The sequence below is a fragment of the Thermobia domestica genome, chromosome 3 (assembly GCF_964235325.1).
Source record: "Thermobia domestica chromosome 3, izTheDome1.hap1.1, whole genome shotgun sequence".
Classification (NCBI taxonomy): domain Eukaryota; kingdom Metazoa; phylum Arthropoda; class Insecta; order Zygentoma; family Lepismatidae; genus Thermobia; species Thermobia domestica.
The window spans coordinates 325,736,868-325,808,956 of record NC_137456.1 but is presented as its reverse complement, the minus strand read 5'-3'; the positions used below and the strand labels follow the sequence as shown (position 1 = coordinate 325,808,956).

The 72,089-nt window shown below is 35.4% G+C and overlaps 1 protein-coding gene across 1 annotated transcript; it reads left to right on the top strand.

Annotated features, from left to right (window-relative positions):
* Window positions 1-13,999: 13,999 nt before the first annotated feature.
* On the top strand, window positions 14,000-67,426 carry LOC145681912 (uncharacterized). Its single transcript, XM_081753516.1, has 9 exons — window positions 14,000-14,096; window positions 28,282-28,517; window positions 32,960-33,070; window positions 37,388-37,510; window positions 39,790-39,924; window positions 43,052-43,204; window positions 51,070-51,204; window positions 54,272-54,406; window positions 66,323-67,426. The coding sequence occupies exons 1-9, from the start codon at window positions 14,084-14,086 to the stop codon at window positions 66,524-66,526; spliced, it is 1,245 nt and encodes a 414-aa protein (XP_081609642.1). The 5' UTR covers window positions 14,000-14,083; the 3' UTR covers window positions 66,527-67,426.
* The last annotated feature ends 4,663 nt before the right edge of the window (window positions 67,427-72,089 follow it).

The following is a 72,089-nucleotide window of genomic DNA, read 5'->3' as shown; positions in this document are numbered from 1 at the left end:
GGACAGGTCTGTAGGGGTAGGAGCCAGACGAAGAGAGATAGTATGGTAGTGAGCACCAGCTCTACCATTAGCACTCTTAGGCTGAAGATGATTGAGATCGGCAAGGCTCAGAGGTGGACAAAACAGGCAGGGATAGAATGTTTCACTGCGAGATGGAAGGACCTGGGACTAGAGATGCAAGGGCTCGGAAAAAAACCGGCTTTTTTGGAAAAAAACTCGGTTTTTTCTGCTTTGCTTTTTTGCTTGGGAAATTTTGGGCTTTTTTCAAAATACTGCTTTAAATTGTTAAAACAGACTTTGTATCGCTTCTCTATAACACAAAATATAATTTAATTAGTGGTTGATGCTGATAATAATATAAAACATCGAAAATAAACTATGAATTTCGAAAAAATATTTCAAACAATTTTTCTTTAACATATTTACATTATGAATTCCAAAGGAATAACCAATGTATATAATAAGAATTTTTTAACTTCCTATATACAAAAGTAAGCAGAGTTGGCAAGAACCGTGGTTGTTTTAGAAAATGCCAAAAACCCGTTTTTGGGGGGATGTTTAAACCAGGCTTTTTTGGTTTAAACCTTGCTTTTTTGACTTAGATTTTTTCCTTTATGTATTTATATTACATATTCACAGAAATAAGTTTGTTTCGCCTTGATGTTATTATGCAACAGGTGGGTTATGCCGGAAGAACTCCCATAAGCTTAAAGAAGTGCGGTCAATAAATTTCTTAAGTTGAGAATCTCCCTTCGCCCTAGTCATTGGCAAAATCCCGTCATTACTTTAAATGTAAGACAATAACGGGAGAATCCTGTTATTGCTTTGCATGTAAAATTTAAAGGTCAAAGTACCATAATCAGTACGCTAAAACTGAGGTATTAAATTACAAATTTAGTACCGGTACGTAGATATCATTGAAAGTCCAATCCAAGCTAATGTTGGAAGCTACGTAGGCAATCGATAAATTTTGCCAATTTCTATCAATATATTTAAGCAATATTGGCTTCTTTATAAAACAACACGCATTTAGGCATGCAGAAATATACAATTTGGTTTGTTTCGTATATTTAGGCTTAACATCCTTACGAAATACCGAGGTTATCAAGGAGAAGACTTTCGCTTAAACTGACATCCGAACCGCTACTTGGGTTACACATTAAAGAAGGTTTGTGGTTCGACCGAGAATTGAACATGGGACACCTTGATTAAAAGGTGAAAGGGAAATTAAACTATTGCAGGTGGTTTGATATCTGGAAACGTCACCATGAAGTTCACACGATTCGCATTTTTCATTCTTTTTATTTTTGTGGTTTAAACCAGTTATTAAAAAAAAAGTTGTTGTAAACCAGCCAACCCTAAAAGTAAACACTTCTTATTAAAGAATACACAAATAACTAGCAAAATAGTATGTAGTATTTTTACTTCAAAATATTCCATACCCTCTTTTTGAAACAAAATAAAATTAAAATAAAACATAAGAGAAATACTTAGATTTATATGATACACTTAAAGGCTGCACATCTAGAGCTTTTGGTTCTGTATATTCTTGAAATTCTACAGTTAAGTATTATAGAACCACCATCACAGTTTACCCAATCCTCAAGTTTTCTGAATTTTTAACAAGAGGGATTGAACATATCATTACGGAACCCCCCCCCCTCAAAAAAAAGACTACGGAATATATTTAAGTTAAGCTAAATACAACTGCACAACAAACATAACTGAGTGATTAGCTATTGCGCTTCTATCGGGAAGTCCGGGATTCAACCAGCATTCGACCATTCTGACAAAGCTTTTCTTCATTCCATCTGTGAATGTAGAAATAGTGCGTGTACTGTGAGTTGGGTGACTTCCTTTTTTATTGTTTTTAAATCGTTATTATTACTAATTACCAGCAGTGACGGTTTTGCGAAGGTTAGGGGGGCGGTCTTTTGGACTCAAGCCCGTTCCCCAAAGTTACGGAATGTCTGCAACAAACGAAATATCTATTATTTATGCCTTTACTCATAAACTTTAAGCTCCCGTCAAATAAAAATTACGAATGTTTAAAAAGCTAAACATTAGTAAGAAACCCTTCCCAAAATACTTTTCTAAATCCGCCACTGATTCTTAGTATAAAATGATTTTTAAAGTTGTATCCGGAAGATTATTGCTAAACATATAAATGAAACGACATATTAGTTATGCCTGTACTTATAAACTTCAAGCACTTCCCAAATAAAATTAGGACTTTTTAGGAAACGAAACAATCAGAAAAACCCCTCCTAAAGTACTTTTCTAAATCCGCTAGTGATTATTTGTATAAATTGATATTCAAGGTTGTTTCTGGAAAATTATTGCTAAATCATTACACAACTACAGTATAACAGAAATGTGGAACTATGGTTTGACGGACATATTGAAAAACGTACACTTTGACGGATAAATAGAAAAACGGGCAAGTTTAACTTTTGCGCTAGAAGCTAGAGTACTAAAAGCTCATAGAAATGAAACACGGATGACAAACTAGAGAAGAAAAAAGATGTCGATAACTCAAAAGTTAAAATAAAGTTAAATAGCCTCTAAAATTACCCTCAAATACTACATTCTCCATGTTAGCTTTAATTCGTAAAACATGTGCTCCATCCATCTTGATGGTGAATTTCAGAGCGAAATATCACATTCAGGTCATGGAATTCTTATCTAACTATAGAATATACTATAAGAAAGCTATTTAGATAGAAAAATCATGAAGTTGAAAAAAGCCAAAATTTCCAAAATTCTCGTTTTTTTCCCAAAAAAGCCGGGTTTTTATGTGAAAAAACCATCGATTCAAAAAAGCCGGCTTTTTTGCATCTCTACCTGGGACACAACCACTTTACTCAGTCCCTAGAAAACAACATGGAAACAGAAATTAGAGAATGTAATATTAGGGAATACGACATTACTGTTTCACAGAGAGTCGTGTCCTGCAGTGGAGGGTAACACAGCAGGGCTTCCTCGGTCGTCATCAAACGAAATCCCTGCAGGATAGGAATCTGGAATGTGCGATCACTGTTACAGTGTGGAAAACTGGAAAACCTGAAGAAAGCAATGGAACGCATGAAGATAGATATCTTGGGAATCAGTTAAGTTAGGTGCCCTGATGGAGGAGACATGTGGAGCGGGGATTTCAGAATGATTTACTCAGGAGCTGTAAACGGTATAGCAGGAGTCGTTTCTATCTTGAATAAGAAGATACGACAGAAAGTTATAGGCAGCTGGAGATACAATGAAAGGATAGTAATGTTGAAGATAGCAACCGAACCGAGGAATATGACGATAATCTAAGTATATATGCCTACATCAAGCTACACAGATGAGGAAGTAGAAGAAACCTATCAGCAAATTGAAAAAGTATTAATGAAAGTTCAAGACCAGGATAACTTAATCATCATGGGTGACTTTAATGCAGTAGTCGGCCAAGGCAAAGAACAGAATGTAACTGGGAATTTCGCCTAGGAGAAAGCAATGAGAGAAGTGCACGATTAGTTGAATTTTGCAAAAGCCATAATCTAACTGTAACGAACATTCTCTTCGAACAACCACTAAGAAGAAGATACACATGGACAAGACCAGTAGACAAGGAAAGATACCAAATAGACTACATACTAGTCCGACAAGCATTTAAAAATCAAGCACCAAGAAGTGGTAGCACGAAAGACAAGATGGAACACAATCAAGCTAAGAAGAGATAGAGAAGGAAATTTGCTAATGCGACAGACAAAGAGATGTCTAAGGTAGCTTTAGCAGGTGATGACATCAACTCGAAATGGGAAGCTATGATTGCAGGGATCACAAAAGCTGCAGACGAGCACATAGGAAGAGAAACGAGAACCCAATATAAACCTTGGATAACAGGAGAAATATTGGAAACGATGGAGAAAAGAAGACAGTTCAAGATAACAAACAAAGAAGAGGAATACAGAAGGTGCAGAAATTACATCAATGGAGAAGTAAAGAAGACCAGAGAAAACTGGATAAACAATTTGGGCAAAGAAATTGAGGAACATATTGTCAAAGGCAATACAGAAATGGCATATAGAAAGGTGAGAAAAAGAAACGCACAAACATTATCATAGACAAGGATGGGACAACGCTAATAGAAGAGGAGCAAATAACAAGAAGATGGAAGGAATACATTGAAGAACTCTAAAAAGGGGACAGAGAGAACGAAGAAGAGATAGAGAAGGATGAAGACGTCGATGAAAATGAATTAGGACTACCAATTTTACAGTGCGAATCTGACAATGCTTTGGAGAAAATGCAACATGATAAAGCCCCAGGAATAGACCAAATACCAACGGAAGTAATTAAGAATCTTCGAATAGCAACAAAGAAGAAAATATTTAATCTTATTAATGAAATGTACATCTTGGTAAAAAATACCAAGAGACTTCGAGAAAAGCATATTGGTCCCTATCTCGAGAAGGAAAGGCACACGGAAATGCGAAGAACACAGAACGATAAGTTTGCTTTCCCACGCATCAAAAATATTCTGTAAAATTATCGCAAAGAGAATGGAAGGGAAAATCGAAGAACGACTATCGGAGGATCAGTTTCGATTCAGAGAGAAAAGAGGAACAAGGTAAGCAATACTGAGTCTAGGGTTGACCATGGAACAGCACATCAGAATAAACAAACCAATTGTGATAGCATTTGTAGATATAGAAAAAGCTTTTGGCAATGTAGATTTGAATATCATGTTCAGAGTGACAAAGAATTTGAAAGTGGATTACAGAGGCAGAAGAATAATACTGACCACTTTACAGGAACCACACAGATGTTATGGGAAGAGATCAGAAGGAAGCAAGAATAAGTAAAGGAGGAAGGCAATGATGTGGACTTTCACCTCTTCTGTTCAGCGTCTATATAGAAGAGGCTGTGAAAGAATTCTTTGATAAAAACGGGAAAAGCGTAAAAGTAAATGATCAGGTTTTCAGCACAATAAAGTTTGCTGAAGACATAGTATTGATAGCGGATAACGGATAGGATTTAAAGGAAACACTTTCAAACTTGAACGACCAACTGGAAAAAACATGCAAAATGAAGATAAAACGGAAGAAAACGAAAGTGGTAAAGTGCACAAGAGCAGGACAGGAAAAGGCAAACGTATGGCTAGATGGAGAGAAAATCAAAGACGTTAAGAGGTTCCCCTATTTAGGAAGTCTAATATCCTCGAACGGAAGAAGTGAAAAAGACGTAAGTTCCAGAATAGCGCAGGCCAAACAAGCATTCAATAGGAAAAGTGGACTGTTAACATCAAGAAAGGTGTCGTGGAATGTTTCGAGAACGATTTAAGACTCTGGTAAGGAGCGTGGCGCTTTATATATCAGAGACATGGACGTTGAGAAAAGCTGAAATATACAAGCTGGAAGCATTTGAAATGTGGTGTTGGTGCAGAATCATGGACCGAAAGGAAAAGGAATTAAGACATACTAAAACAAGCTAATGAAGGACGACAGATCATGAAGATAATAGGAAAAAGAAAAAACAGCAAGCTTGGCCATCTTATTTGGCACTTCGATTGGATCACCGTGCTGAAGAAGGAAAGGCAGAAGGAAAACCAGGGAGAGGGAGACCAAGGATAGAATATCTAGACGCAGTTACGAAGAAGAGGACTTACCAAATTATTAAACAGCTCTCCGAAGCAAGAGAAAAGTTTTAAAAGTTCCATGTTGCCCATCAACCTATGGTTGAGGTGAACAAGAAGAAGAGGAAGAAGAAGACCCTACATTGCAATAGAACATGTCTAGGGGGAAAACGTGGTCATCAGTCACAGGTGCTCGTCTTTTGGCGTTGTTACGGATTTTTAACTTTTCATAATTCATAGCATCGCAAATGTATTAGGGCCTCAAAAGTAGAAGGGCATCGCAAAGGAAACGCAGCTATGAAACTTTAACTAAATTTAGTGGAACTTCAAGAGTGAGAGGGAGTAAAAGACATTTAGATCATAGTGAAGGTAAAAATGTTGTATAATAGGATATTTAATAGTTCATTACTTTAGGAATATAAACATATTAAGGATATATTCTACAATTTAAAGAATGAGAAGGGAAAAATTAAAGTGGTAGATTGCTTATAAAGTACAAGCCATTTTTATTATTTATACAGGGTGCGGCACGTAAAACCGGCCCGTCGTAATATTCTGGTATATTGTGTTTTTGGCAACACTTAAGTAATCTACCTTCCTACCAAGAGATGGCGTGTCGAAATCGGGTCGACTTACGTGACCTGCAGCAGTCACGTGCAGCCGCAGCCAGTGAAACTTGTCGAAACCAGTTGAGAAAAAGGCCTCGTTGTGTTAAGCCGGATGAGTGTCAGTGTGTGATAATGCCGTATTCGATACCCGAGCGTGTTGCCATTGTTGAAGGGTTCATTCTCACTGGATCTTTTGTGAAAACAAAGAATTTGTTTCGGGAGAAATTTCCAGGACGTTCTGTGCCAGCAAAAAGCACCATTCAGGAATTGATTGAAAAATGGCGGCGTACAGGATCGGTTCAAAATGCTCCCAGGAACAGACGACCATCTGTCTGCACACCTGAATTAAAGATGCAGGTGGAGGAGATAATGACAAGAAGTCCTCGAAAGTCAACAAGGAGATTGAGTCAACAGGTTCATGCGAGTGAGAGAAGTTGCAGACGTGTTTTAAGGGGACTGAAGTTAAAACCGTACAGGATAAGTGTTGTGCAAGAACTGAAGGAGCCTGACCTGCAGAAGAGGGCGCATTTCTGTTCATGGCTGTTGAGCAATGTTGCCAGTGGTTTCTTCGATCCACTAATGCTCATCATGAGTGACGAGGCGTGGTTCCACCTGTCTGGGTACGTAAATTCCCAAAACAATCGGTATTGGTCGACAGAAATTCCACACGCAATCCACCAGGTACCCTTGCATGATGAGAAGATTGGTGTTTGGTGTGCCATTTCCGCCACACGCGTTATTGGGCCCATATTCTTTGAGACGACAGTGAACAGTGACGTGTACATGGGAACCCTGGAGGAGTTTTATACACACTTGACCGAAGAGGAGCGTCAGTTATGTTACTTTCAGCAGGACGGTGCAACATGCCACACATCAGCTGCATCATTGTCCCTTGTGCATGAGATGTTTACACCAGAGAGGACAATCAGCAAAGGCTTGTGGCCTCCTCGGTCACCAGACTTGTCCACGTGTGACTTTTACTTATGGGGACTGTTAAAGGGAAGAGTATACGAAACAAATCCACACACAATTGAAGAACTCAAGACCAGGATCCAGGATGTCACCAATAGCATTACAACACAAGAACTGACAAGGGTATATATGAATCTCCTCAATCGTGCTCACATGTGTGTTGAAGTGGACGGAGGACACTTTCAGCGCCTGCTGTGAAGGATGCTGTGAAGGTGAGTAGTCATATTCAATACATTACATTTCATTTTGTGTGTTCACTTTTGGGAAGGTTTTACGTGCCGCACCCTGTACTTACAAAAGCAGCAAACTGAAAAGTATCATGCATTTTTTTTTTGTGTAAATGGGAAATCATGTACTCAAAATATGCGTGCACGTGGCAGGACCCATTTTCGGAAGTCGCAAATATATCATGCAGATCTTTATTAAATTTTTGTTCACGATTGTTTACACAAAATTTTCGTTTGCTCAAGATCTGTAAACAATGTACCAAAAACAAAATGGACGGTGCCTAGTTCACGTAGCAGAAACCATTTTTACAAATCGAAAATAAATCACGTAGAACGTTTGTTCACGATTGTTGATATAAAATTTTCGTTTGTCTAAGATTTATACATGCCATGGCAGAAACAAAATGGGCAGTGGCAACTTTACGTAACAGAACCCGTAGTCGGAAATCGAAAATAACCTATGCAGATCGTCTGATCACAATTGTTCACATAAAACTTTCATTTGTTTACGATTTATGAACAATTTATACCAATAACCAAATAGACAGTACCAACTTCACGTTTCTGAAAAAAATATGAAAATCAAAAATAAACCATGCAGGTCAGTTTGCTTATAGTTTCATCACAATTCCTCACATTTTCTTCATGCTTATACCACAGAGAAAATGGACATTTCACACTTCAAGCAGCAGAACACATTTTGAGAAATAGGACAAGTAAGTTTCGTTTCACAGTGTGAAACTAAGGCAGAATTCAATACTCAGACTTGAAGTAGTACACCTATAACTACTGATTAGAATAGGAGAATAAAATCAAAGATAGGGGCTGTTCCATATGAAAAACACTTCCTCGCTGTCTTTTAGTGTTGCAGCTCTATTGAGCTTAATATTGAAAGTAAGTGCCAAGTGATGTCTATCACTTCTAGTTGCAATAAAGAATTAAAATCAGAGGTATCAAAGATAGGGGCTGTTCCATAAGAAAAACAATTCCTCGCTGTCTTTTAGTGTTGCAGCTCTATTGAGCTTAATATTGAAAGTAAGTGCCAAGTGATGTCTATCACTTCTAGTTGCAATAAAGAATTAAAATCAGAGGTATCAAAGATAGGGGCTGTTCCATAAGAAAAACAATTCCTCGCTGTATTTTAGTGTTGCAGCTCTATTGAGTTTAATATTGAAAGTAAGTGCCAAGTGATGTCTATCACTTCTAGTTGCAATAAAGAATTAAAATCAGAGGTATCAAAGATAGGGGTTGTTCCATAAGAAAAACAATTCCTCGCTGTCTTTTAGTGTTGCAGCTCTATTGAGCTTAATATTGAAAGTAAGTGCCAAGTGATGTCTATCACTTCTAGTTGCAATAAAGAATTAAAATCAGAGGTATCAAAGATAGGGGCTGTTCCATAAGAAAAACAATTCCTCGCTGTCTTTTAGTGTTGCAGCTCTATTGAGCTTAATATTGAAAGTAAGTGCCAAGTGATGTCTATCACTTCTAGTTGCAATAAAGAATTAAAATCAGAGGTATCAAAGATAGGGGTTGTTTCATATGGAAAACCACTCCTCGCTGTCTTTTAGTGTTGCAGCTCTATTGAGCTTAATATTGAAAGTAAGTGCCAAGTGATGTCTATCACTTCTAGTTGCAATAAAGAATTAAAATCAGAGGTATCAAAGATAGGGGCTGTTCCATAAGAAAAACAATTCCTCGCTGTCTTTTAGTGTTGCAGCTCTATTGAGCTTAATATTGAAAGTAAGTGCCAAGTGATGTCTATCACTTCTAGTTGCAATAAAGAATTAAAATCAGAGGTATCAAAGATAGGGGCTGTTCCATAAGAAAAACAATTCCTCGCTGTCTTTTAGTGTTGCAGCTCTATTGAGCTTAATATTGAAAGTAAGTGCCAAGTGATGTCTATCACTTCTAGTTGCAATAAAGAATTAAAATCAGAGGTATCAAAGATAGGGGCTGTTCCATATGGAAAACCACTCCTCGCTCTCTTTTAGTGTTGCAGGTCTATTGAGCTTAATATTGAAAGTAAATACCAAGTGATGTCTATCACATCTAGTTGCAATAAAGAATTAAAATCAGAGGTGAAACATATTTTTTACAGTACTGAAATCATATAAAAATAAACTATTTCCATTTCATTCATTAAGTGATCAGTGTTGTAACAAAAAAGTCGTACATTTTTACTAGTTCCAGTTTCAACAGAAAACTGGTTCTTGGGACGGTGAATCTGTCTCAAAATATCGATTTTTGAAATCTCATACTATGTTCGAACTAGGAAAATAAGTATTAAAACCGGAAGAATTAGTAAATTTCAACCATTTCTGTTCCTTTTTTCGCAGTGTTTCGAGTGACGATTTTGTGTTATTTTGAGACATTGAATCGATTGATAAAGAGCTATGGTCGCTATCTATTACCGTTCGTATTCTATGGTGATCAATGTTGAAACTGGAAGTTGTTGATTTCTACCAATTACAATTTGATAGGGGGATTAGGAGGTGAAACCTACCGTTGAGACGCTGAATTAATTGCAAAAAATCACTTAATATCTTTTTCTGTTTCGGTTCTATGGAAATCAACATAGAAACGAGAAATATCAATAAATTTCAATCACTTCTGGTCTTCATAGAGTGCTGAGGCTGGCGGTTGCGTGTGGTTTCTTGATACGCTGAATTGATTGCAGAAAACATTTTGTCGCAATCTACTAAAGCTTTTGTTCTATGGCAGTTACTACCGAAACCAGAAAGGCTTGATTTTTAAATTGTTCATAAATCGTAAACAAACAAAACTTTTATATGAACAATCCTGAACAAACGATTTACAAGTAATCTGCGTGGTTTATTTTCGATTTCTGAATATGGGTTTCCTATCTGAAGTTGGCACTAGTCATTTTGTATTTGGTATAAATTGTTTACAAGTCCTGAACAAACAAAACTTTTATGTGAACAATCGTGAACAAATGATGTGCATTGTTTATTTTTGATTTCTGATGGATTCTGCTACGTGAGATTGGCACTGCCCATTTTGCTTTTGTTATAAATTGTTTAAAAATCAACAATTTATAAATTGTTATAAATTGTTCGTCGTTACTTCACAAAACATCTGGATAGCTTATTTGGGATTTTCGAAAATGGGTTCTGGTATAAATTGTTCACAAATCGTGGAGAAACGAAATTTTATGTGACCAACCGTGAACAAAAGATCTGCATGACTTATTTTCGATTTCCGATTTTTCTCAGGAACGTGAAATTGGCATCGCCCATTTTGTGTTTTTTGTTAGTTGATATAAATCGTGAAAAAAACAACGAAAATCGTGAACAAATTAAAATTTTATGCGAACAATCGTGAACAAATGATCTACATGGTTTATTTTCGATATCCGAAAACGTGTTTTGTCAGGTGCGCGCACATCACTCAAAGCATGTATCCATTGGAGGAATAGGTCTTTCTCCTCCAACTTATCTTGTACTGAGACAAAGTAGATGAATCAAATATGTGTATCTGTGCTTGTTTTGAATTTTAGCAGTCTTCTACAGTAACTTGAGCAATATTTTATAGTGATTTTTCTGCATTAAAACATTCGTTTTTTTCCTAATTTAAGTTTTGATAAAATCCCTTAGGAATTCTTCTCTCTTTAGGTATCACCTTTGCGTCTTCCCTGCACCACGTGAATGAAATCTACAACTACATATAATATACATTCCCTTTACCTTACTTCGATCCAACATTTTCTTTTAGAGTTATGTTTTTTTTTCGCATTGTTCCGACAAATATTCGGCTGCTCATAGCGCCGAAAGGAAGGATTTCTACACCCAGATTGATCTACACGTAGTGTTTTACCTTGGTGTCAAGAATCACCTCCGAAACGTTGTCGTTTAAAACATCTTATGTATAAGGGAGGATCAGAAACTAATGTTAAAAGGCTGATATTTCTAGAGTTTCGTCTGTTATAGAGGAATTTAGAGTATGCGATAATTTTAATACATGGAGTTGGCAACTGTGAATAGTTTGAAATGGCGACGCGTTGGAAAAATTGGTGTCGCGAAGAAATCCCCTTCGTTATTCAATTTTTGTGAGCAAAACACGTAATAACAACTGAAATTCACCGGCAGCTAATATAGGCTTACGGAGAGACTGTAATGTCTCGTCAGTGTGTCGCAGAACGATGCCGAAAATTTGCGGCTGGTAGAGAAAACGTCACGGACGACAAGCACAGTGGCCGACCCAGCATATCATCAACAGATTTGAACACAGCTCGTATGGAGGACATCATCGATCACACTCCCTACAGACTGGACGTCGTTCTTAGCGACTTCCACCTGTTCCTGCACTTGAAGAAGAACCTCGGAGGCAGTCGCTTCACTTCAGACTAGGAGGTAAAACACTTCATGACAACGTGGCTGAACACACAAGAACAGGATTTTTACCAGGATTGACTCTTCAACCTTATCTCACTTTGCGATATGTGCCTCAACCAATATGGGGACTGTGTCGAAAAATAACTTAATGTATGTACTATCTGGTGGTTGTATTGGTTGTATGAAATCATATATATACGTTTCACTGCAGGCTTTGTAACCTCACTTTCTGATCACTCCTCTATATATGAGTAGTTCGGGGAAACATATTGATACCTCACATTTCCTAACTTTCGAGTAAACTAAGAAAGGAGATTCAACATTCAAATGCAATGTAATGCAATGACATACTCCAAAAAAGAATCCTCAGTCAGGGATGTATGAAGCGGGTGGGTCCGCATGAAATCCCAACTTTTCTATAAATTTAGTCTAATTTTAGGAGTTGATGTTACAAAATTTAATACAATTTATTCTTATGTTAAATTTGGATCCCCAAAATAAATTCCTGAGTACGTTAATGTCTCCTGCCAATTGCAGGTACAAATCTGAAATTAAGCCATTTAGATACTATGGTTCAGTCTCAATTTCTTCCACATATTAACTATATTTAATCGGAAACGGCGCTTACTATTATGTTCAGCCGGATCGACTATTCATATATATGAAAGTACTGCTTATGCAGGAGGTACAGGTGGAGCATACGTAGCGTTAAATTATACTTTGGAATTGTTTTGTTCATTATTAAGTTTTATTACAAAATTCTTTCTTCTATAAACAATGTGCTGCAAAAATCACTATATTGTACAATGTAATGCTTGGGTAAAATATGGTATCTTAAGGCCCGAGCTGCCTAGAGAAGGATCTCCACAGAGATCCGAGCAAGCTAGGTGGATAGAATTTAGGATCCCAATGTTCCACCAAGCAGAGATGAGTTTAAAGGCCACGAAGTTCCACGCAAAATAGGTGACTGAGATTAGGTGTCCCAAAAGAGTTCTACGCAAACCAAGTGGATACGAAAATACGCTTAGAGCTGCAAGCAAGCTAAAGGCTTTTGATTAGGTTTTTCTAAAAGCTTCAGGCAAGCTGAGAAAAGTGGAAGTTACCAGCCGTAGACTCATGATTTTTGGTGAAATCTTTTTTATATAGGTGCTCTAGTGTGGCGATGGCACTGGTGGTTCTTGTCACATGACCAGTGCTGTTGTTGGTTTTTTCTGTTGTCTACCACTGTAGTAAGTTACAATATAGATAGGAGTTTAATCAGAGTATTCTTCAGTTTCAGTTTTATGACGTGGTTTTGAATGCTTGTTTGTTGGGGAACTTTTCTTAGTCTGTTGGCTAGTGGGGAAATAAATTGAGTGGATAATTATTTTTGGTGGAAATCTAATGAATTTCAATATCGAACTGACTGTCTGGTAGATGTAACCTTGACCACAGATTAAAATTCTTCTCTTTTCGACGAACAAAACGGAACTTCTTAAACATTACCCAGACACATCACACTACTAATGTAGGCAAACCGAGTAGCTTCTCTTGAAAACGCTGTCAGATGTAAACAAATGATCTTAATAGCCTTGCTTTTATTCTGATACCGTGCAGCATGGAAGCAAATCCTGGTGATTTTTTTTCGCATGTTAAAAAAATAAAAAGAAATTCAATACACAATTGTAGGAATTTGTAGCTACATTTAGTGTAAGAAAAAAATTGTTTGAAGGAAAAACTGCTAGCGTTATGACGCCCTTGGAATGAGGCAACTATAAAAGAAACACCTAATAAATTGAATTTAAATTTAAACAAACTGGACGGTGTAGTACAGACAATGCGAGTGTAATGAAGGTAATCAGTCAAATCGTAGTGTGTATCAAATAGTAAAAGGAGACATTCCACTTTTGATTTTTGTATTTTTTTAAAAAGAAAAGTGTTTGCCTTCTATTAAACTTCCGGTACATGCTGCAACAAGTCTCTCACGACATGTGGATTTTCAGTCAATGAAATTAATACTTACTGTTAGTTTCCCCTGTTTGCATTACGCCAATAGATGTACCGTGATGTTTGTACTGTAATTGAAATCCCCACCAACCAAGGAAAATATTGCATTTTTTTTTTTAAACTAAATATCTAGTGGTATTATTAGTGACATTAAAGCTTTCTTGTGATATTCTGGTGCATAGAAGTCATAAACCTAGCAGGAAAATGCTCGGAAGTTGTTGGCAACACTGAAGTTGAACAGTGAGCGATACGCAGCGTCCATCACAAGCAAGAAGTCAGCTTCTAAAGAAGTAAAAGAAGTAAAAGTTTTCTTTTTGCAAGAAAATGGCTGATGATGGTGAGATGCTAAATATATTTGAAGATTTGGAGAATGTTTCTAACATATTAACATAAAATTAATTATATGATATGTGTAACTAATTGCAAATAACTTCTCCGCTACAAATTACAATGGCTTCCGGTGCAACACTAACACGTGCCAGAAGCGTTGAGAAATAACTTCTATATTATTTTGCAATGTTTTTGCATAAAAACAATGTAAAATAAAGTTTAATTTTAACTTGCATGAAATTTCATTTTGACTTTTCTAACCTTTTAACTTACAGTAGGGCATTAAATTTGCTTTTAACCTTGAGATATGTGGTGCTGTATGATAGGCGATTTTATTATTATTATAATTTCGGTAATACTACTCCATTTTCTATCTTTAACTTTCTTTTACAATTATCGCAATATGAAAATACATGAGTCCATAGATTTGTCGATAAATGCGCGAAGATTTTTTATTTTTAAAAATAACAATTTTTCGTGTCTTCCAATATGGCGGTAGATCTGTTGAGTTGTATGACTTTAGAAATTAAAAGTTTTATGCAACTGACTGGCCGTGTTGATCATGGTAATGAAATACATATAATTAATTATTGTTTCAGGGTAGCCCTATAATTTACTTGATTATTTAGTGTCTCGTTATGGTGTCTGAAATTACACGCTTATGTTTTTTTTCACTGGTACAATCTGTTACCAAGGACGTTATTATGGCGGATAAATAGGTGGGATAAAATAAGTATTTTTACGTTATAGTTTACTAATAGTATTTCTTTTCCACTGAACAACTTTTTAAATGTATGTGAAGATCTTTTAATAGTCATTGCATTTATAAAACTGAGTAAGAAATAATGTATGCTTTGGTTAACAACTGACACTTGCTATCTGTGAATATTGTACAAGTGAGAAAGGTCGGCCATATTTGCTGAAAGACTCCGTACGCGTCATTTTGAAGTCAACCATAATCCACGGTTTTTCGTATTCGCTTTTTCGTGTCGAAATCCGAAAGAATATTGAGACTTAGCTACATATTAACAAAGGGGCTGTGAATTAAAAAAAAAAAAAAAAAAAAAAAAGAAGAAGAAGAAGCTTGGTACGTGATACACTTCCCGTGACTCATGCACTGGCCGCAGCTGATTCTAGGCTCGTGTTGTCATTTTTGCATGGCAAAACATACCGTTATTCAGCTGTTGACAGCGAGTATTTCTAATATTTGTTAGCTACTAAGGATTTGAACGTAGGAAACCTCTCTGATCTATTAAATCAACTGTACATTTTCAGATTATTACTATTTTTATTATTACCTGATAGTACTACTACTGATTATTGTTGTCATAGTAGTAGTAGTAAAAATACCAGTAGAAAAAACGGGGGGCATGGTAGCTCATTGGTAGAGCGCTTACCCTTGGTGTGTTGGGTCCCTGATTCAATCTCCGGCCAAGTAAGTTTGTGGTGGACAACATCGTGTCCGTGGGTTTTCTCGGAGTACTCTCGTTTCTTGCCGACACTTTTTCGTTTCATTAATTCTTCCATCATCACTCACTTGCCTTAATCACTGTCTTCCTTAGCCTAAAGGGCATAAACGTGGGACGTTAAACTGAAAGATTTCATTTCATTTTATACCTGTAGAAAACGTTGAAAGTAGTGCTGCAAACGACATCGAAAGAAATGTTATTAAACATGACAACATAAATTAAAAATTAATTAATGAAATTAATTTTTCAATTTAAATCAGTTTGAAGACTGCGAAAACAGTAGACTATATGCATTTAAAGCATAATACTACTAATACATGTATGGTACTAAGAAAACAGTATATACATACATTTAAACATAGTATTACTAATAATTTTCAGCATCTACTAATTCCTGCCACTTCTTTAAATCTGGACGCTCGCCTTCGTAGCCGCTAAAATTCAGCTTAATTGAAAGATAACCATTTTGTGCACTATTTCCTCCAAAGCATACTTTGGTCATAATTGCATTATCTTCCAGTAAACTGGAAAGAGGACTGCTATCAGATCATCTTATACTAATTTCATGTAGGTCATCCCTGCTTGTATGGATAAAGTACGCACTTATGTCTATAAGGAGAGTAGGACTGCCTGCCATACAGTTTAACCATAGCAAATGTATAGACTCGTGTCTGCACCCATGTCATCATTCTGTACTTCATTCCAGCAAGAAACGATCTAGAGGCATTGAGGGGACATCGTACGTTGCTATGAGGAAGTTATTATTATAACTTACTCATGGGAACTACCGGCATCCTTTCTTCCTAAAAAAAAAAAAAAGAAAAAAAGAAATGCTGTATGTGTGTAAAAGAATGTTGACCCTGCTTTGTAATTCTGCACCGTCTTTTAAGTAGATTTAATCATGGCGAATATTCTCTTGTCTTTTTCATCGAGTATATGGGTAATATATAAATACTTGAAAAAAATCTGTCTGCCTTATAAATAGAATACTATGAAGCAGACATGTTTTCTTTATGTGATATACGTACAGAATTATGTGACGCGATTATAATTATAAAACGAAATAAATTAACTCCTTCTAAGCAAGAATTAATATGCATGGTATGTCATGGCATAACTTGTTAGTTAAAGTTAAATATAGGCTACTATATCTTAACAACCATTTATTTATATATTACATAAAAATTACTTCTTTCTGTATCCGTTGCTTTATGTACACTCTAAACTTTCTCAAGATTCCTTTATATGTCTGTATTTACGCAATTTATGTATACATCTATGCTTATCTTTATACGTTTTACTGTTTAGAACATTATATATACAGTATATTTACTTCAGGGTAAGGAACGTGTTATAGATTTCTTATGATTATCGTTACTATAACATTATTATTGAATTATACAGTAGATAGTGATAAATATAAAACCTGTGTCATACAAGTATTTTTTACGGTACAACATACTTAATCTAGCTATTCTGTTGTTACATTCGAGAAAATAATGCATGTATTTATATGCATGTTGCATGATACTGAATTTCTATTTATCTTCACCTGCATGTAAGGGCACCGATCCTGGGGGCCGTGGGGCCCAGGCTCCCGGAAAGATCATATAGGCCCTCGCATTGTATTTATGAACATACAATATTTGACATAATTTGAATGCAATTTGTCTTAAAATCCTCATATATGCCTTCTGCATGTGAATGGGTCCCCCAAATTTACAGAGAAATCGGCGCCCTTGCCTGCATGTGATGTATTTGCTTACGAATTTTGTCAGTATTTATTTGCTTGTATTCTGTGGTAAGGATTGTTTTATACTTATAGATATCTTTAATTGTATACAGCACTGTATTTCTGCTTCTCGGCTACTCATAGGGAATAAAACAAACTGTATTATTTTGGCTGTATCTCGGTTTAAAATGGTTTCAGCTAAATAATCTGACAAATATCTTTGGCAAGTACAGGTTATTGTACGAGTTTTTGGTCTCCAAAGAAGCTCCTGACCATATGACATGTGTCTATAGAATTAGCTACTCAATTTTGTAGAATGTATTGCGTTTATTTGCTCCAGTTTAATCACAGTACCTTTAGAGACAATAACTGTAGCTGAGATAATGATTGGTCTCACTGTAACTGTTTGGCATTTCCATGTCTTTCTGATTTCGTTCGTCACGTTTTATATTATCTAATTTTCGTACCAAATGTTGTACGTATGTCATGAGTCAATAGTACTGCTATATCTGTGAGAGTTACTTCTTGGTCCATTTTATTCATAAAGTCTTGTTGGGTCTGTTTGCAGTACCGTGACATCCGTTTGGATATCTCCATCCCAGTAGAGTTTGCGTTTATCGTTTTCAAGTACAGGATTTGGAATACAGTATTCTTATTATTAAAAATTACTATTATTGCTAGTAGTAGTATCAGTATTACTAGTAATAATGAAATTACTGGTTCCTGTTTTAAGATGCTAGCAATTCGGTTTTATTACTAAAGTTGCTGTCTTGTCTTGACTATTATGCCACAATTGCTAGGTTCTCAATTCTGTAAATATACTCTATTCTTAAGATAAACTAAAACAGTTTTTTTCATCCAATGTAAAGTTGTTTTTAATGAACTTCCAACGAGGTGCTGGTAAATAACCTGCTGCTGCATTGATGCTAAGTTATAGGATACAGAAATCAAAAGAACATGGTTAACACTGGAAAAGAAACAATTGTTCGTTTTCTTTTCTTCTTACTTTCAATTATTGTTATTATTGGAATTACAACCATATGCATCTGTTGCACTGGCGTGTAAAGTAACAACAATGTTATGATTTTATTTGACAAGAGTCCTTGCACTTTTACAATTAAGAATGACAATGAGACTTGTACTTTAACAATTGAGAAATGAAAATCAAAAAATGAGTAAAGTTAGCAACTATTCATTTTGTATTTGGCACAGATATATGTAGACAAATTCTCTATACGCAATTCAAACTGAAACGTCACAAACGCTTCTCTCACTTCTCTTGTTTTACGGGAATGAATTTTTAATCATAATTCGTCTCTCACTGTTAACATCAATCACAGTTAGTTAATTTTTTGGATTGAAGTTTAGCATCCCTCTTATCACCCAGACTATATGAAACGTGGACCTACTAATTAACATGAGACCCAATTCACATGAGCTCCCACTAGGAAACGAACCTGGGTCTTCCGCGCTTAAGGCGCGTACTTTAATCATAAAACCACGAGGCTTAAAGGGCATAATCTTGGGATCTTAACGAGAACATTTCTTCTTATTATTTTTAATACAATTTACATTGTGCGTCACTGCTAGGCAAGCTGTAACACGCGGGTTTTATAGCAGAGGTTGTGCTTATGAGACTTTTCGAGGGCAGATACATGAGTTGTTAATTGAAAATGGCACACTCAAACTTTAATCATACCGTAATGATGCTTTTAAGGATTGAAAAGATCCGAAATTGAATAAAATGTAGCGTACATGGAAGGACCTGTTTCTTGTTTTTCTTCCTTCCTTTTTTTTTTGTTTTAGTGTGGATTGGTAAATTTGTGGAGGATTGCGCTCAAGCATTTGCAGGGCACGGGAACTTCTGACGTCACTGTTGCGCTACTGTCAGGAGAAATCGAACAGAATAGATATAATTTGCTAATTAAGAGTGCATTTTTATATAATAAGTAAATAAATAAATAAATAAATAATATATTTGAACAGAATAAAACCACCAGCTTCTCAGTTTGGTAGTGAACGATATATATTTTGATGTGTCTTTGGCGTGGAGACCAGGGTTCGATTCCCGGCGGAAGTTCATGTGGTCCGGATCCCACATTAAGTTGTAGGTCCTCGTCTCATTTAGTCTCGCTCCTAAAAGGGATGCTAAAGTAATAAAGATCAAATTAAATCGAAAACTACTCAAGGAAAGTTCTCTTAGTAACTTTCTTTTTTGTTTAATTCGATGAGACCTTGGGCGGCGGTGGCTCAGTGGTAGAACTTTTCACCTCTGGTGGATAGGGTCCTTAGTTCGATTCCAACTCGCGCCAAGTTAGCTTTGTGGTGGACAAACACCATGTGTGTGGGTTTTCTCGAGGTCCTTCCGTTTCCTCTCACTTTATTCATTTCACTATTTCATTCATTTGTCATAATCACCGTCTTCTTTAGCCTAGCTGGCATAAGCGTGGGACATAAAACTTAAAGATTTCATTTCATTTTTTCGATGAGACCATCCACTGATATTTCGTAGACTATTATAATCCTAAAAAAAAGTTTGAAAGTTAAATTTGATAATAATAAAGATGTAACTGTTTCGCCAACTAACTGAACATATTGGATTCATCAGACTAACTGACCATATTGGATTCATCAGACTAACTGAAGATATTGGCTTCATCAGACTAACTGAACATATTGGATTCATCAGACTAACTGTACATATTGGCTTCATCAGACTAACTGAACATATTGGCTTCATCAGACTAACTGAACATATTGGATTCATAAGACTAACTGAACATATTGGATTCATCAGACTAACTGAACATATTGGATTCATCAGACTAACTGAACATATTGGATTCATCAGACTAACTGAACATATTGGCTTCATCAGACTAACTGAACATATTGGATTCATCAGACTAACTGAACATATTGGATTCATCAGACTAACTGAACATATTGGCTCAGTTACTTGGCGAAACTGTTACACATTTATTATTTTAAAATAAACGTTTCCTTGCTCAGTGATTTATATTTGTAGTTTAAGTTATTTAAGGTTACAAAGCTAGTATGAACATGTTAGTAATTTTGAATATTATCTTATTAAATATAGAGTAAGTGTACCAGAATATAGACACACTATGGATTGTTTTGTACTGTTTTCTACAGTAAATTTGTTAGTTTGTATCACAATACTATGAAAGTTAGAAGGTGATCATACGTCCCGTTTTAGCCGGGACAGTCCCTTTTTTCCACCGTTGTCCCGTTTTTATATGATTCTCAAACGGGACGCCCAAATGTCCCGTTTTTAAGCAAAAATGACTCAGGTGTCCCGTAATTATTATTCAAAATATAAATGGTCAATGCAAATTCTACACTCTTTCGTACCAGCACTCATTGGGAGGGTTCAGCTTTGTTTTGTGCTTCAAGTGGAAATTGAGTTTGAATTCTGAGTGTTCAAGTAGTTAAAAGTATTGTTGGGTTGTACTTAAGTTAGAAACGGCGTGTTATCATTCTTACTTGTATGTTTTGTAAATTGAAAACACTGCTGAGTCCCAAAATGCAATGTGGAAGTCAGATATATAAGCTATATAAACACCCCGCCCCCGGTCACCGATTCGTTGCGTCCCGTTTTTAGAAAGTAAAAGTTCTGGTCACCTTGAAGTTAGCTCATTTGATAACCAGTTACTTATAGGATTTCTGTTAGCTGCGAACTAAAGGGAACCATATATATATATATATATATATATATATATAGATCTGCAACTTAACCAGTAATGGACACACGAGAAATCGAAGCATGCCAGTAATGGCAAGTAAAGGACATTTATCTTTGACGTGGGAAAAGTCCAGTGATTGTAGAAAAGAAACTTACTGCAGTTTATTAATAAACAAATCATCGTGTCGGGCACTTAGGGATCTAAGTAATTCTAAAATTCAAATTTAAAGCTCAACAAAATTATGTTATGCTAACACATTGAGCAATAATATTTAAATAATGAAAGAAAAATTCTCGCATTAAAATAATAACCATAATAAAGAAATACATGAAAGTCAAATCAGTAACTGTCTTAGCACAGAAGCCTGACGTATGGTCATAGTTAGGGGTTCAAGTTACCCCGCAACAATGAGTTCAACTTCCTGTCTTAGTGTTCTAATTACCAGGTTGTTCCGACGTCTCTATTGATATTTGAAGGTGCACTTCCTTTCTCTGTCGTTCTCCTTATGGCATTGCTATTTTTATTTGGATGTAATGACCCTAGGTAATACTTCTTTGCCACCATGTTTTCCTTACTTTGCTTGGTTGTGACCACATGGAAGCTCATTTAAACGATTTTCTTTTCTTTTTTTTTTTTATCTGGTGTCAAGCAAAGAGGATTAATTTAATGGTTTTCGGTTGAGCAGCCTAATTGCACTGACATTTCTTCCACAGAAAAATCGGATGCCACACAACTTTCTTGCTTTTGTCGAGCTTCCTCTAGTTTCGAGTTCAGATTGTCGATGCACTTGAAGTCAGAAGTTGCAATGAGCGATTGGCTATATCCAAGAGCGCACCCAGAAATTTTTGCCAAAATGAAGGGCAGGCCCGTATCCAAGGGGGGTCAAGAGGGTGGCCCCCTAATTTTTTGGTGGCTCCCCCTAAAATTTTTAAGATAGGCTTGCAAATGAATTATAATATGGTGATGAACTATAATATGTTTGGATCTGGCCCCCTAACTTCTACCGCCCCTCCTACATTTTTGACTGTCTACCGACCTGGGGAAGTATTCAATACCACAAGCTACTACGTCTATGCAGTATTGAATGAATGTTATTCTGTACCCGATAAGTAATTCTAAAATACTTATACCTATATTTTGAGAAAAAAATGACAGAACTAGATTGTTTTTATAACAAAAACATATTAAGTGTAAAGCCAAATGTTCGTGCTACATCAACCATTTCCCTGTGAAATAAGTATACTAGTTTTATTAAGAAAATGTACAAATATATGTTGAATTAGGAAGTTTTTTTTGGGGGGATACTCCCTCCCGCGGATGCTCCCCTAGACAGATCCATCCATCCACATTATTAGACCCTTTAGTTTTAGGAGCAGTTAAACAGTTTTCATTCTTCCGTACTTCAAATAGCGACTGATCTCGTGGCTTACCATTTCAGGTTCCTGAACATCGGAAAGTCTTGCGCTCTTTTTCGCCGATGAAATACCCCGAAACGTGCAGCGAGTTACAAGTTGTTGACATAAAGTGGCCATCACAATTACACTGAGAAATAGGTCCTGACTTAATAGTCATACCTTGCCATTACTAGGGACATCGACAATATAATATAACAGTATTGGTCACTCCTTTAGAACGACGCCAAAATATTAAATGCAGACTCGTCATTTGAAGGTGTTACACCTTACTTATACTGTACATATGTTCTGAATATACTAATAAATGTGAAGTAATTTATCTAAATTGGGTCACCATTTTAGCAGCTGTTAAAAATATCCGTACAAATGCTAAAAACTAAATTTTTCTTAAGATTTAATATATATATATATATATATATATATATATATATATATATATATATATATATATATATATATATATATATATATATATATATATAATTCTTTAGCAACGCAATCTGACTTATCATAAACGTGCCAAAATTTTTAATTCTGAAGATATATTCCACGTTCGTCTTTAAACACTTGAAAGTCCTATTGTTATTACTAATAAAAAACGTAATTGCTCATAATTGAAATTACACTAATAAATTATTGCTAAGTCACTTTCATAATGCAAAGAAATTATTTAGCTAAATACGAAAATAAAATTATGTATTCATTAGGTTAATTTTCTATTCACAGCAAAATATATGTTGACATTAAAAAAAAAGAAAGGAAAAGTCTGTAATAAACATTTTATAACAGTTCATCCGGATTAATTCACAAATTTCTTAATAGTTGTCGCTGCAATCGATTTTCAATTGTTATATAATTATAAAATCTGCAATAAAATAAATTTCAGTTGTTCTTAGAAGATTCCGCTTAGGTGTTTAGAACAATAGTTTCTGAAATACTAAATCGCTATTTTCTATGCATACAATCTCAAGATATACATAAATAGAAATCACGTATCACTCGTATTCTATAATTTACATTTCATTACTTAAAATTAAACATACATACAATCAGAACAATTTAACCTGGGCCACTAAGTGTACATCTGTACCAGAATCAAAATAGGAAGGTAGTCAGATCTGAGTAATTGTAGAAATTAATTTTGTAAACACCAACAAAGAATCATTTTAAATAAAAGTATCAATTTAAACTGTATTGCACTTGTTCCATTGATATTAATTTGCTGTAATTATATATGCGTTAATAAGTAACATTCTAAACTGTTTGAAGATTTTTATCAATACTGTAATTTTGAAGTCATTGAATTGGAAAAACAAAATCACATTTTCATTTGCTAAGGCTCTTCCATTCTGATAAGATATTAATTGTAATGTAATTTCAAACTCATCCGAACAACTTTTGAAATTTAAAATAAAAAATATACAAACTGAGTTTCCATAAACAAATTCACTTTCAAGGAAGTGAAATAAAAAGATGAAAGTGAAAATTACAAAAATACAAAAACAAGAAATTCATACAGGTGGAAAGCCGAAAAATCAACAGTATATAAACTAAACAATAAGTAAACAAAGGGGCAGTCAGTCGGTCAGTCAGAACGGGCATAGTTGGTCGACCACTAGATTTGGAAAACCTTGTCAAGATGAATCTCAGCTCATACAAATTATCCTGTAAGTAACTTTCATTTAATTATGCTAAGAAGCGACACAAATGAAGTTCCATGCATGGAGGTCTTCCTCCAGGACAAGCTTAATTGTTTTAATTCATAATTTCTGTATTTATTATTTTGTAACTTAGTTCAATTCTATGTAACTTGTTATGATAATAATTAAGATGCATCTAAATTAGTTTTTTTTTTTTTTTTTACCGAAAACACTAAAACCATTTCAATTGTTCAGTCATTCTCATGAAGTATGCACATCTGAATATAACAAATAATAAACAATATCCTACAATCATTTTGTCAAATTAGTAAACATAATCTGTCTATTTTAAAGTTACGAAACATAATTATTTAAATACGCAATAACATATAGTGCAGTGCTCAGGAAGAGTCATTTTACTCTGTGAAAGGGGGAATTGAAACATAGCCACAAATCATGTTAGTTGCCTTTTCCAAGCTTTCAAAATTTGAATTTTAAAAATAATTTGAACTGTAACATTAAAAACTTCCAAAATGTTATATTCATTTTTACTTTAATTTTGAAGAATCCTCTAACCCAAAATAAGGATTCAGTCAAAATAATGATCAAGATTTAATAATAAGCAAGGTGATTAAATAAATTAAATCAGTGATAAAATAAATAAGTACTTTTTCACTTAAAATGTCTTTTCCAAATTAATTTATTTAATAGATTTTCTTTAGCAAATTTACTTCAATAATTCTTTTTGAACTTTACTTATTACACTTCAGTTGCCAAACATACCTTACTCCTGCTAAAACTAGCAAAACTGCTAAATATATTCCGGAACGGACATGAAACACAACTGACTTCCGTTTACAATCAGCATCAACTTCTTAATCTCAACCCCAAAAGTTCCTCAAATCAGGAATTCACACGCCAAACAATGTTTACATTAAAATATACGGAAATGTAAACATATACAAGACTATGAATATAATCCGCCTGCTTTAAATAATAATCATCGAAGTTTCTGAGTGAATAATTTAGAAAATATTTATCCTAATTAAAGAAATCGAATATTTAGAATACCATAATACTAAATAAAAGTAAATTTACATAATATAGAAGAATTTTTCTAAATATATGCATTTCAATGGGTAACAAAATTGATCATTAGTATCAATACACGCACGGATAAACTAGTCAAATCAGAACAAAATTAACTAATTGAACTTGGAATGATTGAATAAATATTATTAATATACGAAATTTGCAACAAGTTATGCTAATATTATTTAAAAAGTTAACACTGTAGGAAAAAATAAAAATAAAAATGGAACTCCTACAGAACATATTCACTCATCTGATTGAAAGAAGAACCGATACTTTAGACGCTGTGAGCGAAAATACAAACTCACCTGCCAGTTCAATCTTACAGTGGAAAATTTTGATTCTGACGTATGCGTGACTATGCGTTGTTGAAGCAGCAAATTGTAGAATACCCGACGTACAGCAAACGCTATGTTTACTAGACTAAGCATAGAGTGTGCAGGCGTTAGGCAAGTATTTGTCCGAGCACTCTGCATGATTTCATTTGCTTATTATTTCACAAGAAGTCCAAAGTACCCATTACTGGCACACTGTCCATTACTTACCTTACATACTTTTATTTTGTTATGATTACAATCTAAAGAATGATTAATGTATAATTCGTAGTTTTATTTAAATTGGTAGTGTGGTATAATTGAATATTTCTTTTAGGTTTACAAAATAATTAGATTTTCTCGTAAACTACGCACGAGGATTAATACTCGACCATACCATTTGGTTTTTCCTTAATGAGATCTGGCGATTGGTATATTCAGTGGCGGCGCTAGGCTCGTAATAATAGGGGGCCAAGAGAGGAGGCAAGGAAAAATTTTGGGGGAAGCGAGGCAACAACACTTGTTTGCTTTTATTATTATTATTATTATTATTATTATTATTATTATTATTATTATTATTATTATTATTATTATTATTATTATTATTATTATTATTTAATTCTGAGCTGTGACTGCACAGCTTTATGCTTGTGAGTAGCAAATGAACATCGGCACATTTTTGGACACACTTTAATATAAGCACAACACAAGAACATAAACTAACAACAAATATTGTGCAGAAGCATATGATACAGATACACTAAAGTGAATTGTAAATGTTAGAAGTCTATATGCTATAAAAATGCAGTCATGTCTAAAATGATTGTCGCCTATTTGTTGTTTTAGGAATATAATTTGATAACGAATTTGACCGGTATTTCTTATAATGTTAGTATGTGTATAATAGGCAAAGATATGTATGTGGTAAATTTCGTGTCAAAAGACCAGTAAATAAGAACATAACGAAAACAAACTTTCTTGTCCATTTAGCAATATTCTGTTTTACCCATTCTAATTTTTATATTTATAATTCCTTCCCTATGAAATTTTCCACAAATATACACATAAGGATTGTACACATAGTAACAGTATTAAAAGTAATCTGCAAAATCAGTATCAAATTATATTCCCACAAGACAGTTATAGATATGCGACAATCATTTTGGGTATTACTGTACTTGAAACGAGAAGTGACATACATCAATATTAGAAAGGTATGTAACAGTATTATGAAAGCAATTACAAGTAAAGAAACATTAATGTCCACTACCATTAGTTTTTAGTTTTTCTACAAGGTGATGTTTTTACAACTCATGGATTTCATTTGAGTCTAGAATTTCTAGCTGAAGTCCGAGTTTCATGCGGTTTGTGCCAAATGATCAAGGAAGGATGGGAGATTTATGAGACTATGTATACTGGTTTAAGTTCATCCGGGGTAATATTGAAGCGAAATTGCAGAATACAAATTAAATGTTAGTGGTAACACAAATAAATCACATGTTGAATAGCTATAGACAGTTTCTTGGGACAAACGATGGAGAAATTTCTTGAGCGATCTAAGGAGTTGATAGGTGACATCTTCCATAATACCCAACTGCGGGGACCGATGCTTCTCTGCTTCACTCAGAAGCGATCCTGCTTCTTCCAATTTATTCACTTAGCGACCATATTATGTTCCTATCTGGAGCAGAACGTGAGGCAAATTTGTTTCTAAATGCCCTTTGCGAAACAACAGATTCCATTTTCCAAAAACTCTTAACGATAAACTTATGTCACTCCAAAGTATACACTATTCTCATTGTGCCTGATCTTACACAGTAGCACAGAACTGTACAACACAATGCCCAATACAACGGCCCAGATTCCTGTTTCTTATTGACCTTGGCGAGATTGTTATCTAACGAAGAAAACTCAAATCTCCACACTGCACCCTACCTCATTCCAATTGTAAGGTACAGTGGCGAATATTTGCTGTTTTTCTTAAGGCGTGGCCAATATTATCCCGGAAGAATTTAAACCAGTAAGCATAGTCCCATAAATCTCCCATCCTTCCTTGATCATTTGCCATAAACTGCATGCAAATCGTACTCGAGTTAGAAATGAAATCCGTGAGTTTTTTTAAAATCACCCTGTATAAGGTTGTGTTCATTGTAATGGCTGTAACTTTCTTATTATAACAAATATTTTCATGTTATTTGCAGAAATATAAAGGGTGTTATATTTATATTATTTAACTATATAACACACATGTGGCTGCACTTTATCAATAATTATCAATAGACGGAAGTACAAAGCGATTATAAAATGTTCACATGGAAACATGGAAATACTTAGTGGTTAGCCATACTCAGAAGCGCTTAGTTAATTAGGGATCACAAAAAGCATTAAAGAATATGTTAATGAACAAAGGTAGCTTCTATATCTGTAAACACGTCAATGAACAACAAAGATTTCAATGTCATGTTGACTTCTGTGGCAAATTCTACGGCAGCAGTTCGTGATTGAGTTCACCGGTTGTACATAGAGAAATGTGTGTGGGGCGAATGGGGAGCGAGAAAAATGCTGCGGTGGCGGTGGCCCCTTCTCGCCCTCGTAGCGCCACCACTGGGTATATGTCTTACCAATATGATATATGTCTTACCAATATTGGTATATGTCTTTGAATTTTTTTCTTGCTCGACACAATTAATGTTGTTGACTTAAAAAAAGTCATAAAATCCTGGAATCCACGGTATGTAGAATACACTGAAAGGTAATTGTACAGAATCAGTGTAATTTGTTATAATTAAAACCTTAAGATTAATTAAAATCTACTCTTTTTAGGTAACGAAGAGAGACCTGACCGAAGAAGTGTTATAATTGAAGTCGGAAGTCACGTACGTGTCAGGGTAGTTGAAGAGGAAGATACTCGTGATGAGGAATTTGAAGAACCTGATGTACAACAACATGTAGAAGATTTTGCAGAGGGAAACCCGCAGGAGGAGGGCATTTTCCCATTAGCTGACTTTCTTAACGGACCAGATAATCACCGAATACTCGGAAGAGAGCTTCCGGGAGAAGTAAGTACTTTCTTTTCAGATCTTTCAGATAACGGCAGAGGGAATTAGGAATTAGATTTCTGGGTTTTCAGGCCATGTTAGGCCATCACGTATGAGGGATGACGTTCCTCGGGTATTACACTATCCAAGAAAAGGAAAGGAAGAAAGAATTGGGAAGGGAAGAAAGTGGCCTAGGATCTGTATGTTAGGTACAATCCCAGCAATGAGGAAAACCCGGGAAAACCTTACTCAGGATGGCCGACCTGAAATAGCTTTTCACTTTCTCGACCGAGTGTTCCCAAAAGGAATCGAACCCGGGACCGCTCGCACCAGAGACAAGGACGTTAGCAGAAAAGAGCAGAGAGGTTACGCTAGAAACATAGGCAGCAATGGCTGACACGGCTCAAGCCTCCCATTCTTCTTTACTACTGTTTCTTCACTCTTCATTCATTTTATCACTTCTTTTGTTATCGTTCACTTTCTTTGATTCATTGCCATCTCCTTTTGCTTAATGGTCCCGGGTTCGATTCTCGGTGGAACACTTGATCGAAAAAGTGTAAAAGAAGCGTTTTCAGACCAGCCATCCTGAATGAGGTTTTCCTCATTCACACCAGGCAAATGCCGGAGCGGTACGTAGCATATAGGTCCCAGGCCACTTCCTTTCTTCCTTCCGTTTCCCCGGATAGTGTGCTCCCCGAGGGACGTCATCCCTCATATGTAACGGGATAAATGGCCAGATGCCGTAAACCCAGAAATCTAAATCATAAATCCAAAATCCTTTTGCATAATGTCCAACATCAAACTCAGATATGATTTTCTTATTATTTTCATATTTAGTCAGGAAGACAAGATGCAATCGGGATTCTAATTGAACGAAATTTTCTGATGCTTCTTATAAATCCAAAATCTTCTTGTGGCGAGGGTCAAACACATTTTCCAAAATAGTATTAATTATTTTCAAACTTAGCTTTCAACAATATAGCTCAGTCAATCAAACAGTATGTTCGTCAACTCGACATGGCGCTGAGCTAGCCACGAAGAAACGATCCGAAAATCAAATTTTGTCTGTGTTACTAAATTAAAATAGTAGACTTTACTAAACATGGCTATTTACATGTTCATAGTCCTAATAAAATGATCTTCCTTGAAGACATCTTCACCAAAATCGCAATTTACATTGCAACACACTGAATATAGGCTACACTGATACTTCGGTGAACCTTCTCGTACAACGCGCCTTTCTTACCAAGTGCCCCAAACAGCGGTCGTGAATAGCTTAACCGAAGAGTGGAGATTAAAATTCTGCGTTCGAACAGCATTATATATACATAAGTTGCCAGAGTTTTACAAAAAGACCTAATGAAATTATAGAAACAAATTTAGATAGCCATTGACCATTTTAAAGACCAATTACACATTTACGGATAATTTCGAGAATTGGATGGAGTAAAACTAGCTGAATCGCCTCTTTCGAGGATTTGAGAGATTATGTGATACAATGATTAAAAATAATACAATTCTCCTTTGTTCGAAAGAACGAATAAGGGCGAAAATGATTTAGAAGTTTATGAAATATGAGACTTATTGACAAAAGGAGGGAAATTTTCTCGGTTATCTTTTTCTTTGAAGCAGGAAACAGTGGGAGTACGCTGTTGATCATTTGTTTCTGTTATGAAACTAAGAATAAAATTTAAAAGAAGCCATGTTTGTTCCAAAATAATAGAAAATATAGAGTATAATAATCAATAACAAAACGAACAAAATTCAGAAAATTACGAGATAAAAAAAATATAATGTAAAATAATAAAAATAAATAAATGTAACTATCCTGAGAAGGGTAGGGTAGACTACAATTTGATGACCGCTGCAGTCAATTGTTGGATAACGGAACTAAGTAGACATTTTGAACTTGTTTTCTGCTTGAAGTAAGGACACTGTGGCTCAGTGGTAGAGTGATTATCTATTATGCGAGGAGTCACTGGTTCAAACTTATGAGAGTTGGTGTTAGATAGCTTTTGGTGTTGTCCCCTGGTTCTCATTCCATCAACAATTATTTCAAAATTATTTATTTTCGATAATCTCCGTCACCTTTAGACTAAAAGGAATTTGTGTGGGACGTAAAGCTAGAAACTTCATTTCATATTATTTCAAAGAATGATAAACGTAAGCAATGAGTGAAACTCTCTGCCTGAAATGTGCTACAACAGAGAAAGATTGGCGTTTTTTTGAATTATAGGGTGCTAAAAGGGAAGAGGTTTTGCATTTCTTTGGGTGCTATCTTTGCATAATCCATGTTCAACGTCTCATTGTGCATTAATGAAATATATGAATAAAAACAATGAATGTTTAATTTTATCCAACTTCAACCTAACATTTCATACTCGAGTAATGATTACTTTAGAATTTTTCCGACAGATTTACGCCTGATCATGTTGCTGAAACGAGGTAATTAATCTCTCAGGTTTGTCTATTCATTTTGCTTCATTTATTTGCTGAAATAAACTTCCGAAAAGTTTCTGTGTTGCTTCCGAACACCTTGTATAATACCTGATTCTTTAGTTTATAGCGGAATCCGGACCATCGAAATTGGTTCATTATTCTTCAGTTTCTCCTAAAGAGAATCCCCTGGGGCCGCAGTGGCTTAGTGGTAGAGCGTTTACCTCTGGTGCGTAGGGCCCCTGGTTCGATCCCCGCTCACGCCAAGTAAACTTTGTGGTGGACAAACAGCGTGCGCGTGAGTTTGTCGGGGGTCTTCTATTTCCTCCCACTTTCCACCATTTCATTCATTTCTCATCATCACCCTCTCCTTTAGCCTAGCCGGAGAACAGATTCATTTCAGTTTTAAAGGGAATAACGGGGCCCCATGCACCAAAGGCCCACGTTGATGCAACTAGTCCAGCGGAGAGTTATTTTGCCATTTGCACCTCGAAAAGTGTTCTTCAATTTTTTCAAAACATTATTTATGGGACTTTCTGCATTACTACTTTACTATCAATACTATAGTTTTTTTAAATACTTGATATGAGGTCATATGAGACCTTCAGTTGATATCAAATAATCACTTTTGCCTGGTTTACCTTTGGACATCTTGATCCATTCAGTGGAGTTACTGAGGATGCCTAAGGCCTGAGATTGTTGTGTGGAAGATGGTAGCAGAACTTCTGGCCTATTCCATCTTCCTTCTGAACACATCTTTGGGATTCATACTGCTGTGAAAAATTTTAAACAGAGATGGACGCAATTTAATGAGACACATTGTTCCGAGATCCTCGATCCAAATCTGAAGCATACAACTTCATGATGACTCGTCAGAGGAAATGCGTCCCAGAAACCAAAATGTATGGAGGTAGATCTCTGTAGATAGATACAACTTCATCTTGTGTTATACGGTTTCGTTTTCAAGCTTTTTACTCTAGTGTTTAAAATAATTTATTGTTGTCAATACTTTATTACCTGAAACAACTTTAGCAACCAACATTTATGTGTATAAACGTGTAGTTCTCGTTTACAATTTAGAACGATACAATGATGAAGCTATGAAATGACTCCATACCGGGACACACTGACTGTTCTCCAAAGACCATCGACTCCTCTGAAAAATTGCTTAAACGCTACCACGATTTCTTGGCAGGGCAGCTAGCAACAACAATTACCCTCACTATTAACTAACATACCGAGACGTCTTGGTTTTATAGTAAGGATACGTAGTGTGAAATATATCACTCTGTCTTAACTCATCCACTACTTTCCACTTCTAATCATCCACATAGTGTGGAATATTCCACTCTGTCTTAACTCATCCACTTCTTTCCATTTCTAATCATTCACATAGTGTGGAATATTCCACTCTGTCTTACCTCATCTACTACTTTCCATTCCTTATCATTCGCATAGTGTGGCATTCCTAGTCATTCACACAGTGTGGAATATTTCACTCTGTCTTACCTCATTCACTACTTTCAATTCCTTATCATTCATAGTCTCTCTTGGTAGGTAAGTAATTTCTCGATTGGTTTGGCGCAGTTTTCTGCTCCAACCTAGGCTTATTCAGAATTTTCAATCAATGTAACTTTTCTTCTATATTTGGTTGCATCCTCTATTATCTGGTCAATACTTCAACCGCTTCTTCATGTACACATCTTTCATCTCCAATATTTTTCATAACTTTTCCCTTTGATACCTAATCCTCCCAACTAATTATCATCATCATTCTATAGCGCTACAGTCGTAGACCATGCTATCTCCGTTTTTCTTCTTCTCGTAGAGCCTATGCCTCACATTTGTACAACGAAAATTTGATGATTTTAAAATGTTTGAAAATACAGGAAATAGTGTCACAATCTTAAAAATGGGTCATGATTTGAATAATCTCTAATTTCCTCCTGGGTTCTCATACAATAATTCTAAATTTATTTTAACTCTTCAAGGGTTAGAGACAAATTAAAGTAATTGCTTTGTTTCAGAATGATTCGGATGAAGAGAGTTCAACCACAACTGACAACAGTATGCCGAGTCCAACTCTTCAATCTGTGCATTCTCCTGAAGATGACAACAACTCTAATGAACCACTACAAGTGAGTATAGGCTTTAAAAGAAAAGGGAACGAAGGTAATAATGTTGCTGCTACTGCATTAGTTACGAAAGATGATTGTACAGTTTCGGCGAAATGGATGCGTCTGACATGCGAAAGCATAAGCATTGTAACAAGTCAATTGCTAAATATCGTATTCTAAATTGCAAATGCAAGAAATCAATGTTTTTGATTTTGGAAATATTTCAGGGAACTACTTGTTGAGGACAAACACTTCATGTATGGGATTCTTCTAGTTCTCACGTTTCTTCTCACTTGCTTCATTGTAACATTCATTCATTATCATTATAGTTTACATTGATTAGTCTCGATGCAAGATCGCGGAAGGATAAACGAAACATTCCATTTAATTTCATGGAACTATTTGTTGCAACTAGTTCTTTCGAAGCGTAGTCCACAGCTTTCAAACGTTCAATGGAAAGTCCTAAATCTTGTTTAGAGTCCTCAAGCGAATCCTCTTCTTCACCTTCATGTGACTTTCATCCATTCTTTCCTGAAGGACTTAAAGTGTGTTTCAAGTTTCCATGTTTTATTGAAATTCGATGCTGAAATTTGAATTACTTCAGGCGAAAGTAGAACTGAATTGACTATTGTTTACTAACTAAAGCTGGAATAAATATTACCATACAAAGTGGTCAGCAATTTTATTGAGGATTATGTGCTTGAAATGAATTATTTATCAATTGCGAAAATATGAAATTATTACTCGTTGTATACAAATATTAAATTAGACTACGAACTTAGGATACCTAAATCTAGTATTCAGAATGGGTAACATTCATAAGTCTTTAACGGCACAACACCTAAACGGCATAAATCCTAAAAAATATAGGCATTGGACCTAAATTTTAGGTCTTGTGCCGTTTAGGACTAGTGCCACGAAATGATTTTTAGGTCTTATGCCGTTTAGGTCTTGTGCCATTTTCATTCACGTGCTTCAGTTCTGAAATTCGCCACCACCACACGAAATTGCGACGATGCTGTAACTAGTTGGCAATAATGTTACGAACGTAGCTAATTCCAACGGTAACAGCTATATTTATACTACTAAAATTATTATTATCATTATATGTTCTGCAGTTACACATGAATTACATTTATATAACCTATTTCATTCTAAGAATTTCAATTATATAATTGATTAAGAAATTCGTTTCTTTCAAATGGAGAGACGAGAATCCCATAACAAAATTTCTGTAAAAAGAATCTAATAAAAATGTTTAAACAGCATATTTTACCAGACTTTTCTGAAACCAAGCAAGCATTCAGACGTAGTTTATTAAGAGTAGGACAAAAGCCCAATTTAACCTTCCAAAGGTAGGACAAAAGCCCACCAAAGCTTGCTTAATTAGGACAAGAGCCTAGTATATATTTCACAAGTGAACACTAAATACCGACTATGTATATTAAGAACGCAGACAGTTACTATATTTCGTTGTGTGTTTTGATAGAGTTGATATGTATAAGCCAGAAAAAGTCAACGAATAATACTAAATTACTAATGTAATATGCAACATAATACGTTTGAAGAAACCAATACATAGTCATTTAGGGGTGTAGCCTGCAAACGTGTGTAGGGAAGTAGGCTTATTAACATATTGAAAAGAAACCAAAGGTATATTTCCCAATTACGAAAGCTTCAATAAGACAATAAATATATACATATTACAAACGTACATAAATACATATATTATTATTATTATTATATTTTCAGTTTATTACCTGTTCGAAACCTTGGTTTTGGCAGTGGGTGAATTTAAACCTACAGCTTCTGGGACATGTACGAACAATTTAAGTCTAAAGAATTCGGAAACTGTTCATGAAAGTCAATGAGTTTGACTGTGTATGTTTTCTGTACTCTTATATAAAAGAGTTAAGATAAGTGACTTTCTGGGCAAAGTTCTACAAGTAGAGTCGTTATATTTAAATTTAAAAAAAAATTCTTACGAAAGCAGGATATAAGAAAGAATTTTAGGAAATACGTAGTGTATTTCGTAAATCTCTGGAGCTAGTAAAACGAAACTTGGCATATAAACTTTCCACTGTAAAAAAAAACAAACAAACAAAAAAACTGAAAATTCAACACAAAAGGGAAAGAACAATGGGTGAACTTTCTTTTAATGTTCGAATTCCCCATTACTTATTCAGAAAATATTTATAAAGCAAAGAAGGATTTGCTTAAGCTGGATGCGTGAAACTTGGTATTTCAACTTTTAACTAAAAGTAATAAAATATATGTTTCAGCGTGTTGAAAATTAAATTTCTAAGAGGGAAGGAAGGAAGGTTAATTTCTATAGTATTAAAATTTCCCATTGTTTATAAGATTTGGGCAGAAAACTCTTTTCCTTTAGGTCTGGGTTCGCCCTGCTAAGCAAATTGAAGTACAAAGTAGATGATTAATTAGGTTATTTTAATTATTTTAACATGATGACGTAGTTTAATTTTTAAAAACTGTTTCTTTCACAAACATTATTAGTTTGCTGTAATTATTAAACACAGACTAACCAACACTTGGGGAGCCAAGATTTTTTTTTGGGGGGGGTATTAAGCCATCATTTTCCGTCTGTGACATAACCTTTGATTTTAACTTCCTGTACAACAAAGGCTCAGGTCTCAAAAATGTAGCATATTTGAAATATATTATTATTACTAATAATAATAATTATTATAGTTAATTCCAACGGTAACAGCTATGTTAGTAATACTAGAACTATTGTTAATAATGGTAACGAGTAAAGAGTACGGTAGTTAATTACGAGTATGACAACTATTTGCTACGGAAAAAGTTGAATATGATAAATATGTGTGTAAAATTAATTTACTTCATATCAGCACAAAGAAAGCAAAACTTACGACGCATGTAACTAAAATACTACATTATGTTACTAATACGAGGTAAATGGTATGGGAATAGAAAATACAGACATTATGAAAGATATGGGAATCACATTTGATAGGTTGTTAATATTTTGTCACCACAAAAATGCTATCATGCAAGCAGCAAGAAAGAACAATAGTCTTTATTTATTTATTTATTTATTTATTTATTTATTTATTTATTATTTCAGAATATGTATTTATAAAAATTACTTGTAAGAACTAAGCTAGAAGCTGGTTCTGTAATATAAAATAGTATATCTAAAACTTTGATTAACAGATTGACAGCATTCTTGGCACGGACGCAATGGTAGCGCCACAAGGGACTTTTACGTCTAGTGCTGTTTAGGGCTAGTGCCGTTTAGGACTTGTGCCGCGAAACGATTTTTAGGTCTTGTGCCGTTTAGGACTAGTGCCGCGTCCCCTTCAGAATGTGTTCCATAACAGAATAAAGTCCTACATTACTAATGCTATTGAACGATACTTTATAACAATCAGAAAAAATACGCACTTTTAAAAGCAATAAATCACTATTCTCGTAGTAGGTATTTTATCTTCCATTGTTCCTCAGACGGAAAAAGCGTTGGACTGAGATACAATCATGGTAATGTAACTATTTATCTGAACTATGAACACACATTTATAATGGTGTATCGATGTTCAAAATCAGATTACCTTTAGTAAACATTTGTACTCAAAAAGAGTTAATATAATATAGAATAAATTCGAATCGGTATCTAAACTTTTAGAGGTTCTACCATTGGCTTAAAATTCGAGAAAGTTATAAAATCGTAGACTGTTTAAAACAACAAGTGAAACAGTTATGTCTATACACACTCGTACCATTAGGAATGATGTTGGTCCAATAATCCTAATATAATGTAGAAAAATTCCAAATCGATACCTCAACTTTCCTAAGTGACAATATTAGCTTGGATTTCGAAAGAAAGTGTTACATTTTACCAAAAAAAAAAAAAAGAAAAAGAAAAAGAAAGAAAGAAAATTAAATACTTATTGCTTGATACCACATTATTCATAACAATATTTGCTCTCAAAATAGCCCAAATATAATGCAAAAATATCAGAATGTAACATCATTTTTTTTCAGGAACTGCCATCCTTTTGAATTGCAGGGAACATCGATAAGGTTGTATATTTGTGAAAATTTACCCCCCCCCCCAAAAGATTTAAGTGCATTAACGAACATTTACCTCAAACACAATAGAGTTAGTCTTGCGCAGATTTTCTTCCAAACACCAGATGATTTTACAGTCTTCGTAAATCCACAAAATTATGTCACAATATTAAAAAGGGGTATGACTTGGCATATCTTTTTTCCCCTTGGGATACCCTACAATAATTCAAAATTTGTTTTAAGTCTTCAAGAGCTACATACAAATTTAAAGTAATTTCTTTGTTTCAGAATGATCTGAATGAGGAGAATTCATCCACAACTGATAACAGTATGCCGAGTGAAATGAATGAGAGTCCAACTCTTCAATCTGTGCGTTCTCCTGAAGATTACAACTCTAATGAACCAGTACAAGTGAGTATAGGCTTTAAAAGAATAGGGAATGAAGGTTCTAATGTTGCTGCTACTGTATTAGTTACAAAAAGATGATTGTACAGTTTTGGCGAAATGATTGCGTCCGACGTGCGAAAGCATAATCATTGTAACAAGTCAATTGCTAAATGTCATATTCTAAATTTCAAATGCAAGAAATCAATGTTGTTGATTTTTGAAATATTTCAGGGAACTACTTTGTTGCGGACAAACACTTCATGCGTTTGATTCTTCAAATTCTCACGTTTCTTCTCGTTTTCTTTATTATAGCATCTCATTCATTATCATTATAATTAACATTGATTAGTCTCGATGTAAGATCGCGGAAGGTTAAACCAGACATTCCATTTAATTTCATGGAACTATTTGTTGCAACTAGTTTTTTGAAGCGTCGTCCAAAGCTTTCAAACGTTCAAATGAAAATCCTAAATCTTTTTCTGAGTCCTCAAGCGAATCCTCTTCTTTACCTTCATGTGACTCTCGTCCATAGCTTTTAAACGTTCAAATTAAAGTTCTTCTTCTGCGAATCCTCTTCTTTACCCTCATGTGACTCATCCATACTTTCCTGAAGAACTTAATAAAGTGCCAGAAAGTACAAAAATATTTTTTGTTTCAAGTTTCCATGTTTTATTAAAATTCGGTGCTGAAATTTGAAATACGTCCGACGAAAGTGGAAGGGAATTGACGTTCGTTTGCTAAATAAAGCCTGGAATAAATATTACAATACAAGGTGATCCACAAATTTATTGAGGAATATGTGCTCGAAATGAATTATTTATCAACTGAGAAAGTATGAAATTATTGCTCGTTGCATACAAATATTAAGTTAGACTACGAACTTAGGATACCTAAATCTAGTATTCAGAATGTGTTCCACCATTTTTAATCTACGCACTTCCTCTTATCACTGAATAAAGTTCTACATTAGTAATGTTGTTGAATGATAATTTATAACACTCAGAAGAAATACGCACTTTTAAAAGCAATAGATCACCATTTTTAAGTAAGTGTTTTGTCTTCAGTTGTTCCTGAAATAAAAGAAAGCCATTGGACTGAAATATAGTTATGGTGATTGTGGTAATATAAGTACCAGTTTCAAGAATAAGCACACGTTCTTTACGCTGTATCGAAAAATGTTTTTTTTTCTTTTTTTCAAATCATACTACAGTAGTGCGTCGATTATCCGAAGTAATTGGGGGACATGGGTATTCGGAAAACTGGTTTGTTCGAATAATCGAACTGTACTGTACTGTACTGTACTGTACTGCACTTCTACAGCCAGTGCCAAACCGACAGAAGTGTGCTGATTGTTGAAACACAGCGACTGGCGGCTTGGCCGGTCAGCAGCGCCTTATGAAGGCCCCATTAGAAGCAATGTTCCGCCAGCGGTGGCTCAGTGCGGCGACTACTGTGGGAAACTTGGTTTGGGAGTGAAGGGGATGATGGACGGTATGGTGGGAGAGTAACAGGTGCGAGCGAGTACACAGTTCGGTTAAGCGGTCGTTCGGTTGGCCGACGTTCGGATAATCGATGCTCTACTGTACCTTTAGTAAATGATTGTAGCCAGAAAGAGTTAATATGATATGGAATAAAGTCGAGTCGATATCTGAATTTTTTGAGGTGCCGCCATTGATTTCAAATTCAAGAAAATGATAAAATTGTGGATTATTTAAAACAACAAGTGTGACACTTATGTCTTTACATAGCGTTACCATTAGTGCTAATGTTCCCCAAATAATCCAAATATAATGTAGAAAATTCCTAATTGATACCTCAACTTTTCGAAGTGGCACCATTAGCTTGAGTTTCAAAAAAAAAAATATATATTTTACAAAAACAAATCAACCACTTACTACTTTATACCACGTTATCAATAATAATATTTGCTATCGAAATAGTCCAAATATAATGTAGATAAATTCAGAGTGTAATATTTTTTCAGGAACTGCTATCCTTTTGAGTTCTGGAGAACATCGATAAGGTTGTATATTTGTGAAAATTCCGAAAAAAGGGTTTCAATGTATTAACGAACATTTTCTTGTTATACACCATATTCAATAGATTTAGTCTCGAGCAGATTTTCTTCCAAACATCAGATGATTTTACATCTGAAAACCGTGTCACAATATTAAAAAAGGTTCATGACTTTAATAATCTCGTTTTTTCCTTGGATTCTCTCCACATTAATTCAAAATTTATTTTAATAAAATTTATTTTATTTCCAGAGCTAGAGACAAATTAGAGTATTTGCTTTCTTTCAGAATGATTGGGCTGAAGAGGCTCTTTCTAACGGAACCCAATCTGACAACATTATGCAGTGGGAAATGAATGAAAGTCTAACTCTTCAGATTGCACGTTCTTCTGAGGATGAACACAACTCTGATGGACCAGTAGAAGTGAGTATAGCCTTAAAAAGAAAAGGGGACGAAGGTTCTAATCTTGTTACTAATGCATTGGTTACAAAAGTTGATTACACAGTTTCGGCGAAACGATTGCGTCCCAAATCCTAAAGCTTAATCAATGTAACCAGTCAATTGCTAAATATAACATCCTAAATTACAAATGCCTGAAATCAATGCTGTTGATATTGGAAATATTTCAGAAAACTACTTTGTATAATTGCCCTCTTCCGTAATCTTTGTCTTCTCTAGACACTAAATAATGATATACACTCTAGCAGATCTGCACACGAAGTTCCATTATATCTTTGCTCTGTGCTTTGATTAAGGTTATCACTTTCTTCTGATCAGTGAAAGCAAATCAGGAAACGATTGTATTTTTTTTCACAAAGTTGATGATAATCCTGACCAAAGGTCAAAGGCATAGCTAGAGATTTCGACTCGCGAGAGGAAGTAGAATTTGGGGCCTCCTACACTCACCTTACCAACCTTTTCAATTTTTTTTTTTTTTTTTTTTTTTTTTTTACATGAAAGAGAAGTAGGTTTTGTTTAATGCTATGTTGAATTTTTATGAACCTGCTTGGACAGATCATTGCAACAACTAAAACCATCATTATGTATTCTTTTACAAATAAGAGCTGTTTTCAAGAGTCGTATTTTCGACTTTTTGTTAAAATTGACAAAACTACCTTTGGTTGTATACAAATCCACTTGGAGAACATTTATGGAAATTTACTATTATTTACAACGTTTTATACTATGGATAAGAAATGAAATTTCAATACATTAGAAACTGTGTTCTTTTAAAATGTTTGAAATGGTTGACAACATTAATTACCAGTAATAATTATAAACTTCTGTAATTTTATTCTGTATGTGACCACTCAAATAACATTTTAATTTCAATTCTTTTATGGTAAAAATATAATTTGTAAAGTATAACGGAAATTCGGAACGAGCCTTATTTGCGAATTTCTCAATATTAATCCATGGAGGTGAAGAATATACGTATTTAATGTTTGTATTTAAAATCCTAAATATAGTTTGGCTACTACATACATTTGAAATTATAGTAATTACTTAATGAATGGAAGTTCTGAATTTAAGGTTAGTTATTATTAATTAATATATTAAAAATATACTAACACAAATGCACACACCGGCGTTTTTTTTTAATTTTGACTTTTGAGTAGCAAAATACTAAACAATATTTAAGCTTGCATCGCAAATTTGTTAGTTTTATATTGCACTCTCAGCAGCCAACACTATTTTTATTATTATTATTATTATTATTATTATTATTATTATTATTATTATTATTATTATTATTATTATTATTATTATTATCAGTTCATACAGTGAGACAGTAAACATTTTCCATGCATGACAAAGAAGTATGATAATGAAAGACAAGTAAGGAGAAAAAGTAACAGCAATTATATTTTTAAAAAGTGACTTTTAACTTTGACATTCTACAGATTGTTCTCAACTGTGTCCATGAAAGTACATCCACACATATACATATATACATACATATATATTTCTAAGCCAATATTACGAAACAGATATGAGAAAATAGGAGGGCAGGAAAGGGTAACGCTACGGTAACGTATTCTAGCTAGTAATCTAGTTTTTGAAAAGTAAGCTCGAGTCTTGGATTTGGAGTGTCGATTTAGCCACTCTCTATCATCAGTTGTAAGGTCTGTTTCCAATAATTTGATTTGTAGTCAGTAGTAGATTGTTGTCTTGAGAGCCAACAGACACATATAGGTAAACGTCTGGTTTATAAGAAGACCAATCACTGAGCTTTAACTGAATGTAAGATCGAAAGAGATGCATTCCGTCATAAAGGAAAGATGATAAACTGTTTTCCTTTGCAAAATAGCCTACTTCAGCAATAAATTATGATCATAGATGCATCGCATTTTGCGATACAATTTTTCTTTTGTATCGCATTTCTAGGATTTTTTGTAGCATAAAATGCTGAACCCCCATATATATATATATATATATATATATATATATATATATATATATATATATATATATATATATATATATATATAATGTGTGTATATGTTTAAATGTATGTAGATAGATAAAATATCACACAACTAGATACATATACACAAAAATATTCTGCCGATGGAAGTAGATGGGGAAATGATCCCAGTGAATTAATTCAAATTGAAAGCATTTCATATGTCAATGGAATAAAAAAAATTCACTGGTAGTTATTAATCTTTGAAAAGGACGGAATTGGTTGGGTTCAGTTCTGACCCCTTAAATTCCTATTCTACAATTGCTTCAAGTTCGAAAATGTTATTATTTCTTTGCTTACCTTTATTTTTAATATTCCCGTGCAAACAGCAGCTTGTGTGTGTCTCTTCACTCCTCTCATTTTCAAACCTTTACTCGCACCGTCCTGATTAATCCGATAGCATGATTTACTAAGCAAACTCATCACCACCAAAACGTCAAACACGTATTTGACCGTTTCTGATTTTAAGAACGCTACTGCGTACACTGTAAGTCCTTACTCTTCACCTTGTATATCACATCGTCATTAACAAATTATATATAATATCTTTCTTTAAGTAATAAGTAAGAACTTGTGAGTCTTATTGAAACGTTCAGGTTGCGAGTGGAGCGTGCAAGAATTTTTTTTAAACAAATCTATTTCTTTGCAAACTGACAACAATATTGATTTTATAGGACACCAATACCTTTTCGGAGCGGCCGTCGTATACTCATTTTCAACACTTTTGAATTTTAATTGCTCGTTCGGTGCCCTCTTCCTATCAGGCCCGGACTGACCGCCCCGCTCGGCCCCTGTAGCTACGACTCTGCCCAAGATAGATCTATATTTTGAAAATTCACCGTATCGAAGCCTCAATATGTCAAAAGAACCTAGAATCTAGTAATTTCAAACGACTGTTGCATTCATTTTCTTCCAAAGATCACACGATTTCAAAATGTTTGTAAATATTTATAGGAAATTGTGCCACAATCTTACACGACTTGAATTACATCTTTTTTCCTCCCGGATTCTTCCACAGTAATTCAAATTTTTTTTTAACTCAACGAGGGCTAGAGACAAAGTAAAGTAATTGTTTTGTTTCAGAATGTTTCAGCTGAGGAGATATCCCCCAAGGGAACCCCAACTGACAACATTACTCCGGGTGAGATGAATGAGCCTGGAGAGGTGAATGAGCCGCAACCTGCTGAGTTTGCACGTTCTTCTGAAGATGAACACAACTCCGCTGGACCACTACAAGTGAGTATAAGCTTAAAAAGAAAAGGGAACGATGGTTCTTATCTTACTGCTAATGCATTGGTTACAAAAGATGTTTGTACAGTTTCAGCACAATGGTTGGATCCTGTAACCAGTCAATGTAACCAGTCAATGTAACCAGTCAATTGCTAAATATCATATTGAACATTAGGAATACAAGAAATCAATGCTGTTAGGAAATATTTCAGGGGACTACTTTGTTGTGAACAGGCACTGTGTTCGTGGGTGTCTTCGGGCTCTCCCGTTTTTCTCTCTTTCTTGATTATACCATTTCATCATCACCATTACAGTTATTATTTATTAGTATTGATCAAAAGACTTAAACCAGAAATTTCATTTTATTACATATAATTATATGTTGCAAATATTTCTTTAGAGTCGAAATCCACAGCCTTCAAACGTTCAAAACAAAGTCATAAATCATCTTCTGAGTCCTCAAACGAATTTTCTTCTTTACTGTCATATGACTTTCATCTATACTTTCCAGGAGGACTCAATTAAGTTTACCAGAAAGGACAAGGATGTTTTATGTTTGACTTTGATAAATAGCAATCATATGTATCTAACGTTTGTATCACTAATAAGTAACGATTGAAGAAAAATGTTTTGGAAGTTTAATGAAGTAGTGTGTTACGATGTAACAGTGTAAATCTTCAATCGAATTACGGGGGGCGCGGTGGCTCAGTGGTAGAGCGTTCACCTCCGGTGCTTGGGATCCCTAGTTCGATCCCAGCTCGCGCCGTGTGGACTTTGTGGTGGACAAACACCGCGCTCGTAGGTTTTCTCGGGGTTCTCCCATTTCCTCCCACTTCATTCCCCCATTTCACTCATCTCTCATCATCACCGTCTCCTTTAGCCTAACCGGCATAACCGTGGGACGTAAAACTTCAAGATTTTCAATCTAATCACGCAATCAAGCCAATGAGTTCCATCTCACCACTGATTTAGGCATTCACTTTGCAAAGTACCATCTGCAAAGTACCAAGCAAGGTTCTTAAAAATATATCACTCTGGTGAAAATGTTTGCAGGAATGTTACTTCTTTCCCTCAAAACAGCAAATAGGTTACGAAGAAATGGTGCAGCCATAGGCTAATTACTAAGTTTGTTATAAAAATAGAAATATTAAATAATAAAAGTGTTTTGGGAAATATAGTATAAATTAGAAAAAGTACACAATCGAGAGAATTAAAAAAATAGAATAGGCCAATAGCAGGAAAATAAGTCAAAATGTGGTGAGGGATCGAGATGTTAAAGGGAGCCACAGTTTCGATGCTTGAGAATTTGCAAGAAATTACACAAGAACATAAAGTGAGAAAAATGGAAAGGTGGAGAAATGAAAGTATGTATGCGTATATAGAGTAAAGGGAAAAGTACGTAGTAAAATGTAAATATAAAGTATATTAGCCAGTCCGCCGTAATCCTTGTGTTTTCTGGGCACTACATTATGATATATACTCTAGTAAATCCGCATTCGAACTTCCATTAGATCCTTATTCTCTGCGTTGAATAATGTAATCATTTTCTTCTGATGTGTGTAAGCAAATCAGGAAACAGTTACATTCTTTTCGAAAAATTAATGATAATCCTGACTCAAGATATATTTACATAGTACAGAAACTATATACAGCGGACAGTAAGTTATATATATATACTATGTGGCCATAGTAATTGTGCTAATGTAACTACCGCCTTTAATTATGAACACATGTTCTTTTATACCTTTGTGTGCAGCTGAGGGAAGGTTTACATTCATTTTTGCTTAGACGTTGCGTCAGAGGTACTCTGTCAAAACACAGTCAATCCATATTGTTTTTCAAGTCAATGTAGGTTATCGCAACTAATTTGATCTCAGGAAGACTGAGTTGACAGTTGAACATAACGTCCTTGCTATGGAGCTTTTTTCCAAGCCTTCTTATGTATGCATCTCTGTGCGATATCTATGTAGTGATAATGAGAGATAAATCATTAAGTCATATAGAAAATTCACTTTTGGGAATGGTAAGCATTAGTATTTGAGTGGATATTAAAACTGACTTTCTAAGGTGTGGGAGAAGTTGATTTTTCGAATAATCAGATGGAGTGACACTTGAGGTTGTAAGTTCCTAATGAGATGTAAAATGTGGGAAAATTCCTAAGGCAAACACATAATGTTTGAACATCATACGAAATTCAAATACAAAAAAGTGAGGAAGGATTTTTTCATGCTGTGTGCAATGACTACTTTTTTCACCTTAAATTTTTCACCCGTGGCACTAAAAATATTTTAAAATATTTTAGTCTTTCCTGACAACACATCCCTCATTCTATCCATCTGTGGGATAGAAGAAAAAGAGGAAAGGACTGAAGATAGAACTAGGATAGAAGATAGAAAGGAAACTTATGTTAAGGACTGTGGCTCATTCTATCCATCTGTGGGATAGGAGAAAGAGAGGAAAGGACTGAAGATAGGACTAGAATAGAAAATAGAAAGGAAACTTATGTTAAGGACTGTGGCTTATTCTTTCCTTCTGTGGGATAGGAGAAAGAGAAAAAAGGACTGAAGATAGGAGTAAGATAGAAGATAGAAAGGAAACATATGTTAAGGACTGTGGCTCATTCTATCCATCTGTGGGATAGGAGAAAGAGAGGAAAGGACTGAAGATAGGACTAGGATAGAAGATAGAAAGGTAACTTATTTTAAGAACTGTGGCTCATTCTATCCTTCTGTGTGATTGGAGAAAGAGAGGAAAAGACTGAAGATAGGACTAGGATAGAACATAGAAAGGAAACTTATGTTAAGAACTGTGGCCCATTCTATCCGTCTGTGGGATAGGAGAAAGGGAGGAAAGGACTGAAGATAGGAGTAAGATAGAAGATACAAAGGAAACTTATGTTAAGGACTGTGGCTCATTCTATCCATCTGTGGGATAGGAGAAAGAGAGGAAAGGACTGAAGATAGGACTAGGATAGAAGATAGAAAGGTAACTTATTTTAAGAACTGTGGCTCATTCTATCCATCTGTGGGATAGGAGAAAGGGAGGAAAGGACTGAAGATAGGAGTAAGATAGAAGATAGAAAGGAAACTTATGTTAAGGACTGTGGCTCATTCTATCCATCTGTGGGATAGGAGAAAGAGAGGAAAGGACTGAAGATAGGACTAGGATAGAAGATAGAAAGGTAACTTATTTTAAGAACTGTGGCTCATTCTATCCATCTGTGGGATAAGAGGAAGAGAGGAAAGGACTGAAGATAGGACTAGGATAGAAGATAGAAAGGAAACTTATGTTAAGAACTGTGGCCCATTCTATCCATCTGTGGGATAGGAGAAAGGGAGGAAAGGACTGAAGATAGGAGTAAGATAGAAGATAGAAAGGTAACTTATTTTAAGAACTGTGGCTCATTCTATCCTTCTGTGTGATTGGAGAAAGAGAGGAAAGGACTGAAGATAGGACTAGGATAGAACATAGAAAGGAAACTTATGTTAAGAACTGTGGCCCATTCTATCCATCCGTGGGATAGGAGAAAGGGAGGAAAGGACTGAAGATAGGAGTAAGATAGAAGATAGAAAGGAAACTTATGTTAAGGACTGTGGCTCATTCTATCCTTCTGTGGGATAGGAGAAAGAGAGGAAAGGACTGAAGATAGGACTAGGATAGAAGATAGATAGGTAACTTATTTTAGGAACTGTGGCTCATTCTATCCATCTGTGGGATGGGAGAAAGAGAGGAAAGGACTGAAGATAGGATTAGGATAGAAGATAGAAAGGTAACTTATTTTAAGAAATGTGGCTCATTCTATCCATCTGTGGGATAGGAGAAGGAGAGGAAAGTTCTGAAGATAGGACTAGGATAGAACATAGAAAGGAAACTTATGTTAAGAACTGTGGCCCATTCTATCCATCTGTGGGATAGGGGAAAGGGAGGAAAGGACTGAAGATAGGAGTAAGATAGAAGATAGAAAGGAAACTTATGTTAAGAACTGTGGCTCATTCTATCCATCTGTAGGATAGGAGAAAGAGAGGAAAGGACTGAAGATAGGACTAGGATATAAGATAGAAAGGTAACTTATTTTAAGAACTGTGGCTCATTCTATCCATCTGTGGGATAAGAGGAAGAGAGGAAAGGACTGAAGATAGGACTAGGATAGAAGATAGAAAGGAAACTTATGTTAAGAACTGTGGCCCATTCTATCCATCTGTGGGATAGGAGAAAGGGAGGAAAGGACTGAAGATAGGATTAGGATAGAAGATAGATAGGTAACTTATTTTAAGAACTGTGGCTCATTCTATCCATCTGTGGGATAGGAGAAAGAGAGGAAAGGACTGAAGATAGGATTAGGATAGAAGATAGAAAGGTAACTTATTTTAAGAAATGTGGCTCATTCTATCCATCTGTGGGATAGGAGAAGGAGAGGAAAGTTCTGAAGATAGGACTAGGATAGAACATAGAAAGGAAACTTATGTTAAGAACTGTGGCCCATTCTATCCATCTGTGGGATAGGAGAAAGGGAGGAAAGGACTGAAGATAGGAGTAAGATAGAAGATAGAAAGGAAACTTATGTTAAGGACTGTGGCTCATTCTATCCATCTGTGGGATAGGAGAAAGAGAGGAAAGGACTGAAGATAGGACTAGGATAGAAGATAGAAAGGTAACTTATTTTAAGAACTGTGGCTCATTCTATCCATCTGTGGGATAAGAGGAAGAGAGGAAAGGACTGAAGATAGGACTAGGATAGAAGATAGAAAGGAAACTTATGTTAAGAACTGTGGCCCATTCTATCCATCTGTGGGATAGGAGAAAGGGAGGAAAGGACTGAAGATAGGAGTAAGATAGAAGATAGAAAGGTAACTTATTTTAAGAACTGTGGCTCATTCTATCCTTCTGTGTGATTGGAGAAAGAGAGGAAAGGACTGAAGATAGGACTAGGATAGAACATAGAAAGGAAACTTATGTTAAGAACTGTGGCCCATTCTATCCATCTGTGGGATAGGAGAAAGGGAGGAAAGGACTGAAGATAGGAGTAAGATAGAACATAGAAAGGAAACTTATGTTAAGAACTGTGGCCCATTCTACCATCTGTGGGATAGGAGAAAGGGAGGAAAGGACTGAAGATAGGAGTAAGATAGAAGATAGAAAAGAAACTTATGTTAAGGACTGTGGCTCATTCTATCCTTCTGTGTGATTGGAGAAAGAGAGGAAAGGACTGAAGATAAGAGTAAGATAGAAGATAGAAAAGAAACTTATGTTAAGGACTGTGGCTCATTCTATCCTTCTGTGTGATTGGAGAAAGAGAGGAAAGGACTGAAGATAAGAGTAAGATAGAAGATAGAAAGGAAACTTATTTAAGAACTGTGGCTCATTCTATCCATCTGTGGGATAGGAGAAAGAGAGGAAAGGACTGAAGATAGGACTAGGATAGAAGATAGAAAGGAAACTTGTGTTAAGGACTGGAATAAACTTTCGTGTTGGTTTATTTATTGTTTTGCGTTTTATAATGATGAGTGCTTGTATTTATATTTATATTTTTCTTTCTTTAGAAAAAAATATGATACGAATGTATTTTAACAAGAGATTATGTATGCAGCATACGAACGCTGTTAACGCAGTGTTAACAACGCGGAAAAGTGGGCGTAATTTTTTTTATTATTAACTAAGCATTTATTCGACATATAATGTACAAAAGGCTGAGGACTTGGACACAAGAACTACTTAAGTTTAAATATACAGTAATACAGCTTACGAGGGAACCTATCCAAGTGTAACTCTGACTACGAGTCGAAACTGTGGCCGTTGGATACCTTGTCCCAACAGAACATAACACGAAAAGCGATACATCCTCGATCTCAACCGTTGCGGAGATATAAACGTGAAAAGTTAGAAATTGATCACCATACTATACATTACAAAGTCAGATTCCGGGTCAGATTCTTCGGAAACGGTGGGGTAAGGAAACTCAGCGAATACATATCAAAGTAGTGTGGGGAGCCCAGCAGTTGCGTATCCTAGAAGAGAAAGGATACGTTCTCAATCGCAAGCGTCATGGAGGGTGAGAAATTCAAAAAGCAACGGGTCTGTTTTCATTGAAGTTTACTTATAGTTTATCCTCTTATTCTTCATAGTTTTGTTTACTTATATTTTATCCTCTTATTCTTCCAACAAATTGCATATTGCTGCAAATCAATACTGTATTGTAACATTGTATTTTCTGTGCCAATATGTTATGAAACACTACCTTCTGGGACGTTCATTATTGTTTGGCTCGTCTCCCACCCCACTTGGTTATCGATTTCTTTCCCGAGTTTATAGTTATCAAACTGGTTTCCAACTTTATATTTTAGGGAAATATTTATATTATTCTTGAACATTCCCTATAGCCCTAGAAAAGCACCCTCCAATATATTTTATTTCTACACCATTATTCCAGTTTTCTCCAACCCCACTCCTCTTCAATTCGCTTCACAGTTTCAAAGGTCGCTCACTACGTTTTGTCTTTACCATCATGTTTCTCGTTCAGCAAATCCCCCGAGAGAAATTTCACGGTGCAATCTGCGAATTTTCGGTCCCGATTCGCGAGGTATATACCGTTGCCTTTTGACCTCACCTTCCACCACGTTTGCGATTGACAATGTATCCTTTCTCTTCTAGAACACGAAATCCAATGGTCACGGTCATTCTATGGTCCATTGGTCACTTATATTTGGATAAAGTCCGTTGTTGTGCGACTCTGTGAGAGACTCTACAGCAATTTGCTTTACTTCAATACCTTACACTTTTAAACGTGTTGTCTGTTTTGTTATTGCCCCAATTTAACGGATTTAGAAGCGTGGCCATAGATTTTCTGATGTAGGTTATATTATTTTGACCAGTTGCTCGTTTGCACAGGGTCATCGTAGAGAGTTGAGATTTGTTCTATCTTCTTTTATTTAACAATAGCTTTCATACAATATGTTACTTCATCCCCGGTTCCGTTTGCAAATTTTGAGTTGGACCCCGCCTGGGACCCTGCGAGTGCCTCGGGGAGACAAAGTTTTCATTCAAAAGTTGCTGCGCTCCCCACACTAATTTGATATGTATTCGCTGATTTTCCTTACCCGACCGTTTCCGAAAAATCCGACCCGGAATCTGACTTTGTAATGTATAGTATGGAGATCAATTTCTAACTTTTCACGCTTATATCTCCGCAATAGTTGAGATCGAGGATGTATCGCTTTTCATGTTATGTTCTGTTGGGACAAGGTATCCAACGGCCATAGTCTCGATTCGAAGTCAGAGTTACACTTGGATAGATTCCCTCATTAGAGGAATAGGTTTCAGAAATAGAAATAAACTGATAATTTTAAATATTCCTTCAATATATTGCTGTGTGTACTAACACCAACAGTTTACATAAAGTCTACGAAACGTTATCTTGAGACAGAACAACAACACTATAGCAAAGCAAAGTACGTGTTGACCGTAAACGACACAAGGCTGTTAAATTAAATACCCATCTCGATTTCTATTCTACTGCTATTAATATTTGTTAGTAGCGTGAGTACTACCCTTTTTATCTTTAAAGAGTCCAAGGGAAAGAGGAGGGTTGACTTAGGCTTGCAAAGTATTCAGGAAGATATTTTGAAAATTCAGCGTATGAAGCCTCAATATGTCAAAAGAATCTAGAACAGTAATTTCAAAGACTGTTGTATTGATTTTCTTTCAAATATCAGACTGTTTTAAAATCATTTTAAATATAGGATATTCTGTCACAATCTTAAAATGGGCACGACTTGAATTACCACTCTTTTCCCCTGAGTTCTCCAATAGTAATTCAAAATTTACTTTTACTCTTCCAGGGTTAGAGAGAAACTAAAGTAATTGTTTTGTTTCAGGATGTTCCGACTGAAGAAATGTTCTCCTACGGAACTCCAACTGACAACATTATGCCGAGAGAGATGAATGAGAGGCCAACTGCTCAGTCTGCACGTTCTTCTGAAGATGAAAACAATTCCGTTGGACCACTACAAGTGAGTATAAGCTCTAAAAGAAAAGGGGGAGGGAGGTTGTAATCTTGTTGCTAATACATTGGTTACAATAGATGATTGTACAGTTTCGACGGAATGGTTGCGTCCCAAATCAGAAAACCTAATCAGTGTAGGCAGTAAATTACTAAATATCATATTGTAAATTACGAATGCAAGAAATCAATGTTGGTGATTTTGAAAATGTTTCAAAGAACTACTTTGTGGTGGACAAACACCGTATGCATGGTTGTTCTCGGGTTCACCTGTTTCTTCTGACTTTCTTTATTATATCGTCTCAGTCATTATTAGGGATGCGTTCGAGTCGAGTCGAGACAGAATTTTCCTGACAAAATTCGAGTCGAGACACAGCTCTTCCAATAGAAAAATATATATTTTTCGAGTCGAGACATCACTTTTACAGCACATTTTCGAGTCGAGACAGTCTCAAATCTTGTCTCGTGCGCATCCCTAGTCATTATCATTTATTAGTCTCGATGCAATATAGCGGAACGTTAAATCAGAAATTTAATTTCATTTCATTTCAGGGAACTATATTGTACCTAGATCGTTTAAAGCGTCATCCAGTTTTCAAGCTATCAAAGCAAAGTTTTAAATCTGTCTCTGTGTCCTGTGTCCGAATCCTCTTCCTTGCCCTCAAGTGTGCCCTCAAGTGACATTCATCCATACTTTCCTGGAGGACTCAATTAACTGTAGCAAAAGTACAAGAATATTTTCTGTTTGACTATCTTAAGGATCAATAACGTGAATCTAATGTTTGTATTACTAGTAATTTATTTAAAGTTTAATAAAGTTTGAATCGAAGGACACAAACATGTTGATGAGTTTCATGTCACCACTCATATTGACATTCTCTCTGCAAAGTACGTCCCATCTTGCATGGCTTTTAAAAATAAATCACTCTGCTGAGGATGTTCGCAGGAATTTTCCTTTTTTCACTCAAATATCTTATGAAGACGTATTGTGCAGCCGTAGACTATCGTCTATACTAGTAAATTTGTTATATAAATAGAAATTTGTAGTAAATAATAAGGTTGTTTTAAGAAGCACAGTATAAAATAAGAAATAGCCAATCGGAAGAACTTTAAAAAATGGGATAGGTGAAAATAAGGAAAATAGGTCAAATTAGTGTTAGGGATTAAAATTCAAATAGGCCTGCAGTTACGTTTGGGAAAATGAAAAAAAATACGTAACAACAAATAAAAAGTAAAAAAAGGAAAATGAAAAGCTTTGGAAAGGAAAGTATGTATGTGTAGAGTAAAGGGGTAGAAAAGGAAACTAACGTGTGTAAGCGTAAAGTGTATTGACCAGTCCACCATAATTCTTGTTCTCTCTTGACACTAGATAATGATATATACTCTAGTAGATATGCTCCCAAACTCCCATTATTTCCTTGCTCTGTGGTTTAATTAAGGTAGTCACGTTTTCTTGATCTGTATAATGAAATCAGGAAACAATTGCATTCTTTTCGCAATATTAATGTTAACCCAGACCCAAGATAAATTCATATATTAGTACAGAAAGTGTATGCTAGGAAGGGCAGTATGCTATATATATATATATATATATATATATATATATATATATATATATATATATATATATATATATATATATATAGCTTCAATCATCTCATTGTGTTTAGTCACATGTTCCAATATGTAGTATTGTTTTAAAAAGTATTGGCTTAATTTAGTGCTTACTTATTTTTAAGTATTCGCCATCTTAAAGGAGAAATTATATATATGTATAATAGCGTAGAACAAGTAAATAAATACCTAAAATAAATCTGTGGACGTTTTCACATACTAGTGCAAAGAATAGACTACTGCTGATACTGGAGTTACTGGCTGTGCCACGGCTCTGGTAGGCAGTAGACATCTTCAACCCTCTTTGCAATAAGTTATCGATGACATACTGTGACAGTTGATGCAAATCATGATAGAGTGCATCAAATAAGTTTTTTTTACAGTTGTGCAAAACTGTAAACTTTTAGTTTTAAAAGACTCCAAACATTTTGTAGAGGATATGTTTGGGAATTGCCTGTGCCAGGAACTCCATTTTGCCTCTTCAAGAAGGAGGTCCATTTTGCCCTACGACATAGTGTTCTGCCATACATTAATTGTGAAAAGTTTCAGGACAGTTCACCTGTTTCATAGGAGAACAGCAATCCATCTTGCAATCACTCGATGTACTTAGAACGCAGTTAACGCAGCGTTAACAACGATTAAAGGTTGGCGTTACCTTTTTGACTTTTAAGTAAACATAGTGGTTTAAGTGATTTTAATATATAATGTACTGAAGACTGAAGGCTTGAACTCAAGAACTACGTAGTTCTATTTGAATATAATGCAACTTAGAGGAATAGGTTTTAAAAACAGAAATAAACTCAAATTTTTAAACCTCGCTTAATATATATATATATATATATATATATATATATATATATATATATATATATATATATATATATATATATATATATATCTGTTTGTACGAACACCAATAATTTACAGAAACTGTATGAAACGTTAAGTTCAGACGGAACAACAAAGCAAAGTACGTGTTGAATGGAAGCGACAAGAGATTCTACGGTGTATATTCAATTACCCACCTCTACTCCTACTCTGGTGCTATTAATATTTTATAGTAGCGCTTCTGATCACAGTCAAGTACTGTCCGTTATGCGTGAAAAGTCCAAGGAGAAGAGAAAGGAAAACTTCGTTCAGAAAGATATTTTGAAAGATCGAGTATCAAAGATTTATCATTTCTGGATAGAACCGTGCTAGATATGCTAGATATGCTAGAACCGTGGATATATCAAAGATTATCCAAAGCTAGAACAGTTATTTTAAATGACTATTTGATTTTCTTTCGAATATCAAATAATTTACAAATATTTGTAAATATAGGAAATTGTGTCACAATTTTAAAATGGAGTTTTACTTGAATTACCTCTTGCTATCCCTTGAACTTCCCCATAATAATTCAAAATATATTTTAACACTTTTAGGGTTATAGACAAACCAAAGCATTTGTTTTTTTGTTTCAGAATGTTCCGGGTGAAGAGACCTCTCCCACTGGAACCACAACTGACAATATTAAGCCGAGAGAGATGAATGAGAGACCAAATCTTCAGACTCCACGTTGTTCTCGAAATGAATGGAGGTTTGCTCGTCCACCACAAGTGAGTATAGGCTTAAAAACAAAAGGGGACGAATATGATAATTAAAAAAGATTCTAATCCTGCGCTAATACATTGGTTACAAAAACCAAAAGGATAATAAGTGTAACCAATTAATTTCTAAATATCTTCTAAATTACGAATGCAAGAAATCAATGGTGGTGATTTAGCAAATATTTCAGGGAACTTCTTTGTGGTGAACAAACACTGTGTGCGTGGCGTTTATTCATTCATTTTCATTATAATTTTTATTCATTATTCTGAATTCAAATTTGCGGAACGTTAAGCCAGAATTTGATTTAATTTCGCGGAACTATATGTTACAAGTAGTTTTTTTGAAGCGTCATCCAGAGCTTTCAAACGTTCAAAATAATATAATACTCTAAATCTTTTGAGTCTTCAAGCGAATCATCTTCTTTATACTCATGTAACTTTCATCCATACTTTCCTGGAGGACTCAATTAAATAAACCAGATAGTACAAAATTATTTTCTTTCTGACTTTGATAACAGCCAATAACATGTGCCTAATTTTTGTTTCACTAATAAGTAATGTTTGAAGAATAAAATATTTTGAAAGTTTAATGAATCTTGAATCAAAGGACGCCAATATGTTGATGGGTTTCATCTCACCACTCATATTAACATTCACTCTGCAAAATAGGGATGGTATGGAAACGAGGCAAGACGAGACTTTGTACATTCCGGTCTCGTCTCGGTCAATAAATAGCGGTCTTGATCTCGTCTCGAGTCAAAAATCGCCCTCTCGGTCTCATGTCGGTCAACAGATGCTTGTCTCAAGCTCGGTCTCGGTCTCAAGGACTAAGTCTCGGTCTCGTCTCGAAAGTCTCGAAATAAATGGTGTATAATTAAAATTATGAAAGTATTATTATCGTACAATCTTTCGTTTCCGCTTATTTTTGTCTTCATTTTTGACTTAGAATTATGGTATGGTGTAGCTCTTCATAGCTAATTTGCTAGCGCTAATGCTTTCACGCGTGTGTTCCAGGTCCAATCATCAGTGACTATATCATACCTGGGATGAAACTCTATTAGTAACTCATATTTTACTTTCAGCAATAGATTTGTTTGATATAGCCTCAGTACTGCTTGTACAATTAAACTCTATTAAATTAACTCTGGATCTTAGTACTATTTTGGATCACAATTGAAGACTGGGGCAAAAATCCGTCAAGTCCAAAAAGTGAAAGTGTAAAATGTAAAGGTGTCTCGTCATCCGATTTTCTTCAAACTTGGCACACACATACTAGACCGAAAATAAATTGTTAGGTTTTTTTTGTTTCTTTCGGAAAATAGGTTAACGGGGCAAAAGTCTCCTTTTCAAAAAAGAGCCCCCTTGATGAAAAGGGCCACATTAAAGAAATGAAACTCTGCCGATGCAAAGATATCTTCAAAGCTGGATATACGTGTTTTGTCGTTTCTTCGAGAAAAGGGTTGCAGGGGTAATAGCCTTCTTCAAAATGACAAATTTACCGAGATTAGTGCAGGTGTTCACAATGTGTGACCCCTGATCATTTTTTCGGAAATCATTTGCTGGATGGAAAAATCGGTGACCATGTACCCAATTATGTTTATAGGCACACATTTCGAAATATTATTTTTTTCCCCAGGGCCCCTCACAGGGTCCCAGACGGATGCAAAATTTTCAAACGGAAAGGTGGTGGAGTAGCATATCGAATGAAAACTGTTGTTAAATAGAAGAAGATTGAATAAGTCTCGACTCTCTACGATAGCCCTGTGCAGAGTGACTGTGGGTCAAAATGGAAACACAATCTGAATTGAAAAGTTAATGGTCACCTTTATACATGTGAAGCGGTGAGTCAGATGTGAAACAGGAAAGGACGTATTTCATCATTTAAAAAAAAAAACAATGTATTAAGACATAAAAAATATGTCCAAAATTCTCAGACGAGCCCTACTCATAATTTTTAAATAGGAAGGGGGATCAAATTGTGTATCGCTTAAGAGTTGTTTTAAACTGAAAGAAGCTGTAGGAAATATCAACTGTCTACACCTATGCAATAGAATGAGGAGTCTACATGTAAAGACAAACTTGACCAAAAAAGTATATGGCCACTCCTATAGATCTGAAACATTGATACAGATGTCAAAAGAGGAAAACTCGTATTCCATCATTTCAAAAGTAAGGTAACGTACGGACGACCTAAAACCACTTTACATTTGTTCTGTGTGTGTATGAGGAAAGAATTATAGATAAGGGATAAACGCCTCCTTTGAATGAATAAGTTTCCCTAAATTAATACTCATACAGTATGTGTCAAAGTGAAGGTAGGACTACATAAAATATTCGGAAAACATAAACACGTCAAAACTATGCAGCTGGTGTTTAGGGAAAATAATTTTCCCTTATCCCGTTTATCCATAGTTTACTTAGAGTGCTTTACTTAGAGTGCTTAGGTGCTTTCATCATTTGTAGATATAGTTTGTAAGAAAATAAAAAAATAAATGCTAAAAGACACTGTAGAGAATATATTGCCATTATCTTTTCTGAATTTAAGAAATGCATCCATATCCGCACTTGAAGGGTAAAGGGTTAGAAAGCAAAGAAAAAAAGAACTAAGAAAATTATATGAATTGCATAGACTAAGATAATAGAATATGAATGTACTGTAAGCATATCGGATGGAAATCTTGTTCATTTAATAATTTTTATTCACAAAGTCAAACAAATACTTTCGTTAAAGAGTAAAGGAGCCAGGCGAAAGTATTTACGCAATTATGTACTCTTAGTTTATGTAATTCAGATTGTTTCGCACTTCCTCGTTTAGGAATGCATATTGTCTCATAAAACTTAATTGCACGAGTGAACTGATTTATTTTGGGGGGGGGGGGAATTATCACTTTTTGTGGTAAATTTTAGACTCTCAGTCAAGCAGCTCCTGCTTTCTTACTATTTATCGTACGAACAGTTTATACCTCATTTCTTTTAGAAGAAAGCGTTCTTTCCAAGACACCACTCGCTTGTACGTATTATATACCAGAAACGAGAAAATAGGGGAAAACCGCGAGATTTTTTTGAAAAAAATATTTCAAAAATTTTGCGCCCCTCTGGCCAGGCCTGGGTTCAGCTAAGGATCTGAAAATCTCTTGAAGAGTACGTAGTTGTATACACAATGCATGTGCAAGATGTCAATCTTGTATCTTGAAAACAAAGGGCGGAAAAAATTTTGATATTCTGAAGTTGACCCATTATATATATGTACAGGGGTTTGACAAAACAATGCTAAACCGTTTGCAAAAGTGTGTAAATCATACCTAGTATGGTGTCGGTCTCCTTTTGCGTCCAAAACAGCTTGGATCCGACGTAGAATGGACGTATACAGCTCCTGAATTGTGGTGTGTGGAATTTTGTACCATTGTTTCTCCAAAACATGCTCCAGTTCCGTAAGGGATGCTGGTGGAGGGTAATGAGACCGAACACGCCTTTCTAACTCAGACTACAATGGTTCAATGATGTTCAGATCTGGTGATTGTGGGACCCAGGAGAGGTGTTATAGCTGCTGGACATGCTCCTCAAACCATGAGAACAGCGTTTTGCAGCGTGACAGGGTGCCAAATCATCTTGGTAGATGCCATCACCATCAGGGAACAATATTTGGGCCATGGGTAGAACCTGGTCCCCAAAATGGCCTCATACGCCTTAGCATTCATCATTTCATGCAGGGCTATGATGGGACCTGCAGAAAAACACGATATCACTACCCATACTGTAACAGAACCACCGTCATGCTTTACAGTTGGGAGCAGACAGTCTATATCATAAGCCTGCGACGGTGTTCTTCATACGTAAACACGACCGGTTGTTGGAAACAAGGAGAAGCTCAATCCGTCGGACCACATTACGTGTTTCCACTGTTCATGAGTCCACGCCGTGTGGTCCTTACACCACTGGATACGCCTCTTCACATTTACTGCTGTGACCAAGGGTTTGGCGATAGCGACCTTGCCATGAATTTTCATTTTATGAAGTTCCCGTCGCACTGTTTTCGATGAAACCGGGTTCTGTAGGCCGGAATAGAGTTCAGACGTAATTTTCATTGCAGTGGTCTTCTTTTTAGCTGCTACAATCCGTTTTAATGTCCTCCGGTCCTATCTGACAGGATTGTCTTTCGACCACTTTTGTGCTTTGCAGAACGTCGTTTGCCCATGAATTGTGTATGCCCTCGTGACACTGGACACAGTGTCCTTCGATACCCTCACAATGTTCGCCACTGTTGCCACTGAAGCTCCAACCAGACGGGCACCAACGATCATGCCTCTTTGGAAGTCTGTCAGGTCGCCCATTTTACCGCACCATTTTCTCATCACGACACTCACAGGTGAACTGGTTATTGCTGACAGAAGAGGAAGGTCCACATGATACATTGAAAACAAAAAACGATCGGCAACCGCAACGCGTGTTATACAGTGGAAGCATAAACTTACGTGTCCTGTATGAAGTGTTTTTATTTTTTTTGGCATCCCCTATATATATATAAAATCTAAAAATTTACTGCATCGTTACTGCATCGCTATTTGACCTGGAGTCATAGTTCAAACGTCGTTTCCTTCAGCATCACGCACTCTTTCGAACGACTTGCGTGATCATATCATGTACCTGAACCGGGAAATTCGAAAAAGCCGGATTTTTTTTCTGAAAAGAATTACTCCCTTGTAACAGTTGCGACCCTCGGGCCCGGGCCTGGTTTCACGTAGGGATCTTAAGAAAATCGAAAATGCTTAAAGATGCACACAATCCGTATGAAAAATTTCATCTCATATCTTGAAAATTAAGGGCATTAAACTTTTATTGAAATTTGCCTTAAGAAAATGAAAAAGTCCCGCCTCTCTGCCCCCCCCCCCGCTTATCTCCGCCAAGTTGACTATTCGGTTCCGAAACGCATCTGAGTGTTCTTTTGTTCATCCCTGACTTACCAATAAAGAAAAATGGCTTAAATAAATGTTATTGGACCTAAATAAGCGGTCAAAGAGAACACTACGCTATGGTAACAAAAGTTACTGTAAATCATAAAAGAGTTCATCCACTTTTGGAACAAATTAATATATCAGCATTAATGTCACCCACGAGACAAGAGAAAGTAAGAAATAAAATTTTTCTTGTCTCGATCTCATAAAATTTATATAAGACTCATCTCAGCTCGTCTCGATTCTCGATAAATTCTTTTTCGTTTCGTCTCGATTCTTGGAAAGCTTTTCTCGTCCCATCTTGATATTTTTCTTTCGTTTTGTAAAATTTATGTATAAAATTTATTTCTGGATTGTTTTCTTAATTTCACGAAAGGTTCACGAAGGATGTGAATAACGTCATTAAAACCATATTTATTATTCGAGTATATTGCAATATCCCCTCGTATTTATAAACAAGAACACATGCTTTTGTACGAGGATCACCAAACTGCCAACGGCTGCCGTCTCCGAACAAGTACGAGAAGGAAACGAAGAGTCACGAAGAGACCCCTACAGCTGCTCCGCCTGCAAATTAGGTTACAAAAGAGAATGTCAAGAGCCAGAAGATTCTGATCAATTCCTACCTTTATATCCAAGCTGCTCTTGGCTGGAGAGACTCCCTAACTCACTAGTCTCCGCGCTTCACTGGGTAGGAGACACCTAGCCCACTTCTGCGCTGCTACGGGCAAGAGGTTTCTTTCCCTCTCTGTGCCGCAACCCACCTCTTCACTGCTACGAGCAAGAGATTTCTTTCAATCTCCGCGCTGTACTGGCCAGCAGATACTTAACACAGTCTGTGCTGCTGCGGCAAAGGGGTTGCTTTCCGTTTCCGCGCTACACTGGGCAGGAAACACCTAACCCACCTCTATGCTGCTACGCATAAGAGGTTCTTTTCCTCTCCGCGCTGCTCTGGGAAGGAAGTCGAAACCCATAAAAAAGCATTATTACTAAAGACATTAAGAGAACTTTTTATAATAAAAGGTGAGGGAAAATGGAACCGCTGTACCGCTTCTCTAACACACATTTACAATATTGAATAGTGACTTGCATATCTTTAAACGTTGATAAGTGCTGTTCATTGTGTTTGTACAAGCACATTATCTATAGCTTTTATAATATGAATAATGCATTATAACATTAAAACAGTGAATGAGATCTAAGACTTGAGTGAATTAGTGTTGCCCATGAGACTCATGATTTTTTTTTGTATCGGCTCGAGTTTGAAAATTGTACTTCTAGTCTCAAACCTCGTCTCATTTTCGAGACGAAAATCTAGTGATTTTAGAACTTTTTCTGTCTCTTTAGCATTTCTATCCTGCAGACTAACATACGTTCGGAAACCCTGGTTTACTATTTATTCTCAAAAATGCCAAATATATATAAAATAGACCTTTGGTATAACACAGTTAGATACGTTGCGCAGAGCAGTTAGGGAGAGAAATTACTACGTAAAAAAGTGCAGATTATAAGTATTGTTCCTTAGCATGTTCCCATCGTGATTGGCCAATTTACAATTCACGCGATGAAGCTTTACTAGATTGATTCTAAAGTTAGATTCATACTGCAGTAAAGACTCAGAAGTATAAGAACGAATCTGGAAGTGAATTTAAAGACACTTTCTCGTTCTGAGTTTCATTCTTTTTACTATTGTTCATTTTCTCAAACTTTGAGCACAGAGTAGCATAGCGACACATACTGTATATTCTCCTTACTGTATCTTCATTTACACACTCTAGTTCGGTTAAATCATGTCCTGTCCATATTCATTGTGAGAACTGTTCGTTTTTTTTTAGTTACGCATTATGCTTGTGCGATCCTAAAGGAAGTATTTGTTCAGCGTAAAAGGTTAATCCTACAAGTTCATTGTTGCTTACAAGTCTTTTCTAGAAAGAAAAATATGGATCGGAGTACAGTGACAAACTGGGCAGCAAAATTTTGCGCATTGGGACAGAACAAACTACAAAGCGATATTTGTTTTACCGCTGTGGAAAAGTCAATTACTTCCCATCTTCAACCACGGTTCAGTATACTTCACAAGATACTCACAAGAACTAGTGAACGGGCAGCAACTTCCCTATATTTGAAGTGGAGGGATGAATTACTGGACGGTAATAGATGATGGTCATCTGTGTTATACTATTTCAACGTTACATAAAATTGTGCATTGTGTTTCGAAGTATTTGATGTAAAAGCATGTACCTATACGTTTTGTATATAAAATAAAATGATTACCGTAAATCGGAAAACCGGGTTTTCAAGGAGAGGCAGTGTTGTTTTCTGTCTCCACAGGCTTGCACATTCTGAAACACCGCCTCTACCCTAGAAAGTAGATTTACATTTGGCGTTGTTCAGAAGTCAAGATACAATTTTTGTGACCAGATACGAGACGAGCTTGAGATCTTCCCGTAGAAATTGATCCATTTACGAAGACGACAAACCACTTTCACGACAACTTTTCGAGACGAAACAGCCATCAGTAATTGTAGCCAACCCTACTTTCAGTAAAACTACGTCTATTTTGTGATCTAGTTCTATCTCTTTATTTGTTTTACAGTACATGCACTGCGTATGTATACACGACTCTGAAAGTGAATTACTACCTGCAATTCACCGTTTCCTGAAATAGTAGGCAACCAAAGGAACAGAATCGTTGGGGTGGTTTAGAATTAGAAAGGCGTTGGACCAAACTTCAATTTTGTTACAAATATATCAGTATGTCAAACTGCTAATAAGAGAAGAAGATAAATTGTTATGAATTACGATTTTATTATCGTAAGGGCAATGAATGACATAAAATGTTACAAAGTGATCTTACTTAAGAAATTCAAACAGAATGAATGGTAAGAAATAGATATGAGAGGAAAGCAGTTTCTCTCCTTTTTCAAAAAAAAAAAAAAAAAAAAAATGTGAAAAAAGAGAAAGGTTACATAATGTAAAGGTTTAATATAAAAGTCTAACAGCACAGAAACAAACATCCACACAAAACGGAAAGAGAGACAAACACAGACTAAGGGAGAGCATTGGCGTAGCGGACTTGCGGGCCTCCCATGCAAAATAAAGAAATGGGACCCTAGTTAAACCCATTTGTTACAGTAATAAAAAATGAAATATTTCAGTTTTACATCCCACGCTTATGTCGGTTAAACTAAAGGAGACGGTGGTGATGAATAATGAATGAAGAAAGTGGGAGGAAACGGGAGAACCCCGAGAATACCCACGCACACGGTGTTTGTCCACCACAAGGTTCACTTGGCGGGGGCTAGGATTGAACCCGGGACCCCAAGCACCAGAGATAAACGCTCTAGCACTGAGCCACCGCGGCCCCTTACAGTAATAATAATAATAATAATAATAATAATAATAATAATAATAATAATAATAATAATAATAATAATTATTATTATTATTATTATTACTGTTATTATTATTATTATTAAAATCTCGTTTCCTTTTCAAAATCTGACTCTTCCCAAGAGCATGTATGCATAGAGCGGTCACTTGTGCACTTTTTTCAATGACTGAGTCCAAAGACCAAAAGGGATGGAAATCTCCGAGAGAGAGCAAGAAAAAAAAAACTTTCTTGTGCTAAATTCTAGGTCAAAGTTCGAAGCATTTTCTTTTGATGAGTGCTTTTTTGTTTATTCCGTTTCCGGGAACAGAAAAGTTTTGGCGGCTAAGAAATTACAGTATATAACATTGCAAATTTGCAAGTGGGTTGATTTACATTGTAACGTGTGGTAGCAAAGAAATTGTCATTAAAATACATTATTGTAAAAATTAAGTTTTATTTATTCATCCATCGCATGTCTTAGGGACCCCCTCCGAAAGATCGATATCGAAATTTTAGCATATGGATATATCTATGTTGATATATTTGCGATATCCAGTGTTGATATATGTAATTATCGATATCGACATATCGACATCTCGCACAGGCCCAAATCTGAGAAATGATGCTTGAAATATACTGAAATCAATAATCAAAATCTAAATGTGGTCTTCCATGTACCCAAAGTTGAGGGGGAAGGGGGTGAACCCGAACAAACATTTTAAGTCCAAAAATTGTTAAAATATAAGTAGTTATACCTTTTCCTTAATAGAAAACTATTAGTGCAATTTACCTTTTACTTCTGTTTCTGATTGTCATCACAGTACACATACTTTACATAGTATAACTACATACTTTATAATGTTTCACAACTAAGCAAACCTGAAGATGAAATTCCTGTGATATTAAAGTTGGATGTTCTATAAAATAATCATAATCCATTGTCCTCATTTCTGGCATAATCCATTGTACTTTCGCCACAGACTCAGAGCTACAATTCTAATAGAACTTTGAGCTCCTCCGTGGATAAGCGGTTAGCGTACGCGCCTTTGGCGTGGGAGGCCCGGCTTCTATTCCCGGCGGGAGCTCTTGTGGTTCGGATTCCAAGTTAATCAGTAGGTCCACATCTCATATAGCCTCGCTGCTGAACGGGACGTTAAACTCAAAATCAAGTCAAGTCGTATAGAACCAGAAATGAGATATTACATTCCTTTTTTCTCTCAAACTAAAAGACTTCTGCGTTTTGCTGAGATTGTTATTTTTTTAAATATAAGTTACCTATTCAAATTAAATCTAACTAATGGGGTTTCGAGGTGCTTAGGGGTTTCGGGGTGCTTTGGAGGGGTTTCGAGGTATACCGGAAAGAATAAAGTTTGTCGACTCTCAAATCTCGACAGTTGGTTGAAAGTGATTTCACATTTCATATTGTTATTTCTTCGTTACAAAAACACTTCTGGTTTACTGTATTCATGGTGAATTACTGAACTTATATACTCCACATAAAAGAAAAAGCGACTGCTAACGGCGTGCATCTAGGCAATTCAATATACAACGTCATATCCCATAATCGTGTCTGGTAAAGAGACCCCCTTTCTTTCCTCCTTTTCTCTCTCCCATATTAAAATCAGCAACAACATGAGCACAATTCTAATTTCAAAATATACATGTATTTATGTCAATAAAGTAAAATAATAAAAATAAGACGAAATGAGATTCATAAGTTGATGTAGGGAGAAACTTAAACATATCTGAATGAAAAATTGAAACCAAAAGATATCTGTTAGGAGTACAGCAGTGAGACAAAGAGGGAAAAGGAGAAGAAGAAAAACAAAAGGGGACGCAGATAAAAATATTGGATTTAAACGTAGTAGAAAATGAACCTAACATTATAAAGTTCCGTTTCTAGAAATCCAACAGTACCATAGAAATAATGTTTGTGTTTTATATTTTTTCAGAACTATTCCAATAAGTAAAGGATGCTTGAAAACTTCATTAAGTCACTTTCAAAATGAATAGCAAACTTGGTGGTCAAATTAAATACTCATTTTCCAGTGAAATGCAGAGTTCCGAGACACATGTAGGATCATGCCAAAAGTGTAACACACACACCCTTACTTTCCGCATGGTTCGGTTACAAATTCGGTAGTGTTCATTAAACATACTGGTCCGAACCTAGTAGATAGCGTCGGCTATACCTTTCATTCCAGACTACTAATGCAAACTGAGCAAAAAAGAAAGAAAGAAAGAAAGAAAGAAAGAAAGAAGACAAAAAGAGAAAATGAATGAATGCTATTTTACTCCTAAATTTCTATCAGAAAGAGCCGATATTAAAAGTCCAAATTGTATCACAATGAAAAGTTACAAATGTTTAAAAGGAAAATTGGATGTTGGTTCCTTACAGACGTGACAATTTTTGCATATTTCATAAGTAAATAAAACTATTTGAATTCTACAGTGTCAACTAACTTTGTGTCAAAATAATGTGCATTTAATCTCTCTTGAAATAACCAAAAAGGTAGCCATTTTCTAGTACCCCCCTCAAACTTGGATAATGAAATGGAAGAACACATTCAGAGTTTGATTGTTGATTCAAGTGTATTCCATATCCTAAATTTTCGATATAGTGCATTTCGACGGGTACATTAGACTTGCGATAGATAAAATAATAAAATTTAATTTTACAATAATATCTGCTAATGACAATTTCTTTCTTACCAGAAATTGCAATGTAAATAAATCCACTTGCAAGTTTTCAATATTATATACCGTAATTTCTTAGCCACCAAAACTTTTCTGTTCCCGAAAAAAAAAAACACCTGTCAAAAGCCAATTTTGACCTAGAATTTAAAATAAGAAAGTTTTTGGTTGCTCTCTCTCGGAGATTTCCATCCATTTTAGCTTTTGGGACCGGTCATTGAGAAAAGTGCACAAGTGACCGCTATATGTATAATTGCTGTTAGGAAGAGTGAGAGATTTTGAAAAGAAAAGGATTTTCAATAATAATAATAATAATAATAATAATAATAATAATAATAATAATAATAATAATAATAATAATAATAATAATTATTATTATTATTATTATTACTGTAACAATTAGGTTTACAACTAGATTCCAATCTCTTTATCTTGTGTGGGAGGCCTTCAAGTTTGCTCAGCCTAGGCTTTGTTTTTCTCTCCGTTTCGTGTGGATGTTTGTCTTTGTGCTATTCGACTTTTATATTAAACCTTTACATTATGTAACCTTTTCCTACTTGATTTTTCGTTGAAAAAGGAGAGAAACTGCTTTTCTCTGATATCTATTTCTTACCATTCATCTTGTTTGAACTGCTTAAGTGAGATCATTTTATGTCGTCAATTGCCCTCACGATAATAAAATCATTGTTAACAATTTATTTTATTCTCTTGTTAGCAGTTTGCCACACTATGTTTGTAACAAAATTGATTTTTTTCCAACGCCTTTCTAATTCTCAACCACCCCAACGACCCTGTTTTTTCGGTTGCCTACTATTGCAGGAAAGGGAGAATTGCAGATGGTAATGCACTTTTGGAGTCTTTCGTACATTATATAGGCTACATGCATTACTTTTTGTTCTTTTACAGAGAAGGAGAAACCTGCTACAGAGTCTACGTAACGAACATCATCCATTTCGCAGATGTTGTGTTTGTCTTCGGTCTCCTTTAGCTCATCCTGCCACTATGTGTAGAAGAGGACATGCAATATGTCGTTTGTGCTCTCAACAAGAGCATCTTTGTGTCCTCTGCACCAGGCATGACCAACGTACACCTCCTGTCCTGCGCCTATGAAATAGATAGTTGTACATTTAGGAGCCCCAACCAAGCACATCTTGCGCAACATGAGAAAACCTGTTACTTTAGGCCACATCCTTGCTACGTGGAAGGATGCCATGTTGAAGTAGCGTCAACAAGACTTGAACAGCATTTTCAGCGACAACATGATGATCCCAGTCGCGTGATTGAAGGAACAATAGTCCTAAAACATTGCCACTTCGATTTCACTGCAAGAAAGGAACCAACAATCAAACTTCTGACAGCTTGGGTTGGGGCAATTTTGCGTTTAAAACAAAGATACTAAACAACCATCTTCACTGCTTATTTCAATCGGTTCGCAGTCGCCAGAGAGCCGAAGAACTTGTTTACAAGATCACGTTGTCCCTTGACAGGGACCGCTCTGTGAGTTTTACTTCTATTCCATACTCTCTTCGGGCATTTGACATATTAATCGCTAAAAGTAAGTTTTGTCTTATAGTATCTAACGATCTGATACGAAATTTGAATCAATATATTTTATCCTTTGAAGTAGATGTGTGGCGAAGTGAGTCAGATTATCTTCCGTTCAGGAGAAGCCTACTTTAGTTGAAAAGATATAAGTAGTTCTTCTATTTAAGATAAGCCTTGCAAGGTTGATATATTAATCATTGTTAATCCATAATAAGAATATACTTTTATTATTTGTAAACAGCCTCAAAAAGTACAAGAGGTAAAACTTTCAGATTTTAAAATATCAAGAAAATCTTTAAAAAAATTCAAAAAGGTATAAAAATTATATTGTAAAATAAAATGAAATGTTTAAACTATTTAAAATGTATTTTAAAAAGTTCAAAATATGCACTTCATTGAATTATGAAAGGATTTGTTACAAATTATGTTATAAGTAACAATAGAAATTGTCAAGCCATTCGTGTATAAAACAGAAAATTATTAAAAATTATATTCAAAATTGTTTTGAAGTTTCTTTAACTATCAAACCGATTCCATAGTTTTGAGATTTGATGCTGACATTAGCTTTTCAAAGGAAGTTGTGTTTTCATGTCATTATTATTTGAAATGTTTCAAAGTGAACTTGTAGCAGAAGCAGAAAAACAATTTATTTATTTATTCCTTTGTTCATTAAAGTTAAGCGTCTCTTTTTTTCTACGAGGTTATGTGGCATGGGATTCTTATTTAAGCTAAAAACCGAACTGCCGTAAAATATTCAATGCTCTTCAACCAAAAATCGAACCCAAGACAGTACTCGCCACATCAATTGTATTGATGATAATGGAAAGAACTTGAATTCATTTTTCTTGTGAAATTGGTTTGTGAACATGTACCGATTTTCTAATGGTATACGCAATTTTCTGTGTAGAAAAGGAGGGACTCAAAAGTTTCACAATATTATAAACGCAGCTCTGAGTGCAGAAAGATGGCAATTGAAGAAATTTAAATAGTTTTCTGCAGTACTATAAAAAATGACTCGAAGTTCTTTCTGGAATCATTGATTCAAATACATTAACAAGGAGTTGCTGATAGTGCTTATACTTGGGAGTCAAAGCGGGTTTTAAGTAAGACAAAATAAGGTTTGGTTTCCAGTGCTACTTCAATAAATACTTGCTTCTGATCGGACGAAATAAAGTAATGTCAAAAAATTCTTACTTGTAGTTGACAATATATGTGTTTCTCTATATTATTTATTCTTAACCCTAGGATCCTCAAGCTATTTCAGAGACGTAAATTATCAAGTGGGGTCCATAATGGACCCCAGCTATTTTCGGTGTTTTCTAAGCAATATACCTTTGGTTATGTTGTGTTTGGGTTTCATTGTAATTACCTGACATTATGAAGTTATATTGAACACCAACATTAATTCATTGAAGAAAATTTATTGAAAATAATGGCACATTAGTAAAATTTCAAAACTAGTAACTGAATTTGATAGCTACTTTCTATGTATAACAAAAAATATGGGCATTCTTCTAACTTGTGATCTATCGGGCTATATCTATATCAACACCCTAACCTAACTTGGCCTAAACCAACTTTGCCGGTGTTCTTGCAACTGGTGAGGTTAGGTTTGGTTTGGTTAGACTAGGTTATAGACTGGTAGGTTCCAGTTAGAAGAACGCCAAAATATGAATACAAAATGAGGATTGCTTAAGGTTAAGTTTTTCACGTTTCCACCTACGTTTGCACAAGAAACATACAGCATAATACTGTTCAAATATCAGTAGTGTCTTACAACCCTGCAACCATGCTCGGGAAAACTGAAAACCCAGCAATTAACTGTCAGGACACTTGTACTTCTTCTCTTCAAATCGATGTTTTTTGCAGATTCAGCGTTGACAAACGTTGCATGTGGCATCTGTTTTCCTGTCAACTCTTCTAGTTTCCTGGCAAAACTGACATCTTCCACGCTATCTCCCTTCCGGTCTTGAAGGCAAATGTTGTGGAATTTACACACTTACCCCAATGAGTTCTGCAGCTTGTAAGATATTCTTGTACATATTTGGATTTTCTCGTACTCCGATGTTCACCCATGGTAAAATCAGCTGTTTCGCAACAACAAAGATAAACTTCTTCCTCATATTTTTAATTCCTTTTTCTGGTGTATTTTTATGGCACTAAATAACGCACCATTGAGAGCAGCGGTATCCAGGAAATTTGTGAACAGACGAAAGGGTCACCTCCGTGTTCCTCTATTACATGTGTAACTCAAAATCATTTTATCTATTAGATCGACACCGCCTTTGGTTTTGTTGTAGTGAAGTATGATATCTGTTTTTTTTCCGCACACTATCGTCATCAACTGACTTATCGTGATGTTGGCTAGAAAGTAAAATTCCATTTTTTCCACGCTTTGGTACGTATGATACCATCGTGAGTTCATCGTGGAACAAGAACAAGGATGAATGCTCTTCTCTCCCTTTTGCTTCCAACAAATACAAAGGAATATCTTTCTTTTGCTTCCGCATTGTCCCCATTACGGTAAGATTTTTATCACGCAAAAATAGCGCAAGGTCACAGTCTGTAAAAGAAAGTTATCCATAATAACTCCATGACCACTCTGGTACACGGGTTCGACAAGGTCTTTCACCACCCTTTGCCTGTGTCCAACTTCAGGTGCATTTCCTATCTTTCCTGTGTATACCTGAAAGTTGAACATGTAAGGAACTTTCTCATCAGCAGCAACCCAAACTTTTATGCCAGACTTCGCAGGTTTGGATTTCATGTAGACACGAAAAGGACATTTTCCGCGAAATTACACCAACTATTCATCGACTGTTATGTGTTCGTACGGAGAAAATGCTTCTCTACAATTCCGTGCGAAGATATCAGAAAATTCTCTAAGGGCAGCTAACTTATCGTTTTGCTTTCTTTCTTGCCTCGTTGATTTGTCGTCGAATCTACAATATCGTGCGAACTCCAAGAACCGGTTCCTGGATACTGTTGCTACAAAGAGAGGATATGCAAAGTTCTCATCTGTATTCCAAACATCTGCGGCTGGGGTTGTATTTAAGTGAAGTGCTCCCATAGGAAGAAGAAGACCGGTATATGCTTTGATTTCTTCTTTCGAAAAATGTTTACACTTTCGTAAACGCTGAGGATCTTTCCGGTTCCATTTATCAGCACTTCTCTGCAATTCTTCATTTGTATGATTCACAATTAAATCCCATATATTTTCACTAAAGAAAAGTTCGAAACACTCTTTCTCAGATGAAACATCCTTACTATAGGCAGTTAGTCCATGTTTTGAAGTTACTATATTAGATCAAAGTCGTCTTGTTGGTGCAGGTTCTTCGGTAGACCACTTGCACTTGTTTTTGCACAAGAAAACATCATCTTCAGTGTCACTCAAGTGCTCGGATTCATATTCGGACAAATCTGTTGTATCAGACAGTTCACTTTGTTCTTCTACGTAATCTTCATCATTGTCACTATCTGCATTGAAATGTATGTTTGCGTTTTCGTGTTCGTTAATCTCCAATCATTAGATCATCACTCGACAATATTTCGTTTATTTGATCATCCGTCAAAGGCTTATCCATTATTACATTACTTTCTAACAATGCAGAGAACAGCAGTTATCTCCCACGCACACCAAACTACAGGATACACTGATTTTCGGCGCTAAATGAAGTCAGAAACAAAAAAAAATATATTTACTACATAGTTGGTACGTAAATAGCCAAGCGGAGTCTATTATGGACCCCAGTCGTTCTGAAGGTATTTCTCGTAAAAACGGAAATTTATGTTCTCTCTATTATTGTCTGCATCTCCTGTTGACATTTCTGCAGGCATACCTGGACTATGAAATTTCGCGAATTTATCTTTAAAAAATACTGGAGAAAAAACGCAGATCGGGTCCAAAATGGATCTCACTTGGTAATCCGAGGGTTAACTATTGTATGAATAGAGAATGATTATCTAAATGACTTTTTACTAATAAATCAAAATACATATTTATTTTGAATATCAAACATAATTTACCATTGATGCAGTACTTACTTAAGGGAAATATTTATTACATTTTTCGAATTAACTGGTATAAACAAGAGTTTTAGGAATGATCAAAAAATGGATCAAAATATAGCGATCTTGCCCAATAATTAGGTTCTGGATCAGGGGCCACAAAATTTTTGAACGGCCCCTAAATCGAGTTTTCGTATTTTCTATTGAATAAGCACATCATGCGGACTTAGGTGATAGTTTGGATTTAGCTACACTATAGGTAGTTCTCCAAATATAACGCCTACAAGAAAGCTTTTGACTGACATAGAGTATATTGGATCTTTTGATCCAGAAATAAAATAAGAAAAAAACACACCACACGAAAAATCGTACAGAATTTGAGTTGGCATTGCAATATGTATAGTAGTATTAGAAACAGAACTAATCTATATTTATATTCTTAAACTCAATGCACGTTGTACGTACAGCTCTATAGGGTGCGAACCACTAGAATTGCATTTACATCAAATCCAATGTTACCGTAGAGTTATAAAATAACAACTAGAGGCACAATTGGCGTAATCATATATATGTGTTTCTAGCTGCTATTGTATTGCTATTGCTAATTGAACAGTCGTTTGTTTTCTACTTGAATGGCAAAAAGCAGTCGGATGCTATTTCTTCAATGTGTAAAAGATGTTATCAAGTGAAGATCCAAACAAGATTTCTGACTAGGGCTTACTTAAAACATATTAATTATTTGAAAACGCTTTATTACTAATGGATTAAAAGAGTGTAATATCTTTGGAGCATGAAATATTGCAGTGTTTTATTGTTTTTATAAATTCCCTCGGACACCTATTTGAAAGTGGAGTAAGAAAAGTTATGCAGATAGACACAGAGTACAAACGATATAAACAAATAAAAAGCATTTCAGAGATCTGTATATTTCATAAGACACGTTGCTATCTGTATATTAAAATAAGTCTTTTTAGATTTAATTTCAGTTGCTTGCTTATGAAGAAGTAATATATTTAATTCAGCCTAGGTGAAATATGTTAATATATTTTGTCCTCGTGAAATATTTTAACCTATAAAGAAGTCCGAAGCAGAGATGGAGTGGGTCACTGGGTCGGTGGGT

What these genes read in the sequence shown, in the direction of transcription:
- LOC145681912 (XM_081753516.1), top strand. An exon ending in ACTCTAATGAACCACTACAA is followed by an intron (nt 33,071 to 37,387) that starts GTGAGTATAGGC and finishes TCTTTGTTTCAG; the next exon opens with AATGATCTGAATGAGGAGAA. An exon ending in ACTCTGATGGACCAGTAGAA is followed by an intron (nt 39,925 to 43,051) that starts GTGAGTATAGCC and finishes GTTTTGTTTCAG; the next exon opens with AATGTTTCAGCTGAGGAGAT.